General features: G+C 39.7%; 6 protein-coding genes and 1 long non-coding RNA gene across 14 annotated transcripts; 4 read left to right on the forward strand and 3 right to left on the reverse strand.

Moving 5' to 3' along the window:
• The first annotated feature begins 9,866 nt into the window (after window positions 1-9,866).
• LOC130720827 (tetraspanin-18) lies at window positions 9,867-13,987 on the forward strand. The gene is made up of 6 exons (XM_057571529.1): window positions 9,867-10,204; window positions 10,327-10,426; window positions 10,577-10,657; window positions 10,770-10,874; window positions 12,507-12,710; window positions 13,729-13,987. Exons 1-6 carry the CDS (start codon window positions 9,993-9,995, stop codon window positions 13,768-13,770), a joined length of 744 nt encoding a protein of 247 aa, XP_057427512.1. The 5' UTR covers window positions 9,867-9,992; the 3' UTR covers window positions 13,771-13,987.
• Window positions 13,988-26,331: 12,344 nt separating this feature from the next.
• On the reverse strand, window positions 26,332-31,609 carry LOC130717814 (uncharacterized). 4 transcript variants are annotated; one of them, XM_057568184.1, is made up of 5 exons: window positions 31,343-31,609; window positions 30,117-30,330; window positions 28,214-29,964; window positions 27,341-27,476; window positions 26,332-27,230 (listed from the first exon to the last, which is right to left on the reverse strand). In XM_057568184.1, exons 3-5 carry the CDS (start codon window positions 29,894-29,896, stop codon window positions 26,512-26,514), a joined length of 2,538 nt encoding a protein of 845 aa, XP_057424167.1. In that variant the 5' UTR covers window positions 29,897-29,964; window positions 30,117-30,330; window positions 31,343-31,609; the 3' UTR covers window positions 26,332-26,511. The 4 variants fall into 4 exon arrangements, with proteins under 4 accessions (XP_057424167.1, XP_057424166.1, XP_057424168.1 ...); XM_057568183.1 differs by lacking the exon at window positions 31,343-31,609 and adding an exon at window positions 30,984-31,106; XM_057568185.1 differs by lacking the exon at window positions 31,343-31,609 and adding an exon at window positions 30,441-30,921.
• A 1,016-nt stretch (window positions 31,610-32,625) lies between these two features.
• Window positions 32,626-37,022, reverse strand: LOC130720868 (uncharacterized). 5 transcript variants are annotated; one of them, XM_057571569.1, is made up of 8 exons: window positions 36,830-37,022; window positions 36,651-36,743; window positions 35,820-35,963; window positions 35,330-35,452; window positions 34,858-34,923; window positions 34,473-34,578; window positions 34,343-34,400; window positions 32,626-34,261 (listed from the first exon to the last, which is right to left on the reverse strand). In XM_057571569.1, the coding sequence occupies exons 1-8, from the start codon at window positions 36,888-36,890 to the stop codon at window positions 32,777-32,779; spliced, it is 2,136 nt and encodes a 711-aa protein (XP_057427552.1). In that variant the 5' UTR covers window positions 36,891-37,022; the 3' UTR covers window positions 32,626-32,776. The 5 variants fall into 5 exon arrangements, with proteins under 5 accessions (XP_057427552.1, XP_057427550.1, XP_057427553.1 ...); XM_057571567.1 differs by having other exon boundaries at window positions 34,343-34,578; window positions 35,820-35,957; XM_057571570.1 differs by lacking the exon at window positions 34,858-34,923.
• Window positions 37,023-40,502: 3,480 nt separating this feature from the next.
• Window positions 40,503-41,786, forward strand: LOC130718541 (photosystem I reaction center subunit IV, chloroplastic). The gene is made up of 3 exons (XM_057569142.1): window positions 40,503-40,856; window positions 41,430-41,495; window positions 41,582-41,786. The coding sequence occupies exons 1-3, from the start codon at window positions 40,611-40,613 to the stop codon at window positions 41,684-41,686; spliced, it is 417 nt and encodes a 138-aa protein (XP_057425125.1). The 5' UTR covers window positions 40,503-40,610; the 3' UTR covers window positions 41,687-41,786.
• Window positions 41,787-42,795: 1,009 nt separating this feature from the next.
• LOC130718540 (protein LOW PSII ACCUMULATION 1, chloroplastic) lies at window positions 42,796-51,227 on the reverse strand. The gene is made up of 4 exons (XM_057569141.1): window positions 50,846-51,227; window positions 43,872-44,444; window positions 43,401-43,451; window positions 42,796-43,168 (listed from the first exon to the last, which is right to left on the reverse strand). Exons 1-4 carry the CDS (start codon window positions 51,085-51,087, stop codon window positions 43,030-43,032), a joined length of 1,005 nt encoding a protein of 334 aa, XP_057425124.1. The 5' UTR covers window positions 51,088-51,227; the 3' UTR covers window positions 42,796-43,029.
• A 955-nt stretch (window positions 51,228-52,182) lies between these two features.
• On the forward strand, window positions 52,183-53,827 carry LOC130718804 (uncharacterized). Its single transcript, XR_009012799.1, has 2 exons — window positions 52,183-52,278; window positions 53,008-53,827. It is a non-coding gene; the product is annotated as an uncharacterized LOC130718804 (long non-coding RNA).
• Window positions 53,828-54,720: 893 nt separating this feature from the next.
• On the forward strand, window positions 54,721-55,215 carry LOC130719526 (S-protein homolog 74-like). Its single transcript, XM_057570147.1, has one exon. The coding sequence runs from the start codon at window positions 54,721-54,723 to the stop codon at window positions 55,213-55,215; it is 495 nt and encodes a 164-aa protein (XP_057426130.1).
• The last annotated feature ends 15,219 nt before the right edge of the window (window positions 55,216-70,434 follow it).

The following is a 70,434-nucleotide window of genomic DNA, read 5'->3' on the forward strand; positions in this document are numbered from 1 at the left end:
GAGCACCGCCGCCACCGTCATCTTCAGAGGAGGAGGATCCCTCAGAGGAGATTCCAGTGGGAGTGCCTTCGGCAGGGTCTAGTGCACCCTCCGTTGCGATCATTGATGATCAGGGTTCGGGCCCTAAGCCCGTGAGTCCAGCTTCGGAGAGCGTTGCAGGAGCGAGGGGAGGACGGATAGGGTTGATAGACTTGGTTGTTCTGGATTCTGATTCAGACGACGATCATGCTAGCACATAGTTCTGAGTGTTGGTATGAGCTCCTCGAGTTAGGATTAGTGTAGGAGTAGAGTTTTAGCTCTGACAGTCTTGCTTCATTTGTTACTTAGGGGACAGGGTAGATCCGCCTATAGCTTTTTGTGTGGTTTCCTTACGGGAATCACAGAGAGTTGGTTGGACTTAGGAGGTCTTATTTTCAGGCCATTGGGTCAGCTGATTCTCAGTTTTGAGGGATGGTGTTGCGGGCACTTCACCCTTTTCATTTGGTTTGTATATATTGCCTTCGGGCGTTACACTTTTCTTTCCGTCACCGGAGGTTTACTCGTGACGAGGTTACTACTACAGCGGGGGCTGTTTATATATTGTATATTAGTTCTGATTATTGTTATAGTTGGGTTTTATTTAATTCAGTCTTGTCTTAGTTATTATCGAAAAAAAATATTCACGTTTTTCCGCATTAAGTTTACTTTTGGTTACTAAAGTGACGCTACCGAAATCGGGGTGCTACACCAACGGTCTCACTGAGTCCTCTATATCAGCTCTCAATCCCCTCACAAAGCGCTTGCACATGTAGGTGTTGGTAAATCCGCAAGTGTACGAATCCACCCGGTTTTAAATATCGAACCACAGGGATTGTGAGTGACTAAATTCAGCTTAAGCCTTGAGTATGAAGGTTTGCATTATTGAATAAGAGATATGTTGAAGTAGTAATAAGGAAAAACGAAAATAAAAAGACAATTCAAAAAAATAACATGCTTTGGGTTCTTGTTCAACTAGTCAATTCAAGTACATCATTCTAAGCACATGTTCTCATGGATCTCTCCTTGATGATATAGCCTAGTTACTCACTTATTGATTCCTCACATAAGCAATTCTCTCATACTAAAAGCTAAGCCCAATTCCTTGTGTACTTAGACATTTATATGAGGTTTTAGATCATGCAATTTCAGGCCATCAAACCCCAACCCTTCCTCTATTCCTAGTAGCAAGCATAGAAGGGGTAATCCCAAATCGGTTCCCTAATCTATAACAAACTTTCGTTCTGATTATAGAAAAGCAAAAAGCAAGCATGCATACAAGCTTAGATTGATGTTCAGAAAATGGGATTCAAGGAAAGAAGAAGAATATGTGGGAAAGAACTTAAGATTATAACTTAAAGATGAAAAGTCTTACATGAAAACCAAAGCATAAGAAGAGAGATTAGCCAAGCATGGCAAGGCTCTTGCCATGCTTGGCTAAGAACCTGAATTACAAAGCTTGGAAGCCCTCTCTCACTCTCCTAGATGATCCTCTACCTCTGAATTTTACAAAGTATCAAAAGATGTCAAAGATTACAAAAGAAAATGACTAAAATTCTATTTATAGGCAAAAATCACGAGTTTGGGTTGTTCCGGGCGCTCAGGCGCCAATTCAGAGCGCCAATTCCAGAGCGCCTGAGCGCCAATTCAGAGCGCCTAGGTGCCAATTCCAATTTCTGGAACAGGGCAATTGGCGCCTAGGCGCCAATGGAGCATGCCTAGGCGCTCAGACTCGCTGGAAAACCTTTTGATCTTCATTTTAACTCTTCTTTACTCCTCTTTAAGCCTCTCTTCAATTCTCCAAACCTCTAGACACTCCATCTTCAGCTGTTACAACCTGAAAACTTGATGACAAAGCTAGGAAAATATCTAGAAATTCAGAGGTTAGTTTTGCACAAAGGCTCCAAAACAAGTGGAAATTACCTATGACTCTCAAACTCTAATTAAATGCAACTAAAGCCCTTATAAAACTACAAAATTACTAAACTAATGCAAATGCACAAATAAAAGTAAATATGCATGAGAATGCATGAAACACTACATGAGACACAAGAAAAAGACTCAAAACTAACAAAGAAAAACCCTAAAAACATCATATAAACCCGGGTCATCAGTAGGGCTCATCAACTTGGTCACGGAAAAATCGTAAGTGTTTTGCCAGAGACTCCAACTTAGCAGCATATTCCGGAATGGTCGTGCTCCCTTGTTTAATAGTTAGAAACTGTGATTCACGCTCGTCACGAGCACTGTCAGGAAAATACTTATCGAGAAAAGCAGTTCGAAAAGAATTCCAGTTCACCTCAACATGATTGGCTTCCATTATCCCTCTGGCGCCTCTCCACCAGTACTCAGCATCACCCAACAACAGAAAGGTTTCCATCCCCACCTTGGCTCCCTCAGCAGTCTGTAACACACCAAAAATCTTCTCTATTTCTTCAATCCAGAGATCCGCTTTGTCCGGGTCAGTACCTCCCGAAAACTTAGGTGGATTCTGTCTTCTGAATTCATTCAAACCCTTGTTCTGATCCAGAGTCGCCTCCCTCTGACGCTGATGTTGATCACGCGCTTCCTCCGCAGCACGCCTCAGAGCGTTGTCATTCGCTTGATTAGTCATCGCCTGAGCCATAGTGGCCATCATCTCTGCTAGTTGATTCGTGTTCACCATCGTCTGTTACCCCCAAGAAAACTGTTAGTCCTAATCATATGATAGCACCAAAACTACTCCATATGATTAAGTAACAATACAATCAATTAGAACGAAAAATCGTTTTGCAGACAATCAATTTTCACTCTTTGCAGAGTCACACAACCTAGCACAGAAGACCTATTCCCCAAAGACTCCCAAAAGACTCGACTAAGCTCTGATACCACAATGTAACACCCCGATTTCCAGGTGTCACTTTAGTAACCAAAAATAAACTCTACGCGGAAAACAGGTAATTTTTTTTTCGTTTGATTCCTTTTAATCAAAGAAATATAAAATAAAAACATAACCCAACAACCAAACTAACCGATATACAATATATACACATGTACAGCCTCGGCTGCACTCCCATGTCATGCGCACTCGCAGTGACTCCAAAGTAGTGTGCCCGCAGGAAAATATATACAGACCAGCAGTGTAAGTAAAAGTATCAAAAGTACAGTCATCCAAGAGAAAGTCGGCTCCAAAAATGGCCTGAACAAAAGACCCCTATACTCCGACAGACTCTCTGTGATCCTCCTCAAAAGAACCACACACAAAAGCCACACATCGGGAACCTACCCTGTCCCAAAATAAGACGAATAAGAGCTCTACACAAAAAATGACGCTGCCTAACCTACCCTCCCAGTCCTGCTCATAGCTCCTCCTCCTCCTCCTCGTCGCTCGGCGAGTAGCTCTCCCCACTGCTCTCGGAGTCAGAGTCAGAATCCACCGTAATCATCTCGGTGTCCAAGTCCACGACCTCCCTCCTAACTGTCCTGCGCACCGTCCTAGTCGAGCCCGTCTCAACATCCACCTCTCCAGTAAGAACATCCTCTTCCACCACGCGAACCAGGGGATCCACACGGTAGTCGCGCGGTGAAGCAAAAGAAAAGAGACGTGAGGCAGATGGGACAACAGACTCCCTCTTCGGCTGCACGAGCCTCGAGGACGACGCCACGTCGGTAGGATCGATGGCAGTAGCAGGAGGTGGCGCAACAGGTGCAGCAACAACAGGCTCGATCTCCGCTGGGTCCTCGTCATCAGAAGATGAAGTCGGAGGTGGTGCAGGTGGTCCTCGACCAGTACCTGGTCCACAGCGAACTGAGGGCGGCAAGTCAAAACTCAGCTCCATACGTCGTAGCACTCCTCTCGTCAAACGTCCACGCTCGTCTGTCCGGTCCTCCATGACCCTTCCCCGGTACGTCGCTCGGTGACCCGCAACATCGATCACCCAAGCGGTGGGGGCATGACGGTCCACCAACTCATACCTGATCCCCCCCGAGGGAGAGACCATCGAAAACCAGTCCGCCATCAACATCTGGCAGCAGGCCGGCCGCCCAAACACAATCATGAAACCAAAGCCAAAGCGCTAGGGTCAACTCACGGAAATAAGTAATTATACACTCAACATATGACATGGGTATAGATATATATGTCGATATATATATATAAATAATCCTAGCATGTTATTGGCTCTAACAATGCTTCAATAAATCAAATAGCACACAATTCCAGTCAGAGTGAATGTATGCGTGAAATGCAATCAATATGATCCGGATAATTGTGAAGCATTCCCGTTCTTCACTATGGATGAAGCATTCCCGTTCTTCATCCTTGACGAAGCATTATCGTTCTTCATCCTTGACGAAGCATTCTCGTTCTTCATCCTTGACGAAGCATTCCCGTTCTTCGTCGAATGATGCATTGGTGAAGCATTCCCGTTCTTCACCATCGATGAAGCATTCCCGTTCCTCATCGAATTATGCATTGGTGAAGCATTCCCGTTCTTCACCAAATGATGCATGATGCAATATGGTTAGCTAAACATCGAATCGTCCTCACAACACAAGTGTTTAGCTCAAAACCCAAACTCAAAACCCAAGAGTTAGTGTCGGTCAATACAACACAATTCCAACAACAAAACCCAAGAGTTAGTGTCGGTCAATACAACACAACTCCAACAACAAAAGTACTAAGGTACTCGGTGACTTTCAATCATCACCGTGGCTCACCTCCCCCCCTGGTGTCCAGCAATTCTCCAAAACCCACAACAAAAGTCGACTTTTCCCCGTCTTTCGCAATTATTTTTCCCCTTTCGTTTTCCTATGTTTATTCGTTAATAAAAATGTTTCGAATTGAATTAGTCAAGTTATGAGTTTATTTCTCAAAGTCTAGGTATCCCAAAGTCTCTAGTTTTCAAAATTCTATTCATTCTAGGTTTTCCAAAAACAAACCACCCAAAAGAAATTTCCGGGGAAAGTCTAAGTATTCCAACAAGTACCAACGAATGGCTAAGTCTCAAACCCCACGTTTGAACTTGCCTAGGATTGTTCATCCAACCCGAAATATCAAAGATCACCAATTCAATGATTCCCCACTCCGAAGTCGCGTCAAAACGCACAATTCAACAACATCTCAACATCATAAGTTATGGACAATATCATAACATCAGTTCATCATCATAATCAACATCAAAGTAAAGCATAAGTCGAATTTATCGACGCCTATCATGCAGTCATAGCTGTTAGTAAGTTGCCCTAACCTCGAGCTGCTCCAGCCTCGTGGTTTAGATATCCTTCACACGATTGCTCTGAAATATCCAAAGTCCCTTCAACTGAACCTCGGAGAAAACAAAGCAGAAATCCAAACAAAATCGATTAGCTCGATCACAATACAGCCAATTAACGATAGACAAAGCATTAAAGCTTCAGAATACAACAATCGGGTACGAAAAGACAAGTTTTCGAAAACGAAAAACTCCCCCCCCCTTGATATAGCTCTCGGCCATAAAGGAAAAAGGGCTCCGGCTCTTTTTCTTCGATCAAATCTGTTTACAAGGTAGTTTTAGGGTAAAACTAAGGCAAGGAAACTGTCGGAAAATTTTTCGGACGATCGGATCAAAATACAGCTATTCAGGGGCGTTTTGGTCCAAAATCAAAGCTCAAAACCTCAAAGTTATCACTTCAGAAAACAAATTTGACAGCAATGATCCTAACGACATTCGTAACAACTAATCCTAAAGGCACGAAGTCAGATTACGACTTTTCGACAGTAAAGTTTCGAAATGTGCGCCAAAAAGGGTTTTGAATCAGTTTTTCAGATCCTTGACAACTCGATCACAATCGGCGAATACCAACGAAGGTTCTAGGCTCTTGGGCATGTAGAGAAGATACCCCAACAGAGAAATCAGGAAAAACGGATAGTTTTACAAAAAGCTCGAAACTTTGAGCACAGAAACAGCTAAAGAAACGCAGTAGAAACGATGGTCAGAGGTAAGAATCAAGCTAGTTACCTCGATACCTTGAAATAGGAACGAACTGCGCGAAGATCGGTCAAGTTTCAGCGAAAAATTCTTCTCCCTCTTCTCTCCTTGAACTCGCGGCCTTGATGGATGAAAATGAGAAGATATTTTGAATTTTCAACTATTTATAGGCAGGTGAAATCGCGGGAAAATGAAAATTTCGCGATTCTGATTTTTGCAGCACATTCACCGATGAATTCTAAGAGAGATTCTGGCGACATAATTCCAGAACTCAAAACAAATCTCTAACTTTTGGGGAAAACGATATCTAAAATCCCAAAAGCAGTGTAAGTTAATCTGTCCCGAAAAACTACTTTTTGCTGTGATGGTCAGACGACAAAACTTCGTTCTGAAGAAAGATTGGAAACGTCGAAACAAATCTGGCATCGCGAACGGAAACCTCGTTAGAAGTCCCGAATAGAAAAAGTCTTCATCCAGCGATTGAATCTAGGGTTTCGAAGCAAAGAAATTAGCGTCGTCGGACTTCCGAAAAGTGAATACCATCGTGCGTACAGTCCAGGGTTCCGAAATGAAACGCTGGTCGAAGGAAAAATAAAGAGAACTTTTTATTTTCCCAAGGATTCGAAATATCACTTAATACGTTGCTCTAAAAGCGAAATTAGCCTATTCTGGACACGCTCGCCCTAAGGCAGGTGTGCAGACGACTCGCACTGACTCCTAAAACGACTACGCAACATTCCTCAAGCAATTCCTGAACTTTCTTCTTCATTAATCTTTCTCAAACATCAAACTCCTGTCACGCTTACACTGATCCTACGCGTGAGTCGGAAACTAAACTTGCTCTGTAAATCCAGGTCTTACAATCGGTTCGGGTATCGGATTTAGGGATTCAAAAACTGATCAATCCGAACCAATCCAATGAGAGAATTTTCTTTACATTAAGCTCAAACAATTTCAGTTCATTACATTACATATTTATATATGTATTAGAGATGTTAGTTTTATTTAGATTATATGGGGATTATGTCATTATCGAATGTTTCGTTCTTTAAAAATGTTGAATTTTTTTATATTATTTATAATTTTTCACGTTTTTATAATACTTTTCGTGCATATTTTCAAATAATATTTTTTTATTTCAAATCCGACCATCCGAACCGAACCAATCAGATTGAGATCGGGTTGGTTTGGTTCGGATTTAGAAGTAAAAATCATGAAATCCGAACCAACCCAAACCGAACATGTTTAATTGGTTCGGACATTTTATCTCCCTAAATCCGAACCAATCCGGTCCGATTACACCCGTAGCAATAACAATGATGGTAGTGGCAATTCTTTTTTTTAATTTTTTTGTTTCATTTATATTTTAAAAAATATGTTGAAAGAAAATATTATTTATTTTCCTCTGTAACCAAAAAAAGAAAACATTATTTGTCCTGAATCCAACTTATTTCCCTTTTTTTAGAAAAACTTATTTCCCTAAATTTTTTAAGGAAGTCGGACCAATTCCACTTCCGAATCCGGATCCTCTTCTGACTTTTCCATACAACCCATCCTGCAGTAACATTAGCCATCAGATTCATCTTGCGGTCCAAAATATTCTAGTCTTAAAATTATAATAATTATATACTGAAAGTTAATTTCAGCTGTAAGATTAATCTAGTGGTTCAAATTATATGAGGCTTTCTCCGAACAGAAACCTGATTAACACCCAATCTTAGTCATCGTTCATTGCCGCCAAGAGAGAAGCTCCTCCTCTCAATGAGTTTGTTCCGATTAACGACAACCGCTCCTCCTCTCACCGTGCTTCTTCTGGTCTATCACCTCACGCGCGCCTTGGTCGGTTGTGGGAAGTTCATGGCGGCGAGAGAGCACCTGGAAGCCCACCACCGCAAGAGACCATTCGCCGCTGCTGTTGCAGTTCCAACCTTCCCCTCCCTCCGGCGATGCCGTCGCAGTTTGTATTCATCTTGTGGCATTCATATACAGTCATCTGAATTTCAACTTTCTGCCAATTTGAGCAAACTGTGGTGGTGGAATCATGAAAGATGCAGCTAAATGGATTAAATTTGGCAAGGAGGAGGCGGTGTGGTGTATTATGGTGGTGGTTGTTGGAAAGATGCAACTAAGAAGTGTTTGTTTTTTAATTAAGGCTTAATACATCAGAAGGCCCCTGTAATTGTAAAGGGAATCAAATCCGGGGCCTAGAAAATTTTTGCATCAAATTGGGTCCCTAAAATTGTTTTTTTAATTCAATTAAGGCCAAAGTGTGTCAGCTCTTAATTTTATCCCAGTAATCAATTCCACGTAGCTTTTATTATTATTTTTTAATTAAAAAAATAATTAAAAAATATTTTTAATTCCAACTCAATTAAATAATCAGAAAAAAGAAAAAGAAAAAGCCAATCAATTATTTCAGCTAAAAAATACAAAAAAGTCTGACAAACAATGAAAAAAACTAAGTAATTAAGACAAGAAATGCTGTTGTGTTCACCAATTGATAAACAATGAAAAAAACTAAAATCATTTATTTCATCAAACAAAGAAAAAGAAAAACCAAACAAGGTCTTGAAAGTTGTTGAACAGAACAGAGCAAGTAGAACAACAACTAGACACAAATCTCTCTCTCTCTCTCTCTCTGAGATTGAGCTGCAGGCAGAGGCAGAGCAATGAGTCAGGAATAGTTCATATACAGCTTCGTGGCTCGGGGGACGATGGTGTTAGCTGAGTACACAGAGTTCACTGGAAACTTCCCTGCGATTGCAGCTCAGTGTCTCCAGAAGCTAACTTCCTCCAACAACAATTTCGACGGAGTGGTGGTGGAGGAAGGAGGGGGTGAGAGGGAGGAGAAGGGGGAGGGAGGGTTGTCAGGAAGCATTGTTTGAATGGGGTAATTTTGTTTCTCTGTTGGCCACTGTCAGCCCCAATTTTTGAAGGGGGGTGGTGGTGGGTTTGCTTTCTTGCTTTGGATTTTGGTTTGCTGCTTCATTTCCTCCTTAATTGCTTTGTTTCTTGGTTTGGATTTCAGATCTGGAATCAACTCTCTCCCTCAATCACAAGCAGAACCATGATTCCTTTGAACACTTTCAGCTTGCAGAAAACCCAGATCTGACGCACATCCCAAGAAGCCGCAATCCCCAACTTCTTCCTCTTTCTTCTTCTCCCCTAAGACTTCGTCGTTTCGATCTCTAACTCTCATTCTCTTCCCTTTTCATTTTCCTGATGTGGGATGATGAAGATCAATGGGTTTGTTCTTGGTGGAATATTATGGAGATGAGGATGAAGATAATTTATGTTTTTTAAGTTTAGGATTAACAAAAATGTTTTAGTTTTTTTATTAAAAAGAGATTTTAAAGTTTTTTTTTTCTGATTATTTAATTGAGTTGGAATTAAAAATAATTTTTAATTATTTGTTTAATTAAAAAATAATAATAAAAGTCACGTGGAATTGATGACTGGGATAAAATTGAGAGCTGACACACTTTGGCCTTAATTGAATTAAAAAAACAATTTTAGAGACCCAATTTGATGCAAAAATTTTCTAGGCCCTGGATTTGATTTCCTTTATAATTACAGGGGCCTTCTGATGTATTAAGCCTTTAATTAATGATAAGTTTGGATTGCAATGAGTGTGACATGGTAAAATTCACGATGAAGGTAGTGGAAAGGGATCCATTGAGGTTTATTTGTACACCCTTAGATGCATCCAAGGGCTGTCATTTAATATTTATTATAATTTTAAGGCTAGAATATTCTGGACCACAAGATGAATCTGATGGCCAATGTTACTGCAGGAGGGGCTGTATGGAAAAAACTGCAGGAGAGGATCCGGATTCTGGAACCTCCTGGTGCAACCCATATACCACCCTCCTAAATTAATTAAATAAAAGCATGAATCAAAATTGAAAAATAATAACAAGATATAACAAATTGTGATGGTGATGTTGAAGAGAGACGAGAAGTTGTGATCTCCTTGTTCCTATATCCACCAAATAATTCTCCTGAAGGATTTGAATTAGGAACCCTAACATGCGCCCTAATTGTTGCCACGTTTCCCTTGCTTTCGTTCTTAAGTTCCTGAATTTCCTTCAAGCCTTTGTTGGGGTTTCAATTCTGCTCTATTCCGTATGGATGCTCAATCAATGGGACCATCGTGTCCCTCAACCACCTCTTCCTCATATTTCTCTCCCTCGCATCGTCTCTGCCATCAATGTCAATTCTCTCAACCTCCCTGCTCCTTGGTTCGTTCGTACTTTTTATTTATTTATTTCACTCACTGTTCGATGCAGTTATTCTGATTTGGATGCTGTACCATTGGCAATTAATGGTTTAGTTAATTGCTTTCTACTTTCCTTGATGGCAGGTTCATCTATGCTTTCATGGGTGTGGGGATATTGATGTGCTGCATTACTTTCTTGGGTTGCATTGCAGCTGAAATGATAAATGGTTTCTGCTTGTGTTTTGTATCCCACTTAAGGCAGAGATATATATTTTCATTTGGCTGATATTCTGTTTATCTTTTGTTCTTAGAGCAAGTTAGTAAGTGTTGAATTTTTGAAAGTAACTATTACTTTTCTTTCACTTTTCACTCCTTGACCTTGTAAAAATGCTAGTACACTCTAATCATCACCGTACTCGTTCTAGCGGAGGCTGCCCTGGTGGGATTCATTGCAATTGATCATCATTGGCGAGAGGTTCTTAATTTTTCCTCTCCTTACTCACCATTCACCATATGAACATGATTGCATTAGTTAATATCTATGTCCCTTTCTAATGCCTATACTATGTTAATTATTTCCTTTACAGGATATTCCAGTTGATCCGACTGGTCAACTTGAGAGCCTTCAATCTTTCATTGAAGAAAACCAAGATATATGTAGATGGGTTGGAATTTCTGTGCTTGTAATTCAGGTACATTCTTTTCTGTTGCTGTTTTTATGTTGGCATTTGGCCATTTTTTCTTGACCTCTCACTGGTAAATGGATATTTTTTAGATCGATACTCAGACATGTTAATGTGAATTGCACAATGTTTTGCACTTAGAAGTCGAATCCTTTATTTTTGGAGATCATACATCTTAATACCTAGATAGCATTATGCAACAAAGTTTGTATATGCCGGCATCCACATAATAATTTTAGCTCATTAACTTCAATTGGGCAAGGAATTTGGACGTGTTGGTTGAATCAGCCATATAACTTATCGTTATTGTTTACTTCATTCACTAGAGTTATGGAGTCAGATCACAGATGTATTGTTTACTAAGTAGGACATTATAGACTGCCATCGTGGTATACCCTGGATAATTTAATTTCACTAATTTTACCAATTACCTAACATTAAAAAAAAGAGCTATGTGTTGAGTTCAGTTTTGGATCTTGGAATAAATTGTTTATCATTACTTATATGAACTGTTTAATAGCTGTATTGCAATTTTCTAGATTATATGTTAGTGTTCTCCTCAAACTCTTCTTTCTTGCTTTGGTTATTACTTGATTGTGTTCTAAAGTTCTGATTGTTTGATTTTATGGATTAACCTAAGGTGTTCTTCGGTGAATTATTACAAATATACATTTACTCTTCATTGCTAAAACATTAATATTTTAGTCAAATAGGTTTTTGCCCTTGAGTGCAATATAAACTAAAAACAGCAAATAAACTAATTCAAATGTGAACTCAGAACTATTCTAAAATCTAAATGCTAGAAGTCAAATATGTAAAAGCTTTTTCTTGAACAGACTCTAACAAAGATTAAAATTCACCATTGAAATATTAATGAAAACAGAGAAAGTGGGAGGGGGAGAGAGAGGGCGATGATTGAATGTTTGTGAGGAGCTCTTTGTAAGACCACTGATTTTTGTACACAATCCGATGCATAAGCATGTTCAGTGAATATCTTAGTGATCCTCATTCCACATTAGAGGCATCATTGATCGAAGAGTCATGAGTGTCGCATGATCTTCTTCTTGGAAAAATTGTTCATCTTTACCTTTTTCATGTCCTCTCTCCCCTTCATTTGGAAAGATATATAGTATACAGAGTAGCTCACATGGTTGAGCTAAGGGTAAATTGCAGGTGAAGGGCCAGGGTTCGAACCCTGAGAGGGATAATTTGTACTAATTTACTAACTAACAATTGCCTATAAAAAAAAATAGTATACAGAGTACAGACTTGTTAATTTAACTTGTGGAGATTTAACTTTAAATTTTAATGCTTTGGTGACCGATATTTAGATTTATGGGAGTGTAGAGGCGGTTATAAAAAATTTTCTGCACTGTTTACTTTGTTTCGGTTGAAATAGGAAAACAACACAAAAATTCACCCTGATGAAAATGATGTCTGGCATATTTGGTTGTGTTGTTGTTTCATGTTATAAGGATGAGATTGCTATGACTTTTGGTCATCAAGGCAATAGTAGTGTCAATTACAACCCAAAGAATCATATTACAACTTCACTGCATAAATGTAAACCATTTTCTGGATTTCCTTTTATCCTTTTCATCCCTTATTGCCACTGCTCATTTTTCTTCTTGTCAATCTCAGGCGTTGTCTTTGTTACTGGCATTAATTTTACGAGCCACAATTTCTACTCGGAGAGCTGATTTTGATTATGAGGATGAATATGATGTTAGGGGTAGAAGTTGGGAGCCCCTACTAAATCCTCAATCTGGCCAACCTTCTGGGTCGGGCAAAGTTGATAACCGAGGAAACCACTCTGACATTTGGAGCTCACGGATGAGAGAGAAGGTACGCAAGTCTGAAATCGAAAAAGTTTCTTTGATAACCTTTAATGGAATATGTCTTTAAGTGATATGAAAATAGAATTCATAATTTTTTGTCAAAAGATAGTGTTAGAAGTATAACATAAAACCATTCATAAGTCTTCACCCATCAACTTAAGCTTTTGGGGTAGTTGGTTCATGACAAGGAGAACGAGCTTTTACTGTTATAGTTTCAAGCTGGTTTTGGTATATGCATCTTTGCATATTGTATCTTTGCCTGTTGATAAATTTCACTGTTATCATAGTTAGACTTATTGTTCATATTACTTGGATGCAAAACTATGTCGAGTGCTTGATGCTGTCATAGTTAAACTTGTAGTTGTGGGAATATGGATTACCTGCAGTCATCGGTCAATCACATTTGCGATTGGTCAATTTGATCAATCCCATTTAATATTACCAATCCCTAATTTTCATTGACCAATATTAGATATATATTGACCAATTCAAGATGTATATTACAGTCAGTGCAGTTAACCAATCACATATGTATTGACCCGGCTGCAGTGGCAAAATGGCTATGTTATTTTGCCAATGTTGACTGCAGAAAATCTGTAACCATACACAAACATGCACACCTATCTAGGAAAATTAGGTTTTCTGGGTCACCTAATGTCATTGCTCTGAATTTACATTATCTGAAACAGAATGGATATGCAAATGTTTTGCACAGATCAGTAGTGTTTTTTTCGTTGTTATGTTGGATGGGTTTAGAATTTTAAGTCACTGCTAATTTCACTGGCTGCAAGATCAAAGGATTTCTGCAGTTTGAGCTTTTCTGGTCCAAGTATAAAGTCTAAACTGTTTTTGGTTTTTGAATTTTTGTTGGTCTTTTGGGTCTTTTCTTCTCTTCTATGCCTCCCTAGGTCAGTAACTTAGCCTCCATGCTTTTAAATTTGATAAATAGCTATGTATTGAGTCTGCTGGATTATATTGGTCCCCTTTGATAATAGTAATGTAGGAGTCATATTTCATGTTTGCAGTACGGATTGAACAATGGTGATAAGCAAAGCCACCAAGTATGAATTCCTTACAATGATCGCTACTAGCCGTCAAGCAATTCAGTGTAGTGTTGACAACTTGACATCTGAGTACATATGTACATCTTTTGTTTTATTTTATTTCATTTGTTATTCTGAGAAATTTGTAATGTGTCGGTGTGTCCTATGTAGTCATGATATCATGTATTTTAAACTCGATTTCTAATTGGAAAAATGAAGGGTTTTGTTTCACCTAAATAAATAGCAATGCCAAAGATAGATGAAAAAAAAGATACAATGAAGGACCTATTTCTGGTTATGTCAAACCATTGTTTAGCATGCTTCTGTTCAATGGCAGATTCTTTAAAAAGAAATAATAAACACATGCAAGAACTTCTTCTCTCCATACTACCTAGCTCCACATTCTCCCTTCTTCTCTCCATACTAACCAGGACCTATTCCTGGTTATGTCAAACCATTTATTTGTTTAATAGAGAAATGCCAAGAGATAAAGAAATTCCATCTTTCCCTATAAATCATGCTTATTTTAATTTTTTTGTGGGATCTACATGCAATATAGGATCTTAAGGATGGACTGAAGACACTTATTTTTAATTATGTAGTATGTTTGGATTAGAATTTATTTTCTGATAGAAGTTTGTGGTCCAAGAAATAAACACTTGAGATGATAAGAAGTTATTTACATAAGTTTCTATTTCCAAGTTTGGATTTGTGTGGAATACTATCCACAGTGCTGCCACAGGATCTGGGTGCACTTCAATTTTTAAGTAGTAGATACAATACAATAATTTTAGCTTCTTGTCAAGTTAGAAATTTCACACCAAATCGCCATTGGGGAACATTCTCATCCTTTTATCCACTTGAGAAAAAGTTTGCCCCTTTTTACTTCAGGATTCAAAGACTTGTAGCTTTCATGTCTCGCACCATGTGTGTAAGAATCTTTTTCTCTATTCTCATTCTCATGTTCCATAAGTCATGTAGACAAATATCCCAAGTAATCCCATTTTACTAACCCCGAAAATTAAAAGAATTTTTTTCTTTCTAAATGATATGACTGATCTAGCATCTGAAGTGTTTATTTCTTGGACCACACTTTTCTTAGTCGACAAGACACCACATGTATGGTAGGAGGATCTCATGTAATACTGAGTAAAAGTAGTTAAACATTTTGTTGTCTTCCATCCTAAGGTTTCAATTAATAGATTTACATCAGGGAAGTTAAATATGCTCTGAAATATGATTAATCGTGAACATGATACAGTTACAGCCATCTTCATTCTGGCCTTGCCTTGTATTAGCCCTGCGATTCCAATTAACCCACGTCATGAAATGAATGATGGTTTAATGGGAACAAGCAACACACTGCAAAAGGAGGACAACTTGTGATTCTGGAGGGTATATCGTGCATGGTCCATACTAATAGTACCGATGATATTAGACAGTGACGGAATCAGAAACTTTAAGTTGTGGGGGCAATAATATATATATATTAAAACACATAATAATAATATAAAATATAACATAATACCATGTAAAAAAAAGAAAATTTCACCAAATACAATATATGGTTTCAAAACTATATATTAGGGTTAATGGTCAAATTAATCATTGAGTTTGTAAGCGAGTTTGATTTTAGTCCCTCTAAGGAAAAATTACATTTAGCAACGGTCAAAAACCGTCTGTAATTATAAAATGACCGCCTCTAAACATCACTTTTCCTTAAAGGGACTAAAATCAAATTCGCTTACAAACTCAGAGACTAATTTTACCATTAATCCTATATATTATTATTATTATTATTATTATTATTATTATTATTATTATTATTGATATTCACTAAATGGCCAATCTGCCCTAAAAATGGTCAATTTTGCTGGTTAATAGTTCTTTTAAAACATGAGTATTCATGTAATATATGATTTCAAAATATATAATTTCTTTCAACATTTAACACTGTTCTGTACTAGGGCAAGCTTACGTAAAAGAGTGACAGAAAGTAAACCCTAGCAGAGCACTAAAATAGCAAAACTACCATAAAAGGAATATTCTCATTAATGCTGAAAAAGTTGGTTTCGTACAAGTGGATGACCTCCCCTTTTATAGAGGGGGTGGTCATGATATGGACCTTTCCTATATTTGGGCCTGACAATCAGGGCCCAAATCCCTGTACATATAAGACAAATCCAAAGGAATCTTCCAGCTGGCTTGTGGGTCCATCATCTAAGGGGGGCAATGAAGCTCGTTGTGTCGCACTTCCCGCCATGGCTATCTTCAATCATTTATTGTTCATTTTGGGCGGGACATAATCTTCTTTATGTCCCGCCCAGTCCACATGCCCCCAAGACATGAGACTCGAGTAATGAGTCGAAATGTCTTCATCATGTTACCTAGTAGCTCGCCTCTATTGTTTATTCGTTCATCGCCATTTTAATTTCGTCGTTACATCGCCATTTTCACGCTTCGCCACCTTTGTTGCCGTTTCAAGGATATGTCGCCATTAATCATAACCGTCAACCACGTCTTTTCAACTGACGCACGTATCCTTCTTTTCCGGGATTTCGTCATCATTTGTTATAAATGCAATTTTCAGTTGTGCGTCTCGAGGAGTAATGTCTTTTCGCTTCCTACCTTTTCGAATTTCAAATCCCACAAACCCACGATCTTCCCCCACTCATTCTCTCTCCTCCTTTCTCTCTATAAAAACCCCTTTTCACTTTTCATTTTTCACTTTCTTAAAACTTTTTGTTCTGAAAACCTTTTCACCGCAGCTTTCATTCTCTTCTTTGAACTCCGGTGAACCTTTTCTTCCTCCGGCCGTCGTCATTGCGCGGTGCTCCCCTATCGCCGACGTTCTCCTTTCTCAAATCCACAGTTCTTCCCCTGGTTAGTTTTTCTCTTTCTTGAGATTCTTCGTTTACTTCTTTTTTCTGACTCTGCTCATCTTCTTTCTTCTTTTGACTCTGTTCATCTTCTTTTTACTTTTAGTTTGTTCATCTTCTTTCTTCTGTTTATGAAACTGCCTCGCATGTCTTTACCAAACGCTAGCCTTTCTTCCCTAGAACTTTCTTCACCCTCTACGGAGGAGGAAGTTGTCGCCCCCTCTATAATTGAAATTCACTCCTCGCCTTCTACCCATGATGATTCTGGTCCCGCCGGTTCTGTAGACTCAATTCTCTCCTCTAATGGAGATTTGTCTTCACCTGAATGACGCTCTGACGTGCATTTAGTTGAAGATAAATGTCTGTTGCGTTCTGTCTGGAGCAGCGTTGGGAGCATTAATTCGCTTCGAATATCTGCTCAAGGTTTCACGAAGATAAATCCCGCCACCTCGAATAATGAAGATCATCTGTTGAATGTCCTCCCATGTGGCGACGATGACTGTGTTCTGTTGCGCAAAGAACCAGCCGATGAATCGCCCGATTTCTTCTTTGTTTATGGCTATTTCTTCTTAGACTTGAACATCAAACTTCCTTTCTCGCCATTTATATGTCACGTTCTTTCTTTTCTGAATGTGGCGCCTTGCCAACTCCAGCCCAACGCCTGGGGTTTTCTCCGCTGCTTTGAAATTCTTTGTGAACACTTGAGTTTCACTCCAACCTATCCTTTGTTCTTCCTTTTCTATAAATCAGTCACCACTAAACCTACTTCTGTGAAATGGGTTCCACTTTTAGCCCGTAAGAACATGAGTCGATTCACCGCCCTTAAAAGCCATTACAAAGTATGGCAGAAAAAATACTTTAAAGTTATGGAGTCGCCCGAAATAAAGAACTTGTTCCGAGATTCCGACAATAACCCTCTCTTCCCTTTTTACTGGACAAAGAATCCTCGCCGAAAGATATCCGTTTCATACGACGCCTTGGATGAATCTGAACAAGGCGTCGCCGATTACCTCCGCACACTACCAGTAATTTCTGGTCACAACTTGATTGAGGCATCAAAATCCGGCACTTTAAATCAATTTTTTAGTAAGTTTATAATCTTTGCACGTAACTTGTTTTTCTTTTTGTTCATGTATCTCGTCTAATTGGTGTTTTCCATACAGCTACGATGGGAAAAAGCAAGGTTGACGCGAACCCACTCAAGATGAAGGAATACCTCGCCCAGTCTGCTGCGGCGGCGAAGAAGAGGGCCGCCGAAACTGAGCAAAAGAAGAAGAATGAAGGTACTTCGGGCTCTGACAACGTCAAGGACCCTAAACGTCAAAAAACTTCAGGTGCTGCTGGTGGTAAGCCTCTCCACCAATCGACTCTCGATCCAAAAAGTCATCCGGCTGAGAAAAAGAAGGGACATGACAATGTCCCGCCCCCTCAACAAGATTCAAGTGCGCTAATCAATCGTCCGCCAACTCCATTTGGCCAGGCTGGCTCTAGTTCAGCCATTGGTGGCGAGGCTCCTCCCCCTTTGCTAAATTTGAATGATCCTCACTTCAACGGGCTGGATTTTATGACCCGTACCTTTGACAACCGGATCCACAAAGATGTTTCGGGTCAAGGTCCCCCCAACATTGCTTCTTTGGCGATCCATCACGCCCTTTCTGCCGCCAGCACTGTGGCGGGAATGGCTCAGTGTATAAAGGAGATGATCTCAGCCAAGAACCGTTTTGAGAAGAAGGCAGCTGATTACAAGACAGCCTATGAGCGGGCTAAAACTGATGTTGAGACTGCCAACAAAAAGCTGAAATCTGCTGAGGAGAAGTGTGCTAAGTTAACTGAAGACTTGGCTGCTTCGGACCTGCTTCTTCGAAAGACCAAGTCTCTTAAAGAAGCCATAAATGACAAGCACACTGCCATTCAAGCCAAATATCAAAAGTTGGAAAAGAAATATGATCGCCTGAATGCTTCCATCATAGGGCGTGCTTCTCTCCAATATGCCCAAGGCTTTCTGGCGGCCAAAGAGCAGATCAGTGTAGTTGAGCCGGGCTTTGATCTTTCCCGCATTGGGTGGCTGAAGGAGATCAAGGATGGTCAAGTAGTTGGTGATGATGACATTAGCCTCGACCTCCTTCCCCAATTCGATGATGAGAGTGAGCCTGAAGAAGATGGCGAGGATGGGAATGAGCAGCACAGGAATGAGGATCAAGAGAAGGAAGATCCTCAAGCTGGGACAAGCCAGGGCAATAACGCCAACAACGAGAATCTGGCTTGAATTTGTTTTTATTTTTATGAAGTTGAAATTTTTCTTTGGGCATTGCCCTGTCTTTTATTTTCCTTTTCAATCATGTATGGGCGTCGCCCCCTTTTCCCTACTTTAAATGGATATCATTTTAAGTTCATTCGTTGTTTTAGTTGTTTCTAACTTTCGTTGTTACTTTGGTTTACATACCTTAGCCGATTTTTCGACGAGGCTTGGTTTCTAGTGGCCACTAGAATTGCCAAGGCTTTTAACTTTTGAAGGCGATACTCTCTTATTCCGAAAGGTTTACTCGCGGTATTGCATACCTTGATACGATTTGCATTGCATTAACTCGTAATATAAATTAAAAAATATACACGATTCTGTTGAAATGATCTTTTCATTAATTTTCTTTCGTATGGGAACAATTGTCCCTTCATTACAAATGTCGCCTCATTAAAAACCTTTCCAAAGAAAGGGAAAAAGAGTGCGACTTCATTTACATTTGTTGTTTTTATCAACTAAAATACTGCTTTAGATGAGAGGCGTTCCATGTTCGTGGAACCTTTTGGCCATTTAGTTGTTCCAACTTATAAGCTCCTCCTCCAATATCGCCAATAATCCTGTAAGGCCCGCCCCAGTTGGGTGAAAGTTTGTTGTGTTTATCGGGTATTGTATTTTTTCGGAGCACTAAGTCTCCTACCCTCATTTTTCTTGGCACGACTTTTGTTGAGAATTTTCTTGCAACCTTTACTTTCCCCGCCTCGTTTCGTATGTGTGCCTCCCGTTGTTCTTCTGGCAACATAATCAGATTTGCTATCAGATTTTCCCCGTTGTCATTCTCATTAAACCGAGCCACTCACCAACTTTGGTTTTCTATTTCCACTGGGAGCATGGCGTCAGTTCCATAAGTTAAACGATACGGGGTTTCCTTTGTGCTTGACTGTTCCGTGGTGTTGTATGCCCAAAGAACGCCTGGTAGTTCCTCCGCCCAAAGCCCTTTTGCTTCATCCAGTTTCTTTTTTAAACCTTTCAGGATAACCTTGTTAGCCGACTCAGCCTGCCCATTGGTTTGGGGATGTTCTACAGAGGCAAAACGCATCTCGATTCCCATTTCTGCACAGAATTCCCGGGTAACACTACTTGTGAATTGGGTCCCATTATCCATTACTAACGCCATGGGGACCCCAAATCTACAAACGATCCTTCGCCACAGGAAGTTCCTGACCTCGGCAGCTGTGATAGTCGCCACCACCTCGGCTTCTATCCACTTAGTGAAGTAATCAACCGCCACGATGATGTACTTCATTTGTGCCTTCGCTACAGGGAATGGTCCTAAGATATCAGTCCCCCACATGGCGAACGGCCAAGGCGCCATCATGGTTGTTAATTCTTCTGGTGGAGCCTTGTGCAAATCAGAAAAGACTTGACATTTTTCACATTTCTTAACATACTCCAAACAATCCTTCTTCATGGTTGGCCAATAGAATCCTGCTCTTATCACTTTTACTGCCAAGGATCGCCCGCCGATATGACTAGAACACACACCTTCGTGGACTTCCGCCATTATTCCGAGGGCGTCCTTGGTATCGACACATTTGAGCATGGGAGACATGATTCCCCGCCGATACAACTCACCATCCACCTGTGTGTAGAAACTGGCTTCCCTGCGTTTTGTTCTCGTGTTCAAATCATCCTCCTTTGGTGGGTTCTCTAAGAAGGTCTTAATCGATTCCATCCAAGGTAGCTCGCCCTCATTGACTGACTTTACAGCTTTCAACTTTATTTCTACCAAATCAATGCTCGGGCGAGGCAGGGTTTCTTGAATGACTGTTTGGTAGTTGCCCAATCTCCCTGTGCTTGCCAACTTCGCCAACACATCAGCCCTCTCATTTTGTCCCCTCGGGACATGTTCTATTTTGATTTCTTTGACCTCCATCATCAATCTGCGCACCACTTCCAAATATTTGGACAGTTGCGGATCCTTCACCTGGTACTCGCCTTTCACTTGTTTAACCACTAACTGCGAATCTCCTTTGATAAATAACTTCTGGACTCCCAACTCAATGGCCAACCTTAAGCCGGCAATCAGAGCCTCGTACTCAGATTGATTATTGCTCGCCTTGAACTCGAACTTGAGAGACTGTTCAATGATCATTTTATCTGGACTTTCAATTGTTATTCCCGCCCCACTTCCAGCGTTAATAGAGGATCCATCCACAGACAGGACCCATTCTCCTTGAGTCTTCTCTCCTTCAGTGGGTGTTAATTCCGCCACGAAGTCAATTAAACTCTGGACTGTGACTTGGCCCCTTGGCTCATATTGTATGTCATATTCTGATAACTCCACTGACCAGCTAACCAATCGCCCTGATAAATCAGGCTTCTGAAGTACTTGCCTTAAGGGAACATCAGTTTTAACTTTGACTTGGAAACTTTGGAAGTAAGGTCTGAGGCGCCTTGCAGTTTTCAGAATCGCCAAAGCCGCCTTTTCAATTTTTTGGTACCGCAATTCTGCCCCCTGTAAAGTATGGCTCACAAAATATATAACTTTCTGCTTTTTTCCTTCTTCCTGGAGCAACACCGTACTTACCGCCTTGTCAGTAACCGCTAAATAGAGCACTAAGGGAACGCCTGGTGTTGGCTTGGAGAGTACTGGTAATGTGGCCAATGTTTCTTTCAATTTGGTAAAAGCTTGTTCGCATTCCTCTGTCCACTGAAACTTTGAATTCTTTTTTAAACATGTGAAGAACGGGGCCGCTTTGTCACCCGCCATTAGCAAGAAACGTGACAAGGCGGCCATTCGCCCTGTCAAACGCTGAACCTCCTTTACACTTGTTGGGCTTTTCATCTCCAAGATCGCCCTTCCCTTATCAGGGTTCACTTCTATTCCTCTTGATGTTAACATAAATCCCAAGAACTTTCCTCCCTGGATCCCAAAAGAACACTTCTCAGGATTCAACTTCATTTGATATGTTCTTAACTGGGTAAACGCTTCTTTGAGATCGCCCCCATGATCACTAGCCCTGGCGGACTTTACGATCATGTCGTCCACATACACCTCCATATTCCTGCCTACTTGTTTTGAAAATTTTTTATCCATAAGCCGTTGGTACGTAGCTCCTGCATTCTTCAAACCAAAAGGCATTGTCTTGTAACAATAGTTCGCCTGATTGGTCATAAATGCTGTACTTTCTTCATCCGAGGGGTGCATCATAATCTGATTATAGCCCGAATAAGCGTCCATGAGACTTAAAAGTTCATTCCCTGAAGCTCCATCCACAAGTTTGTCAACATTGGGAAGTGGGTACGAATCTTTGGGACACACTTTGTTCAGGCTTGTGTAATCCGTGCACATTCGCCATTTCCCATTGGCCTTCTTGACCATTACAACATTGGCGAGCCACGTTGGGTACTGTACCTCACGGATGAAGCGGGCCTTGATCAATTTTTCAGTCTATAATTGTACAGCCTTGTTCTTTTCTTCACTCATTCTTCGCCTTGGTTGGATGACTGGGGTCGCCCCTGGTCGTATGGCTAGTTTGTGAGTGATCACCTTGGGATCGATCCCTGGTACATCATTGATGGTCCATGCGAAGAGATCTAGATTATCACCCAGAAGGGTGATTAGTCTTTCCTCTTGTTCTGCTGTCAAACTACTGCCAATCTTTAGAAGCTTGTCCTTGACTTGCACCTGCTTGGTTTCTTCCAGAGGTTGTGGGCGAAAATCATCAGCATCGTCTCTTGGGTCCAAGCTAAATCCTTCTTGTGGGAAGATTTCTGTAATTCGATGGCTCTCCTTGGCCGCCTTTCGCCCATAGAGCGCCACGCTTCTCAAATAGCACTCCCTTGCTGCATTCTGGTCTACACGCAATATCCCGACCTTCCCGTTGCAGGCGGGATATTTAACAGTTAAATGAGCAGTTGAGATGACCGCGCAGACCTTGTTGAGGGTGTCTCGCCCCAAGAGTACATTGTAATTGGCTCTACACGCCAATACTAAGTACTTTACTTGAAATTTCTTGACAAACTCTCCTTCTCCAAAGGCAGTCGGAATTTCGACGTATCCCCGCACACTGACACGGTCCCCTGTGAATCCCACCAAAGTTCCCTTGTATGGTTTCAAATCTGATTCCTTTAGTCCCAAGCGATCAAAGGCGTCTCCATAGATGATATCCGCCGAAGATCCCTGGTCTAAGAATACTTTCTTTGTCACATAATTGTTAACCCTGATTGTCACCATAATTGGATCGTTGTCATGAGGAATTACATGCGCGAAATCCTGAGGGGTAAATATAATAGGGGAATGATTCACCCAACACTCGCCTTCGTACGACTCCTGTACTGAGTGTACTGCCGCCACGTAGCGTTTTCTAGCCTTACTTGAAATTGCACCCCCGCCAAATCCTCCAGCAATAGATGAGCATTCCCCAACAGGATCGCCCAACTCTTCAACTATCTCTTTACCTTTGCCTTTGTCCCCCTGAGTGATCTTAGCTACCTCCGGCGTTGCTGTGTCTTTAACAAAGTTTGCCAAATGGCCAGCTTTAATCAAACGATCAATTTCCCGCCTTAAATTCCAACAATTATCTGTCGTATGCCCCAACGCCTTGTGGTACTCGCACCACCTATTGGTGTCCACGTTAGCTGGCGGCCGCCGTGGTGGTGGAGGATACTGCACAACGTTGGTCTGCCCAACTGCCCTTAAAATGGTACTTAAGGGTGCATTCAACTTAGTAAGTGGGACTGGCGTTGGCGAAGCACCAGGCTGACCAGCTGTGGCAGCAGTGGGACCTTGTGAATTTCTGTGCCATGTATTTTGAAAACCAGGTTTAGAGTTTTGGTATGGTCCCGGTCTTGGTACACGGGGGTTTGCGCTACCCTGGTTTCCTTCCCCGCCTTGGATTTTTCCTGTGAAACACCGCCAGTCTGAGACTGTTTGCGTCCTTCCTCTCTTTCTTGTTTCTTCTGATCATCTTGCTCGATTAATATGAACTCTTGAACACGAGCGCGAAGATCCATCATATCCTTTGCCGGTCGCCTTGTTAAGTCTCTATTCAAATCTCCCGCCCGAAGGCCATTTTTGAATGACGCCAAACAGACATCTGGATTTTCATCCTCCAACTGCACCGCCATCTTGCTGAAGCGTGCCATGTAGGTTTTTAATTTCTCACCTGGTTGCTGATGTATGCTGATAAGATCAAACATTGTTGCCTTTGTGGTTTTATTGGCGGAGAATTGAGTCAGAAATTTCGTGGACAGATCAGTGAAATTATCAATGGAGAAGGGCGGTTGTCGAATGAACCACTGCATCGCCATGCCTTTGAACGTGGAGGGCAATAATCGACATTTTACCGCATCCGTCGCCCCGCCGATCACCATTTTGGTATTGAAATATCTAAGGTGCTCCATAGGATCAGATTCGCCCGAGAAGGCGTCTAATGTCATGGTTTGCAGGTGCTTTGGAATGTCCACCCTAGTTATGGCTGGAACAAAAGGTTGAAATTCAACTACATCCTCCGCCTCCAGACGTTGTTCTTGCTTAAAATCCTGCCGCTGAGTAAGATACTCAACTTGGGCTTGCAACTGCTCGTTTTGGGACTGCACCTTCTGCAAGGTATCTAACATTTGTTGCAAAGCCGCAGGCGTGATACCTGTCACTGCCTCTTGCGCTCTCCGTGGAGCAGTGGTTTTAAGATCTTCCAAGTTTACATATTCAGGCGGCGTTGAACGCCGCCGAACACCTGGATCTGATTTAGCGATCAGATCTGAAGGTCTTCCCGGAGCTGCATGCACCAATGACGCTGGCGACGGCGCCACTGAGTGGACCCCCTCCGAGGAAGCTTCCTGCTCTTGCTCGTCCAGTACGGGACGATTGTTGTTTCGTCCGCCGCCGCGACCGCCGTGTCGACCACCACCGCGCCGGCGATGATCGCGTCGACCCCCGCCGCATGAACGAGTCTCCATGGCTCGCAATTCCTCCTTCTGTCCCCGGAAGAGCTAAGTCAGAGCCACAGACGGCGCCAATGTTCTGTACTAGGGCAAGCTTACGTAAAAGAGTGACAGAAAGTAAACCCTAGCAGAGCACTAAAATAGCAAAACTACCATAAAAGGAATATTCTCATTAATGCTGAAAAAGTTGGTTTCGTACAAGTGGATGACCTCCCCTTTTATAGAGGGGGTGGTCATGATATGGACCTTTCCTATATTTGGGCCTGACAATCAGGGCCCAAATCCCTGTACATATAAGACAAATCCAAAGGAATCTTCCAGCTGGCTTGTGGGTCCATCATCTAAGGGGGGCAATGAAGCTCGTTGTGTCGCACTTCCCGCCATGGCTATCTTCTATCATTTATTGTTCATTTTGGGCGGGACATAATCTTCTTTATGTCCCGCCCAGTCCAAACACCTTATTTGCACCATGTGTAGTATATAATGAGATCAAGAAATATATTGAATTACTGTCAAAGAATAAAGAGAATAAATAAAATATGGTTTCTTCATGGATTGGAGTTTAATCAATTTTTCTATCACGAGCTCAAGTTGTTTCTAGTTTCTACCATTGGGCTAATGTTATTTGCTTTTTTACTACCCTAATTAACATCTTGTGGGCCTCTTTGAAAAAAGAATCACAACGTAACAAAACATTTTGTTTTTCACAATGTAACAATGCAAATGGGCTAATGTTATTTGTTCTTTACTATCCTAATAGTACATTTTTTTCAAACCAGAATCACTATGAAATATATCAGTGTGCTGAAGATGATTATTGTAACGTGGGGGCATGTGGGGGCAATGGGATACAATGGTGTGCTCCCATTCAATGATATATAATCAAACAACAGTGTATACTGGTAGATTTCAAGAAAATTACGTGGGGTCAAATGCCCCACTCACCTCTAACGTAGGTCCGTCACTGATATTAGATCACCACATTTATAGCTACATTAGTAGTACCAACAGTTCAACACAGACAGATTGTGACTTGTGGGTGACATGTATCATGGTCTAATTGCACACCATTAACATAAAACTAATTTGCACTGATTAATTTAGGTTTCTTATAACCAGTGTAATACTTAATATTCCTTGTTTGAGAAGTTAGATAGTTTTTTGGGCATGAACTCTGAGATATTTAAAAATCACTCTCGTTAGGCCACATTAATTATAGAGATATGATTGAAGGGCAATCCTTGCCTCTAAGTTAACTGTATCGGGTAGAGTTAGACACAATTCAAATTCTACTTTGGTAATTCGCTATTCAGATATTCCACAATGGGGATAAGGGCATTGACATGACCTGCCCGTTAGATATTTCATAATTGGATACATGCATTCGGATGAAGTTTGTGATTTTCACGCTCTCATCTCTGATCTAGCTTATGAGGTAGAGTTAGATTCAGTCCAAATTCTAATAACTCGAAAGCAGAAGAATTTAGTTCCAATCCTTTCCTTGTCAGTGGTATCAGGGCATAGGTAATTATTTTTATATATATGACAGTCATAAATATCAGATAACTACAAATTTCTATTGGTAACATATTAGGTGAGTAGGGCCATGTGGATATTAAAATGCAACACATTGTAGGACTTACAGTATTTTATTCAATTATTCAACATTAAAAGCAGAAAAAACTTTCTTGAGGATTTCCTTCAGGCTCTTCCTGTTAAATCAACCACAGCATTTTCCACAAGCTCTTGTATCAACTTCCCCTCTATCTCACTCCCCAAAACATCAATCTCCAACCTCATAAGCTCAACCCACCCCACCTTCACAGCTTCTTTCCTAACAACACTCTCTACCACCAGGCTGTGGTTGTCCCCACAATCCTCCCACATTAACTCCTTCATTTGGCCCACAATGTGGTCCACCAAAATGGGAGGAGATCCACCACACTCTTGCTTCACTACTAGGGGCCTGAAGTGGCTCCCACTGTACATTCTCCTCTTTAAGTGATTCTCTGGTCCATCATAACCAATTTCTAACAGTGCAGCATTGACAAAGTCAAACACAAGCTTCTGATTTGATCTCATCTTCCTTCTCCTGGCCTCATGGAGAGTCCAAGGGTCCTTGTTGTCATTCATGTTGGCATATGTGTCCCTCAGTGAAGGATCCAATGGGCTTTCAGTGGAATGCCATCTAGTGTGAAATGAGTTGCAATTTTCTTGATCATCAAGTCCTGCTGCTGATAGTAGTTTCTGGACCAATAGAATCCACTCCTGCCCCTCTACCTTGGTGTCTAATGAAGAGGATTTTACAGAATAAGAACTTGCTACGTCTTCACAAGAATCATGCCATGACAGGGTCCTAGATACTGATTCTATAGGTGGTGATTTGTCAATTAAATTGGACTTCAGTGGAACCTCAGATCCTATTTAAACAGTAGTAACAATAATGTAAGGTCTAAATAACATCAAATATGAACTTCTTGAAATAGCAAGACACTGATAAAGAGAGAGAGGAAAAGGCTAAGTATTATACCCTGGTGATCACCCTTCATAGAGTCATTAACTGTATAATCTTTAAATGGAGTTTCTAACACTGAGATTGGACTTGGCTGATCCTGGTTTTCACTTGATATCTCTGGCACCATTGGCTTTGATTCAGTCAATCCAGGCTGTGAAAACAAACAAATCAAGGATTTTTGTTTACATACTATCCTAGGATGTAAACATTCAATTTATCACTCAATAATCTGCTATAACAGGAAACTGAAGTGGCTGTGCACTAGCTTCTAGGCCTTAGCTTGACCGAGAAAAGTTAGTGCTATTAATTATCAACAAGTACCAAGCATGTTGATGAAAACAAGTTTGATATTTCTACATTCCAATAAATTGAATTCTAGCAATTTGTCAAGCAAATTTATTTTCCATTCACTGAAACTGGTACTGTACTCGTCTAATTTTCTTAGCAGCCTAGCCTACAACTCATACAAGCATCTATGCACCATAAGAACCATCAGGTTATAATAATTCCACTAGTTAGGTACGAAGGATCCTGTGAATCATGTAGGATTACTCAAGATCTCACGATTGATAGCTGTTTTTCATGGTATCATTTTTCAACAATACCTTAATAAAGATCGAACATAAGTTAGCTTTACCGTCCACTGACATACAAATTTCATAAAAAGCCATAAATACTAATATAATTTTGTATTTCCCAGATGTTTTTCATTTTGTTGTTTTCTGATGCAAGAATTGCTCGTTTGGTTTTTTCATTTTGTTTTCTATTCATTCCACTCTATTCTCTTTCAAAATTTCAAACATATCCTAGATAGTAGTCAGGAAAAGAAAATTTGCAAATGAACTAAAAAAAATGATACATTGAAATTTACATAAAAAAAGCCATTACCTCAAGTGCAATCATCTCTTGCTGTTGTCCGTTTGAGACAGAAACTGTTGAAGTTCTTCTTGGTGATTCAAATAGAGCTGAAAGAGAACACTCTTCCAAGCCGCGAAAGCTGAAGCTTTGAGACTCATCATCTGTAAGCACTCCAGATGATGCTGGAAAACCTGATCTTTCAGTGACAGGAGATTGGGTTTCATCTTTACACTGAGATGTACTAGATTTTTTCTTGGTTGATTTCTTATTCCTTGAAAACAAACTAGTAACTTTCCCTTTAAACGATGATCCAATACTCTTCGACTTTTTCAGCACCTTGGACCCTTGTGATTTGCTAACCCCAGTTTCATAGGCACTAGAAGATGCAGGGAGAGAATTTGACCTTGGAACATTTTTAGGAGAACCCTGAGTGCTTACATCTTCATTGAAAGAAAGCCTGCAAGAAACAGATTTTCTTGCTTCTTCCTGGTCTTCATTAACGCTCTTGAACTCAGACGTCACGGATTTCTTTATACGCGAAAGAGAAAGCATTTCCCCCAAGGTAGAGTGTTGCTGCACATGCCTTTGTTCTTGAGAACCTTTATTGTTGGAGGCCATCATGTTCCACCTTTCAGAAAGTCTTTTCTTTGCTTCCATGCACACTGATGACTCAGGAGAACATGATGCGCGACCTAAGGACATTGTAGAGTAAGGACTTCCCCAGCAATTGATGTTGTTGTATTCCCATGAATGCCTTGCCAATGGTGACATGGCTTCCAAATCAATGTAATTCCCAGGTGTGTACTCATGATGTGGTTTGTTAAATGAACTCTCAAAGACTGAAGAATGTAAAATTTTATCCTTTTGATAGTTTCTCAAGCCTTCATGCATTTCGTTTGGATTTTTTTTTGCCAATTTTTTGGATTCCAGCACATCATCTTCATCTCCGAATCCCTGATAGAAATTCCCACTTTGCAGATTTTGAGGTGATGAAGTTGTTGGAGAATTGAAAGCCTTAAGCTCAGGTGTTCTTCCTGGGCTAGGCTTCAATATCACGATTCGAGTAGATTGAACTGGAAACTCATCAACTTTCTGACTGACTGGAGAGTATCCATGATTCATATTCTCCCATACAATTGCTTGATCAGAATTTGCTTGTTTCTTAATCATTCTAGAATTCTTCTTCCCCTTTTTGACCGATTTGTCATTGTCAAACATCTTCAAAGGTTTAATAAGAGTAATGGGATTTCTCTCATCTGTTGGACTACAATGAAGATTTTGTGAATCCAATAACCTGATTAAGAGATCACTGTTGGAGCTTAAAACTTCCAAGGCATCCTCGAATTGCTTCGACTGGCGCAGTCTCTCATCTGTTGAAAGCCTTTTTGCTTCCATGAATTTCTGACAAATGAGAGCCATTTTTTCCTTATCAACAACAACATCTTCACTCCACCTACCTCTTTCATAGTCATTTTTGCAAGCAATCTGTTCTGTGCTTGGATGAACTTCATGAAGCATTTCCTTATCCATGAACCTATTTTCCAGGTGCCAATGTTTCAATGGAGATCCTAGTTGACCATACACATGTTCAGAGTAATCTTTTTCATGGCTTCTCACCTTTGGAAGGCTTTCTAGCCCCATTAATTGGGCAATTACATTTGGTGAGTTGTGCTTGGAATTTTTTTCTTTGGACATTTCTTGGTCTATGAGCATCTTGATGAGTTCTCCCTTTACTTTTCTAGTTTTTCCTTCGTATGATTGACCTGTTGAAAGTGAAGAAGCTGCAAGACAATTAGGTACAAAATTTAGTAACATGTGGGAATTTAACAGAATAGCAAATATATCAACACTAACTACTACTGCAGAAAGTAGAGCTATTTCATAGCATTTGAAAATAAATAAAAACAAGTAACAATTTTAAAGAAACCTCCACCTTGGTAGCAGCATCATGATCTCCTTATGGCACACAAACCTCAACCTTGTCCTGCTTGTTCCTCTGTCTCTATCTTTGCTTAGCTATTATGTACTGCTATGTACTCCTTCCACTGTCTCTGTTACACACTTTCATCATCAAATCACTATTCATCTGTTCTGTTATAAACTGATTTCGTGCTTGTTTTTTAATGGAATTTGAGTCACATGTTCAGCTGCACATGTTTGAAGCAAAATTTAATCAGTAAGACAAAAAGAAGCAAGTTGCTACACTTTTGTAGGCAAAATAAATATGCAAACGCAAGTTGAAAAAAGGTCCATTCACCCAAATCTTCGCCAAATAATATTGGTGAGGGAAAGCAGCATTAATGCTGGATGAGTCATTGCTTGATATATAGAATCACGAAAATATGTGAGATAAAAGGCTGCGAGTTTATCTCTAAAATAAGTAAGTAAACCTAAACCAAGCAATGATTTGATTTCAAATATATTATCATTTTAAATAAAAATTGTAAATTGCATATATTCTTAATTTTTTCACAATAAACTCACTTTGAATACTCACAAGAGCAACTCAGTTAGCAACACAAATTGAGTGCGAGAAGAATTCTCAGGTTTAATCTCCACACAAGACACCTAGGGAGGGATGGAGAGTCTTAACTTAAACTAAATTCTGAATTTAAAATAGTTGACATCCAAATATTGATCGGATATCATACGGTTTATACCAAAAAAATCACTTTAATATAAGTTATTTTCTGAAATAATATACCAATTTAGGAACACATAAAAGGTGAGTTACTTGACATAATAATAGCGGGGAAACTTTGGGATTTCATCTAGCTACTTCAAAATATGAATGATTTACCAAATAGACAGGATTATAATATAAACAGAGAGCAAGAAACGAAATCAGTTGAGGCCAAGGAATTTTCCTCATTTTGTTAGTTTGACTTGGGATAGTTTAATTGCTTGATCTTAACATTAATGTAACATAGTCTACACAAAATTTTGGGCTTTATAGGCAGTGAAAACAAAAGATTTGTATAGTAGGGTAGCCTTTAATCAAGGGTGAGAAAATATTGAACGGGTCACATATCGTTTTCTATTTATGAGTGACGTACAAGTTGCACATGCACCTGAAAACGACCCTTTAAATAGAATAGCAAATGAAAAACCAAATGTAAATATCAATTATAATATGTGGTTTGTGAAAAGTATAATCACCTTAATTAGAAAAAAGAAACAATGATAATGTATTCTTTAATCACGTGCACCATACCCCACCCGCTCTTGCGGTGGTCCGGTCTTGATTCTTGCCTTCCAACACCACCATGGAGTAGTTCAGAAGAGCGTAAGCAAATTGAAACCTTGAGTAGCATGAAGATCACTTCATTGGATCAAAGAGAGAAACATTGGAGATCATTTTGAGTTCCAAGTTTGTGGTTTGCTTTACTTATGGAATTTGCACAAATTGTTTCACAAGTGCAGCCTCTTTGATAAATGATGGGGGCGGCGGGTAAATAAGTTAGTTAGGTGAGGTCTGCCATTCAATTACATGAGATGGCACTACGATATGTATTAAATTGCTATTGCAACTTTGACTAGATATGGTGAAGGTTAGAAATATCTTAGTGTTGAATTTTCAATCTAGTGATTTAAACAATCACTTTTAGCTCTTGCGATCGATACACATTCAATAAATAACATTAAGATATGCCAAAAGGAAATAATTTTTTGGATATATTAGTATGTGTAAAAATTACACACACACTTCAAATCATATATCTCCTTCTTGTTCTTTTGTCTTTTTAGAATACATATACATTATGATTATGATATAGCAAAATAGTAATTAGGGTTGATTACAGTTTTGCACTCTATAATTGCAGTGGTTCCTATAATTCTAATTGATCTAATTAAGTTCCTCTATTTTTGAAATTGTAGTCCATACATTAACTTGTGATGCAATAACTTAAAAAAAAAATGATGTGGATTATAATTTCTTTATGTGAAATGCGAGATCAATCCTCTTAACATGCCATTCATATATATAAAAAATTATAACATGTATCAACTTTTCAATCCATTATTGAACTCGAGTTAATCACTAGATCACATTTGTCCAATTTTAGAAGTAGATGAACTTGATTGGAGCAATTGATTAAACTTTAAGAACCAAAATTTTGCATTTGTGAAATTATAAGATCGAAAATGCAAGTAAACCTAAAATTTATTTACACTGAGTATAGTTATTAATATTCGAGTCCTGGAAAGTTTTTGATGTGTCAAAATTTTACACAATCAATTTAACATATTAGCATTGCTCCGATATCCTTTGAAAATGAGAGGATTTAATACTATTCAGTTTGTTATTTAGAATATAAATGTCTCAGTTGTAAATTATAAACCTTTGTTATAAAAGAAATCACGGCAAAAAATGTATAGTAAAAGTAGAAGGGGAAAAAAACAAAGCTCTCCGTTTTTCTTTGGTAATGTGGGTTGAGATATTTGTGCAACCAACCATTCTTGTCATTTTTACTAAGACAAAGTCCTGTAAATGGTCCGAATTGTCAAAGATAGGAACAATATTCTTGGTTACATTTCTGTGAAAATAGGACTCTAGTCTAGAGGAACAAAATTAACCAAGAATGTAGGACTCTAGACGAGCATCTTGTGTGTCTGCTCTTGCTCATTGATGTAGTCATTTTCATCCACTGAAAATTGGCATCCAATGTCTCTTTGCACGGACATTCGAAGAAAAGAAGCATCATACATTTCAATAAAGTCTTTCCTAAAATGATAAAGCACTTCTTCCCCTTGATTTCCAAGCTCCATCTCTGACTCGTAATTATCAACAATCTGAAAAGGATAAGACATATTTGCTTCCCTTTGGGGCAGTAGTAAAGATCTAGAATTTGAACTAAGGTAACTTGTATGGGAACTGGTTAAGGGTAACAACCTCTGACATTCATCCAGTGTAGGAGAAAGCAGCCAGGGTTCTGTCTCATGATGGTCATTGGAAACTGTTCTTCTAACCCATTGTTGGTAAGGTGAAAGGTATTTGCTGTCTGGATCAACACAAGTCATGTCATTCTCGCAATTTTCTGACAATTTAAACTGGTGCTTATAGTGTGACAAGGACAATGCTGTATGGTTACAATTTGTGTCCATGTCTTCATGAACAGATTTTCCAAAACTGAATTCTTGGTAGTTTAATAAACCAGGATCCAATCTTGAATTGAAGTCATGTGGCTTGTCAAGTAGAAAAGGCAGAGGACTAAAGTGGTATTGAGCTAATGCATTGTTTAACATCTGCTCTTCACCATGGCCTAAAATTGATAATGCAGGGGGCATGTCTGGATTTATATGCTTATAATTGATAGGTAAATTTACCTTATTTGTTGTGCAGTCATAATCCTTTTCCAGAAGAAGAGAAATTGGTTGTCTCTCAAGTTTCCCAAGCTCTTTGAAATGATTCAATGTAAAAGTTTCATGCTTTTTCTCATCAGACAGAAATCCATTAGTTACATAATTCTTGTCAATGAAAATTGTAGTTTCATCCAATTTGCTTTCATTTTCTGTAATTCTGAACAGAGGTTGAAACTTGTGAGAATAGGCTGCAATTTCGGCGCATGGAGCAATGAACTCAGGTGATGGGAGAAACATTGGAGACAACAAATGATCACTGAAGGATGAGCTTGATTCAAGTTCAAGGAGATCCCTCCTGGGTATCTGACGGTGTTCTGTAAATTTAACATCTAACTCTTGAGAATCAAGTAAACCATAGGTGGTTTCATTTGCTACTTCGTTGGACAGAGATCCAAGAGTTATGTCACTCTTGGTAGTGGCACTGAAACTTGGAGATCCCCTGAATTTGCACTCAGGTTCTGCTATACTGTAGAGAGGTTGAAAGTTGTAAGAATGATTGGTTGGAAACTCAGCATGTGGAGTAGTTGTCTCATCTGATTTGAGAAACATAGGAGACAACAAAGGGTCACTGAAGTATGAGCTTGGTTCAAGTTCAAGAAGTCTCCTCTTACGTATCTGATAGTGCTCCTTAAATTCAAAATCTGACTCTGAAGAATCAAGTAAATCATATCTGGTATCATTTTCTACTTTTCCTCGATTTGGATCCTCAGATTTCTGTCACAGCAAAAAACTTCTATGAGGGCAAGTCATTAGAAGGATATATATATAACATTAGAAAGGGCTAAAACAACGTACATTTTCCTCAATGCTCATCGGGAACAGTCGACTAAGGAGCATGGAAACAATATCACACCTGCAAAATTTATATTCGCGATAAAGGAAAATTACAAAAACATCTACTATTAACAGTGCAACGGTGCCTAACCCTTTGGAAGACAGCTTTTCTATATCAGGAATTAAGACATCTGCAATACATTGTCGCAGTTTCTCTCTCTTTCTAGAGAAAATTTCTCCATTTGCATACTGGTTTCCTGAAGTGTCACAAAGTAAATTGTTACACATGCTGTGTCAAAACACTATCAAATATGAGCAGTAAATTGCATATTTTAGGTACATAACCAACAATTATAAATTTAACATGTGAAGGTTAATTAACAAATCAGTGGGACCCAGTAAAAGCATGACATTTAACTCCATCGATAGAACCAGCAAAATAAATCATATATGTTCAAACTGTTTTGCACATTATTTTTCCCGTGGCACCTAAGCAATCAATATGAAGAAAATCAAACCTTAATGTGAAAGTATACCCTGGGGTTTGAAGGTGTCACTACAACCTTGATTGCTTTCTGGCATACTTCTGATAGAATAAAGGTCTGCGCATACACCAGCAAGAAAAATATCTTTGAGCACTAGATTGTTCTCTACCAGGAAATTAAATTCTGAAGTTCTAGGGAAAAAACAGTTTACAAATTACAATATGCAAACTTCTTTTAGACCCATGGTTAAAGCCCCATTAAGATGAAAATCTAGTAAGCTTTGTATTTTTATTCATGACATAGTCATGTTCTGATTAAAACTAAACCACAAAGCCACACAAGGCAGACTGCAAAAACTAGCGCGACTGAATATGAGTAGATATTGATATTTTGAGAAGACAGAAACGAAGTTCCCAGAAAGAGGAACACCTTTTTATAGGCATCCCCTTTTCCTATCCACTGGTTGTGTGAAATTTCAAAAGTATCAGTCTAAAGTATTGAGGTTTTCTCTCCTCTAACACACCTGACTTAAGCCAAGTTCCACCAGACGGCGAGACAAATGAGTCGGTCTTAACAGATGACATGTCCTCAATGATCTTTGAAGAGTTGAAGGCCTTACTTGCAACCCTAACACTGCCGGTCCTCTCTGCATGATTATAAAATAAAGACTTATAAATCTTCTTTTATCTTTAAAAATAAATTAAATCTTGGTTTTAGTTCTTTTAAAATCTGAGTCATGGTTTGTATTCCTTAAATTTTTAAATGTGAACACTTACGAACCCTACCAATCATCAGAAATCTGTCAAGTATAAACATGTCAATGAATTCCCAATCCTGGCTAAGTGATACATGACAGTATTAAAAGAAACAAAAGTTCTCACATTTAAAAATTAAGGAATACTTGTTATTGTTAGTTCCAGGCATTATTAGACCAACAGTTTCGGTCCTTCAGTAGAATCTCCCAACATCGACATGTATATACAAAATTCCTTTCACATTCAAGTTCAACCAACCTCTGGAATAGTCACTGGATCTAGGCTTCTTCGATGATAGGGATGCATCCTTTTTCAGTGGATGTGCATAAAATCTGAGGCTTGCATCATTCTTCAATTTCTTAAAGAAAGCATATTCGGAAGTCTTTGGATCCATATCTGTACCTGACATCCATATTATCAGAGCTGAAATACTTAAAACAATAAAGGTCTCGCCAATGAGTGTCCTCTAATTATTAGTTGCTTATTAGCTACTTACTAAATTCTGTTTGTAGTTGTCAATTTGTTCATTGAGTTTGCTAGTGAGTTGTAGTACAAATAATTTGTGTAATCACTTCATTTGTATCTTTTGGATAATATGGAGCCCTTTTAGTTTACTTTCTCTCTTTAGAATTCTCTTTGATTTATCACAATTAAAAAAGATACTCCAATGACGCGGTTAGGTACACAACTTAATTAAACGCTTATGACAATAAACAGATATTACATGAGTCTATTAGCTTATGAGAAGCTTATTGACATAAGCTTAAAGTAGCTTACAAATAGGTATGGACACTTACTCATAAACTAATTTGAAAAGTGTATGAAAATAAGCTCAAAATAGCAAAGCAAGCTACAAGCCCGTTTGGTTATTCATCAGAAAATATGAAACAGAATACTAGTTAAAAAATACTATTTATCGGAAAACCCCACCATTTATTCAACACATTGAATCTTACACAATTGGGATAACAATTTTCCAGTTTTGAAGAAAAATTCAAACAAACAATTACTACGAGAATGTGCAATGAATGTGGTAGCAGAAGTAGACGCATTTCTGAGAAGGAGATGCAAGCGAAACTGAAAACTCACCTGCTGTAACTTTTCGTCTCTCTGATACTGATAGTCTAGGGCTATCGTTTTCGGGAGCAGCGACGAACTTCACTTTTCTATGGCGACCGATTTCTGCAATCAGATAATGGAATGCAGTTTTTTTTATCAAATCAATGAAGGAAGTGAACGATTCAAGGAGAAAGGAAGAAACCACCCACCTTGTGTGGTGGCCGGAGCTTCATCGTCGGTGTCAATTCGGGAATTTCGCCTTTTCTTCATTGCGCTACACGGTGGTGGACGGCGGCTATGGCGGTTGTGAAATTGGCGCCAAACGGCACGTGACAGAGGAGGATGCTTTTCTCCCACTTCCACACCTCTCCCTCCCTAGTTGAATCTTCCGTTCATACGTGGGAGAAGCCTCAATTAATTAGGATGACAAGTAGGGATGGCAATGGGTCTCATACCCATAGGATACCCGTAAAAAATATCCACTATGGATAGGGTAAAAACCCGCTAGATGAGTATGAGGTTTGGTATGGGTAATTACCCGCAAAAAGTATTGGGTATGAGTGCGGGTATGGGTACTATAGTACCCAACTCGCCCCATACCCGCACACACATATTATTATTATTATTATTATTATTATTATTATTATTATTATTATTATTATTAGAGTTTAATTTCTATGCACCGACGGTGTAAAGTTTTTTTACACCATCAACCAATCAGATTTTAAGGATGTGAGAAAATTTCTCTTTTTATTTAATTTCATTAATTGACGTGACACATCCTTGAAATCTGATTGGTTGACGGTGTAAAAAAACTTTACACCGTCGGTGCATCAAACTTTTTCTCTTATTATTATTATTATCATTTTGTATTATATGAACAAACTAACTTAAGTTATAGCTTTCAAATTTACTTATTTTAAAAAATAGGTGACTATTTAAAGTATTCATAATCATTATATTGCTAATTTACTCACACTTATTTTTAAAATTAGCAATTTAATAACCTACAACTTTAGAACTATATTATAAATCCAAAATTAAAAATTAAATTATATCTTTCTTACTTATTCGTTCTAAAAAAGTATATTCTTAGTTGAATGATTTTATTTGTTACGTAGATAATATTTTGTATTTATATTAGTGTTTTTTATTTAAAAAGTTAGTTGTATTTTTTGTTTTCTATTAACAAAAATAGTGAAAAATATATTTTGGTTAGCTAAATTGCGGGTAATGGGCACGGGTACGGGCATATAGGTACCCAGAGGGTACGGGGACGGGCATTCAAGTTGCTACCCATGCGCGTATGGGGACGGGTACAGGTAATTTTTTAAATCGCGGGTATGGGGATGAGTGCTATAGTACACTACCCAAACCCTACCCATTGTCATCCCTAATGACAAGTTGTAAAGTCTAGCTTTGTAATCATTGAATTTATTTCAAATACACTATTAGAGCATCTCCAATGCAAGGTTCTTAGTTCTTATTTTGGAGTTAAGAACTAAGAACTTTACAATTGGAGGTGCTGACATGGACCCCTTAATTCTTAAAAATAAGAACTCAGTTCTTATATGAGATGTTTGATTTTTTGAGTTCTTAGCTTAAAATATTAATTATTTCTCTCTCATCCAAATTACTTTATTACTTTATGAGTTTTGTTTTATTACTTTATGAAAATAAAAATTATAAATAACGTGGTTGGTGGGACCAAATGAATAGTAGTAAGAACTAAGAACTAAGAACTAAGAACTAAGAACTCATGGTTGGAGCAAAATTACTTGAGAGTTGCTTAAACACATGTGACAATACGGGCCCACATGAATAGTGCTAAGAACTAAGAAATAAGAACTAGCATTGGAGATGCTCTTAGTGTAAGAGAAAATTATACAATTATTCAATGAGTTTAATTTTTAGGTGCTGACCGTTCAACCAACTAGATTTCAAGGGAGTGAGAAAATCTCTTTTATATTTAATTTCATTAATTAACGTGACACATCATTGAAATCTAATTGGTTGACGGTGTATAAAAACTTTACACCGTCGGTGCATCATCATTTTTCTCTCTATTGAATTTAAATATATCATTTTATTATGATATGATTAAATTTGAATTTAAGAATGTTTAAAATGGAATGATCGATTGGCCATATGTAGTAAAGTTTCTAAATAGAGTGCGGATGAAGGGTGAAGGGGGTTCGAACCCGAATGAGAGATTAATTTACTAACATTTCTAACAACTAACATTTGCCAATAAAAAAAAATAGAGTGCGGTTTAAAAGTAGAATTAGTTTAGGAACGAATTGAGGGACTTGATTTCCCCTTGTTCGGGTCCAAGGAGTGGGAGCCTTTGACGTGTCCCTGTTAGCGATGAAGTGGTGCACAAAACTTATGGAGATGTATCCTCAATCTCACACTGAGCCGTGAGGTGGAAGTTTGGAACTTTGTGAGGATCGACTTCCTTAACGTTTGGGGGTGAATTCAGTAAAGAATCTGGTTGGTTGCACCCAAATAGCTCATTTTTGTTCTCATACACCTTGATGTGCTCGCTAGGACTTGCCCGCTTGTGTAAAGCTTCACAATTAGCGTCTTATGGAAGGCTCTCGAAATTTGCATGTTGCAATTTCGGTGTAAAAGTGTGTGGAGGACGACCTCCATGCTCATGTACCCCACAACTTAAGTTGTTACAACTAATTTAGTTTGGAACGATTGGCCTTAGGAGACCGAGCGCTTCAACTCTTGGAAGTAACCCTTAATTCTTTCACCTCGAGAACACTCTTGGTCACGGGCACGTTACCAGAGTGGGAAACACAACAGTTCATACGTGCGTTTGTATTAATCAAGGTGTTGTTGTAGTTTCTCGTCCACGACATGTTTATTTGGTTTATCACGTCAATTCTCTTCAACGCATGTTTATTTGGTTCATCGCGTTAATTCTCTCCAACGCATTCCTCATTGGCTAGGGGAGGCTACCAACTGAGATTTTGTTGTTGGTCTGGTTGAGAATTCTGTGAATTGTGGAACTCTATGAATTCGCTTGTAGTTAGTTAAAGGAATAGAAACATTGTTCTTCCTTGTATTGACCATGATGATTGTTCATGGCGGTGGGAGTAGTTTTCAACATTCCAACAAACAACATGAATGTTCCTCTCTACTCTGCTCGCTTACCGACTTGGAATCAATGGAATGATATTCAAGCTTCAGTTGGTAGGAATTGCAGGAGTCATTGACAAGACATCGACACTTAAGTCTTTCTATGATCAAGCAAAATAACAACTCATAGACGGTGTGCATACCTTGATTGTGATTGTTGGCCTAATATTTATAATTAAAATTGTTTGCTTGGTGATTTTCCCCCTCTATGCAAAGAATATGAGATATCCATAGAAGATAAAAAAATTCTCTCATATATCTTTTAATTCGTGACCGTGAATAACTAAAAGGTAGTTGACACTCATAAAAACTGAAATTATAAAATTATTCTTCTACTCCTACTTATATTATATATTATATATTTAATATTAGTGTTTTAAAAGAAAGAGTAATATAGAATAAAAAAATCCATTTCATCAATTACCCAAACAATAAAATTGTAAGAGATTTTTATTCAATTCCGTCTCATTTCCTTCCATTCCATTATATTACATTATATTATATTATGTTCAATTATATTCATAAACATAGCCTTAACTCTATACCAAAATGGTGTATATAAAAGATTATTGTTGATCATAAATTATTTGATTCGGAGATTCTTATTAGATGAGTAGTGACAACATTATCCAAAGGAAAGGGATATGGTGCACAAGTGGCAGCACACTAGTGGAGGTAAAGATTGACACACGCTTCTGAGGATCAGATAATTCTCCAGAATAAACCACCAAACACATTTCATTCAATCCCGCTGTTAAGATTGATTGCCACACACAAACACAAACAGAGAGAACCCGAGACACACACACACTCTCACTCACACAGAAGTGTCATTCATTCATGGCTAGCATGGCATCAGCAGCTTCTGGATTTGTCATGTCACTCAACATTGCTGGTGGCACCACCACCAACAACACATCAGCTTCAAGGGTCATGTTCCCTTCTGTGGGAAAGATCAACGGTTCAAGGCTTGTTGTCAGGGCAGCTGATGAAGCTGCTGCACCCGCCACCGCCACTCCTACGGCGGAGGGTGATGCAGCTCCAAAGCCCAAGCCACCACCAATTGGCCCCAAGAGAGGTTCTAAGGTCAGTAGTAGCAAACTAGCAATAGCTCTTGTACCTTTTGGTGTTTTGGAATCACTTTAACTACATAAGCATTTGATATGATCCTTAATGTTGAATATACTAGCACCCCAATTCTTTTCTAGATCAGCTGTCAACTTCTATATTGCATATAACCATTGTTGAGACTTGAGAACTATGTTAAAGTGGTTTCTTGTTAGCAATATATATAATCATGTTTGTAGATTGATTCCATAGCCAAAATTAAGCCCATGTTTAGAAATCCCCCTACAATTGATCTTGAAGCATAATCATTTCTGGTGGGAAGCTTATGTGAGTAACTGGAATCCAATCATGGTGATAGAGGGTGAACATGTAAAGTTTTTCTGAATTGACAAATGGTTATGGAAGATTTCAACATACAATCAAATATGCTGATTGAGGGTGAACATGTAAAGGAGGGAAGGACAGTGGTGAAACTTGTCCATGCTATTCATTTGAGGCTTTTAGTTAATAGTCTGGAAGTTGAGATTTATGTTGAACTGGATATCTAGCTAGTAACAAGGTTAGCTTCTAATTTTACTTTGCACTCAACAGGTGAAGATTCTTAGGAAGGAATCCTACTGGTACAAAGGCACTGGTTCAGTAGTTGCTGTTGATCAGGTTAGTGGTTCAAGCACCCTCTCTGTTTTCCCACATTCCGTGATTAACCAGTTTATGTTTTATTGATTTCTCTGGATGTTGTGCAGGACCCCAAGACTCGCTACCCTGTTGTGGTTCGATTCAACAAGGTGAACTATGCAAATGTATCAACAAACAATTATGCTCTGGATGAGATTGAAGAAGTTGCATAAGTCCAATGTACTTGTAATTTTGACTCTTGTCATGCTATTGCAGTTACTAGCCTAATGTATTTTTATGTCAGAAAAATGAATGTGTATCATATTTTCTTTATATCTATCCCCTTGATCTCTCTATAAACAACATTCAATGTGCAGTTTCTCTTAACCCACAAACACTCTTTTTTTTTATTTGAATTAAATCAGTAATTAAGCATGTTGTCCACATTTGAGAGGATAAAGTTGAGGGATAATCATGAGTAAAAAACGATTGGAACAGAACAATTTAGGAAATTGTTAAATCTTTTAGAGGATTTTAATTCCAAATTTAAAGCGAAATTCTCACACATTGGAACAGAACTAATTGCGGCACACTGCGTTGTTTCTATTTTTTGTGCAGAACTGAAACTATACTCACTACTTGATAGACTAGAAGAGCAAATGTAACTAAAATAGTTGGTGACGAAAACTGGCAGCATAAATTTGTGGATTCTCACAAGAAGAATTTTGTTCATTTTTATCTTAAAGTGCATACTAATGTCTGTTTATCGAATATCGAATCATAGTGAAATGGTTCATAAATATATTCAATCACATATAGGAAACTGAAAAGATTCATGTTACGTCCACTTATTGCACAAAGTTTTGTGCACATAAGCTAGCATAAGTTAATGTGTACCATTGAGTTTGATGGAGAGAAAACAGAGAGAAAGAAGGACAAAAAGGAAAGGAATGGTTTTATATGAATGTTTCATGGGCTACTAGCAAAACTACTTTACGGAAGTGATTTTCAAGTGGCACCAAGCTAAGACCCAGAATTCATGGCCTTAGGCGGGTTAGGGTAAGCACAAGCATCATACAACTTTTTATTACTACAATCATACAAAATGCAATATCTTTAGCAGACAACTTTCAACAAGGGATCAACACGATGCTAATGCAGAAGGAAAATGATTTGTAAACATCTGCATAAGACAGATATCCAACAGACACTCAGCGTGAAAAAGAAAGACAAGAGAGATAAATAATGAATGTGATATATGATGGATGTGATAAGAATTGAGAAATAGAGATAAAAATTAGGTGTATGCATTGTGTATGTCTAAGGATAATTATCAAACTCGTGGGAGCCAAGCCAATAGCCACTATATAAACATTTCTAAACATCCCTTTAGAATTTAGAAACAATTCAAAAGATAACAGAGCCAAAAAATATACAAAGGTTAAATCATAAAACTGTAATGGAATGACCAGTCGGGAAACAAAACTAGAAAAAGAAGAAACAAAGAGCTGCACTATTATTTGGAAGAGGTTATGACTTATGAGAGATCAGCCTTCACAAGCAGATAACACTTCTTCTAAACTCTACCATCAAAACCATCTAGTAGTCCAGTCCACATTCCCTTTACTGGTGGTAATTGAGCAACGAAAGCATTCCAAGGAGGATAACCAACACCACTGCCACGAACACGACCATCCAGACGTAGAGATAGATACCTGTAAAAATGTCAAACTTCTTATGCAATTTTCATATCCAAGACATTCCAAAATAAAATGGCTTTCCATTACAGGATGTTCACCCCACATGACTTTATAACTTCATAGCAAAACCATATCTCAGACGTTTGTAAAACCACATTTTAAAACAAGATTGGCAAAAAAGGCAATTGTGTCTTGTCATGTTCATACCCTTTAGCTGAAAAGTTAGATATACATGGGTATTACTTACACTGGAGACTCAGAGGACACACCCGCCAACTTCTTTTGTTCATCTAGCCAGCTGTTGACAATATGGGAAAAGAAATTAAAACAATTAGCAGAATAACTTCAATTGCACATATTAACTTCCTAGAGAGGAATGCTAATAATATAATCTGCATTCTTTTAAACACACATGAATAAGAAGCGTGTTAGAAGGATTTGGATTTCCTTCCCGTCAGGGAATCTTAAATTCACGTTGTCAATGAATCTGATCGTTCGACGATTTATACTTCAAGTTCACCTTAACCGCCTGATTTGAAGGAACGTCTAAGCTATCTGACCTTGATCGAACGACTCAAATTCCTTGAATGTGTGAATTTAGGATTTCCTTGACTACAGAGAATCCAAATCCATGTACAAAGAGTTGGTTAGAGACTGCGTTACTATTATTTCTCTTATTTACTAATATTTCTCTTATTTTCTTTCCTCATAGACATACTTGGACCACTCAGTGATATAAACTGGAGTCAGCTGCCAGAGTCTCTTCCTTCTTGTGGCAAGCTGCTTCATCTCCTCAGTTTCCTCAAACTCCAAATCAGGTGAATTTCCATCTGTTACAAAGGGCACAACAAGCACCCCTCTGTCCATAAGACCTTCTGTGAAAGGTTCACTGCGCTTGAAAGACTCTGTTATGAAGGATTCCGGGCCAGCACAGATGACAAGACGAGCAATCCCTCTCAATGAGCTAACGGGAATGATCTTCTTCTCATCCACACGGAGCTTAAGGTTTGATAAGAATTCCTCTCTTGAGAGCCGAGCCTCTTGTGCATTCTTTGCTTTGTTATCTCTGAAGTACAAGAAAGCAAATATAGATACAGCTCCAATGTCAATGCCAAGGCCTTTCAGAATTTCAGGGACTTGAGATGCTCTTGATGAATTGGCCAGTGCACCGATTAGTTGTGTGGCTGCTATGAATGCCCCCAAAGAAGCACTTGCAATAAAAGCAACATAAAAGAACATCCTAAGAGACCGAAAGGGAGAGAGAACCTCGGTCCTTATCCTGGCTGTAGAGCTGAAGAACAAATATTATTAATGATTGATGAAGCATGACTGGCAAATAGAACCTGATGAAAGAAGCATTGCATAAAGAGGAGACCCCATAAGAAAAGAAACTTGAGTAATGTGAACTCTGCATTCATTTGAGAGGTTTGCCCAAACGCAGACAAGGAAAAACAAAATAGCCATGCTATATGGCAGACAAAATAGCCATGAGAGGTTTCATTTTGGATTGTTACTTATAAACACTCCTCATAATAAAATATAAGGCTTCAGGGGATTCCACAGCAAGAAACTGAGTGACCATTTTCATCGGTAAGATAATGTTGCAAACCCAAGCTCCAGGCCCAGGTTTGGCAACGTCTATGCTAGGAGGCCCAAGCCACAGCTGGAGGCCAACATTCTAGAAGCTTAGGATCCCAAAATAACCACCACCTGGTGAGGTGGCAGATTCTCAATGATAAGGAGGGGACCAGTACTATTAGCTAAGGATATATATGTTAGTATAGAGAGAGAGAGAGGTAGGCAGAATTTGGCATAGGACTTGGGAGAGAAAGAGCACTCTCGAAATTGCTCTTGCTTATCTTGTTTTTCTTTCTGTTATTTGTAATTCCTTAAACACTGTTTCTGGGTATTTCCAGAGGATTCAGTGATCATCAATCTCAGTTTCATTCAGTCATAGTGTTGTTATTCTGGTACCTAACATTTGGTATCAGAGCTCCCGATCCAAAAAGGGAGCTGTATGGTGCTGACCCGCGGTGCGATGGAATCAAGAGTGGATGATCTGGAGCGTTCCCTTACTGAGATGAAAGAGGTGGCTCACGAACAGTTTGAAGAACTCCGGCGACTCTTCCTGAGTCGCGACCGACGGCGAACCAGGGGGCGTTCTAATACCCCGCGGCATCGGAGGAGCTCACGCGAGCACAACTCAGTCTCAACAGCGAGAACTTATGACGGGTCACGAACCGGGTCGCGTACCGGGTCGCGAACAGCGTCGCGCAGCAGAGAACACCACGAGCACTATCACCACCGGAGCCATTTGCGCGCCGTCACAGGAAGACGAGTGGACATCCCGATGTTCAATGGAAACGACGCTTACGGGTGGGTCACCAAGGTTGAGCGGTTTTTCCGACTCAGCCGGGTCGAGGAAGCGGAGAAGATCGAGATGGTGATGATCGCCATGGAGGATCGTGCTCTTGGGTGGTTTCAGTGGTGGGAAGAGCAGACATTAGAGCGAGCTTGGGAACCTTTCAAACAAGCTCTGTTTCGCCGTTTCCAACCCGCACTTCTCCAGAACCCGTTTGGTCCTCTGTTGAGTGTGAAACAGAAAGGAAGCGTTATGGAGTACAGGGAGAATTTTGAGTTACTAGCAGCGCCCATGAGGAACGCTGACAGAGAGGTGCTGAAAGGAGTATTCTTAAACGGGTTGCAAGAAGAAATCAAAGCTGAAATGAAGCTGTACCCTGCTGATGATCTAGCAGAATTAATGGATCGAGCGTTGTTGCTCGAAGAGAAAAACACAGCTATGAGAGGAGGCAAACCTAAGGAGGAAGACAAAAGGGGATGGAAGGAAAAAGGGGGTGTTGGGGGAAGGTATTATTCCAGTACAGGGGACAGCAAGGGAAGAATTGCAAACTCTTATGTGAATTTCCAGAGCAAAGGGGGTACAGGAAATCAAGACAATGAAGGGAAAAGTCTCCAGAACAAAGGAGGCACTGGTAATCAGGACACAGAAGGAAAACAACCAGAAAAGAAGTGGAATGGAGGGCAGAGGTTGACCCAAACTGAACTCCAAGAGAGAAGCAGGAAGGGATTATGCTTTAAGTGTGGAGACAAATGGGGGAAAGAACACATTTGCTCCATGAAAAACTACCAACTCATTCTGATGGAAGTAGAGGAGGATGAGGAAGAAGAGGAGATTTTTGAGGAAGCTGAGGATGGGGAATTTGTGCTGGAAGGGAAGGTTCTCCAGTTGTCATTGAACAGCAAGGAAGGGTTAACCTCCAACCGATCCTTCAAAGTGAAAGGGAAGATAGGAAATAGGGAAGTTCTGATTTTAATAGATTGTGGAGCAACCAGCAATTTCATCTCCCAAGACCTTGTAGTTGAACTAGAAATTCCAGTCATTGCAACCTCTGAATATGTTGTAGAAGTGGGGAATGGGGCAAAGGAGAGGAACTCTGGGGTATGCAAGAACTTGAAACTAGAAGTCCAAGGAATTCCCATTATGCAGCACTTCTTTATACTAGGATTGGGAGGTACAGAAGTGGTTCTGGGAATGGACTGGCTTGCTAGTCTGGGAAATATTGAAGCAAATTTCCAGGAACTCATCATACAATGGGTTTCTCAAGGGCAGAAGATGGTTCTGCAAGGGGAACCCTCAGTGTGCAGGGTGACTGCTAATTGGAAATCAATTAAGATCACTGAACAGCAGGAAGCAGAGGGGTACTACTTATCTTATGAGTATCAGAAGGAAGAAGAAAAGACAGAAGCTGAAGTGCCAGAGGGAATGAGGAAAATTCTGGAAGAATATCCAGAAGTGTTCCAAGAGCCTAAGGGACTACCACCAAGAAGGACCACTGACCATGCTATTCAATTACAAGAGGGAGCTTCCATTCCCAACATCAGACCTTACAGGTACCCTTTCTATCAAAAGAATGAAATTGAGAAGTTGGTGAAAGAAATGCTGAATTCTGGAATAATTAGGCATAGTACTAGTCCTTTCAGCAGCCCAGCTATTCTTGTAAAAAAGAAAGATGGGGGATGGAGATTTTGTGTAGATTATAGAGCCCTTAACAAGGCCACTATTCCTGACAAATTCCCTATACCAATTATTGATGAACTCTTGGATGAAATTGGGGCTGCTGTGGTTTTCTCAAAGCTGGATTTAAAATCAGGGTACCACCAGATTAGGATGAAAGAAGAAGACATCCCTAAGACAGCTTTTAGAACCCATGAAGGGCATTATGAATACTTGGTCCTCCCTTTTGGATTGACAAATGCACCATCTACATTTCAAGCACTCATGAACCAAGTGTTGAGACCTTACTTGAGGAAGTTTGTACTTGTTTTTTTTGATGATATCCTCATTTATAGTAAGAATGAAGAGCTGCACAAGGACCACTTAAGGATTGTCTTACAAGTGTTGAAGGAAAACAATCTGGTTGCAAACCAGAAGAAATGTTCTTTTGGTCAACCTGAGATAATTTATTTAGGACATGTCATATCACAAGCAGGAGTTGCGGCTGATCCTAGCAAGATTAAAGATATGCTAGATTGGCCTATTCCTAAGGAGGTGAAAGGATTAAGAGGGTTCTTAGGACTCACAGGGTACTACAGAAGATTTGTGAAAAATTACAGCAAACTAGCACAACCTCTAAATCAATTGCTCAAGAAGAATAGCTTCCAGTGGACTGAAGGAGCCACCCAAGCTTTTGTGAAGTTGAAGGAAGTGATGACTACTGTTCCAGTTCTTGTTCCACCCAATTTTGACAAACCTTTCATTCTGGAAACAGATGCTTCTGGGAAGGGACTTGGAGCTGTCCTTATGCAGGAAGGAAGACCAGTTGCCTATATGAGCAAAACTTTATCTGATAGGGCTCAAGCCAAATCTGTTTATGAAAGAGAATTGATGGCAGTGGTTCTTGCTGTGCAAAAATGGAGACATTATCTCCTAGGGAGCAAGTTTGTCATACACACTGATCAGAGAAGCTTGAGATTTCTAGCAGATCAGAGAATAATGGGGGAAGAACAACAAAAGTGGATGAGCAAGTTGATGGGCTATGATTTTGAAATTAAGTACAAGCCTGGGATTGAAAACAAAGCAGCTGATGCTTTATCCAGGAAGTTGCAATTCTCTGCCATATCCTCAGTCCAGTGTGCTGAATGGGCAGATTTGGAAGCTGAGATATTAGAGGATGAAAGATATAGAAAGGTTCTGCAGGAGTTAGCCACTCAAGGGAATTCTGCTGTTGGTTATCAACTGAAGAGGGGAAGATTGCTATACAAAGACAGAATAGTTCTCCCTAAGGGCTCTACCAAAATTCTCACTGTTCTGAAGGAATTTCATGATACAGCCTTAGGAGGCCATGCTGGAATTTTCAGAACCTACAAGAGAATATCAGCTTTATTCTACTGGGAAGGTATGAAGCTAGACATTCAAAATTATGTACAAAAGTGTGAGGTGTGTCAGAGGAACAAATATGAGGCACTAAATCCAGCAGGATTTCTTCAACCACTCCCTATACCCTCTCAAGGTTGGACTGATATATCCATGGATTTCATTGGAGGTCTCCCTAAAACCATGGGAAAAGATACCATACTAGTGGTAGTAGACAGGTTTACTAAGTATGCACACTTCATTGCTTTATCTCACCCATACAATGCCAAGGAGATTGCTGAAGTATTCATCAAAGAAGTGGTAAGACTACATGGTTTTCCCACCTCCATTGTGTCTGATAGAGACAGAGTATTTCTCAGCACATTCTGGTCAGAGATGTTCAAACTAGCTGGCACAAAATTGAAATTCAGCTCTGCATACCACCCTCAGACAGATGGACAAACTGAGGTGGTTAATCGATGTGTTGAGACATATCTAAGGTGTGTAACAGGGTCCAAACCAAAGCAATGGCCCAAATGGCTGAGTTGGGCAGAATTCTGGTACAATACAAATTACCATTCAGCCATCAAAACCACTCCTTTCAAGGCTCTTTATGGGAGAGAACCACCTGTGATTTTTAAGGGAAATGATTCTTTAACATCAGTAGATGAAGTGGAGAAATTGACTGCTGAGAGGAATCTAATTCTAGAGGAGCTCAAGAGTAATCTAGAGAAGGCACAGAATAGAATGAGGCAGCAGGCCAACAAGCACAGAAGGGATGTTCAATATGAAGTGGGGGATCTGGTTTATCTGAAGATTCAACCCTATAAGCTCAAGAGTTTGGCTAAGAGAAGCAATCAGAAGTTGAGTCCTAGGTATTATGGACCTTATCCAATTATAGCAAAGATCAACCCAGCTGCCTATAAACTGCAGTTGCCAGAAGGAAGCCAAGTGCATCCTGTCTTCCATATTTCCCTGCTCAAGAAGGCTGTGAATGCAGGAGTTCAAAGCCAACCATTACCAGCAGCTCTTACTGAAGAATGGGAACTCAAGGTCGAACCAGAAGCTATTATGGACACCAGGGAAAACAGGGATGGGGACTTAGAAGTGCTAATCAGGTGGAAGGACCTACCAACATTTGAAGACTCATGGGAGGATTTCAGTAAGTTGCTGGACCAGTTCCCTAATCATCAGCTTGAGGACAAGCTGAATCTTCAAGGGGGGAGAGATGTTGCAAACCCAAGCTCCAGGCCCAGGTTTGGCAACGTCTATGCTAGGAGGCCCAAGCCACAGCTGGAGGCCAACATTCTAGAAGCTTAGGATCCCAAAATAACCACCACCTGGTGAGGTGGCAGATTCTCAATGATAAGGAGGGGACCAGTACTATTAGCTAAGGATATATATGTTAGTATAGAGAGAGAGAGAGGTAGGCAGAATTTGGCATAGGACTTGGGAGAGAAAGAGCACTCTCGAAATTGCTCTTGCTTATCTTGTTTTTCTTTCTGTTATTTGTAATTCCTTAAACACTGTTTCTGGGTATTTCCAGAGGATTCAGTGATCATCAATCTCAGTTTCATTCAGTCATAGTGTTGTTATTCTGGTACCTAACAGATAATTCCAATGAAAACTATCCTGATCTTTTCTTTTTTAGGCTTTGAGAGCCATAAATAGCATGACCCAAAAAATCAAGTATAGGATGAAAATAAATGGTGAAAAATTGAAATTTAAAGCTAAAGCTTAATTGTTTGTTTATGACATTCTCAGCATCAATTTTTCTTAGAATTTGGATAAGCCTAACTTTACCTCAAAAGCTGCTTAGGGGTGAGGTTGTTCTACCCTTTATAAGAACTTATTTGGTCATATTTCTAATCAATGTGCGACTTCTCAACAAATCTAAACTTTATAAAGCAAGTTAGCACCACATCTTCACCCTAAATATTATCTTTATCTGACTCATCACTAAGTGTGTGTCTGTTCTCCTATATTATCTTTATCTAACCATCCTCAATAAGGAAGGTAAGTATCTAAATTCACACCTAATGCATATTTAAAAATCCTTCTACAATTGATTCTAATATCAAAAAATAATAGGAAAAAGCTTTTGTGAGTAGCTTCCATAATTGCTTATGCGGAAAGAGAAGCGTATCTAATAAATTACCAGCACTATTTGTACAAAGTGGTATCAGGTATCCATGGTCATGCTATCATGCATGTCTACATCCTAATTACAAATAAATTATTACCAGTATAATATTATACATCAGTTGATAGATTGCTCCATTTGACATGAGGAAGTAGGAAAGAGAGAAAACGGGTACCTAATTTCAGAGGAAGATGGTGATGGCTTATTGGAAGCAGAACAGAGAATAGTGGCAAGGGAAGCTCTTCTAGTTCTTGGGTCTGTATAGAACAGATTGTGACCATAGCTGACACCTTTGTTGCCACTGAAAAAATTACGGTGATTGTTGATGAGGTTGCGAGGTGGTGATTTTGGAAGAGTGAGAGTGAGATAGAAAGTGTTGTTGGAATTAGGAGTTACTGAACCGAACGCTAACGCCATGGTTAGGTTCTTAAGCTTATGAAGGACTCAGTTTTCCATGTTCAACTGCTCTCTTTGCAAGGTGAAACAGATCTTGAGGCCACTCATCTGCTTATTTGGATGATTATGGTATTGCCACGCTTACCTCCCACGCAAAATCCATAACTATTTAGTATTTTAGTATTTTAGGGGAAAAATGCAGTAAGGAAACCTCTAAAGAACCTTAAAACCAAAAATTATTTTTTATACACGTGACAAAGATTTTAATTTCTTTTAAAACCACATGTACCCTCCCTCGATTGAGATCTGCTAAATTCAGAACAACTCTCTGTCAATTGGTCTATGCGTTACAAAGATCCTAACTTAAGTGTATATTCCATTTGAAAGAATTTGTCATAAGAAATAATTACTTTCTTTGTCAAAGATTAACAATTGATTTTACTTCTTTTCAAAAAAAAAACAATTGATTTTACTTGTTAAAATGTTTTTGTTTCTGCATGTTTGATAACGGATAGTGCATTGATCGCATTTGAGTTTTACACCATTTGCAAAAGAATCTATGTTTGTAAGGGTGATGACCTTTAAACTAGATATGTTTAAATTTTATGATATGGTCGAATGATCATTATTGCATAGTGCGATTACATTTGGGAGTTTCTAGTAATTGGGTGTCCTTAATTATGAAATGTGTTTTTACTGTTGACTTTTCTATAATTTTCATTGGGCCCCACAACAGGTTTTTAGGCCCGATAGAGGACTTAGACAAGGGGATCTTGTTTCTCCTTATTTGTTTATTTTGTGCGGTGAGGTTTTATCTGTTTTGATTAAGCAATCGATTGTGAACTCTTCCCTCCGTGAAATCCAAATAGTCGACTCTGCTCCGATTATTTCTCATTTGCTTTTTGTACATGATATTGTGATTCTTCCTGGCATCAGTTCAGGAGGCGAAATCTGTCAAATCCACCATAGCAACTTGTGAACGTGCTTTTGAGCACATGATAAACCTTGATAAGTCTATGGTCTCGTGTAGCCGCAATTTTCTTTGATATTAGACTTAATGAGCTCACACAACTATTAGGTGTAAGGAACGTATCTAGAACGTGTCATTCTTCCGACCATTATTTGAAAATTGAAGACTTAAATATTCAATTTTGTCAAGGAACGTTTCTGGAAAAACCAAGGGGTGGAAGGAAAGTTCTCTTTCTCGAGCGGGTAGGGAACTTTGATTAAAGTCGCAGTACAAACGATTTCGATTTATATTATGTCTTGTGATTCTTTGCTTGACTCCCTTTGTGCACAAACTCAGGAAGCGATAAGTAGGATTTTTAGGAGCGAAGATGTATTCATTTGCAGAAGTGGAAGAGTCTGTGACGTTCTAAGTCGTCTAGTGGCCTTGGCTTTAGAGACTATTAATAGTTCTTTATTAAGTGAATGATTTTTTCTTCACCAAGCTCTATTTTAAGTCGTATTTCCAAAGATTGTATTTTCCGAATGGATCTCTCATTGGGGCGAAGCGGGGTTGCAAGTCTATCTATGTGTGGTCAAGTATTTTCCCTTATGGATGGATTTTTGAAAACAATGATACTTGGAAAATAGGGAATGGTACTCAAGTGTGTATTTGGGAAAACACATGGATTCCTATAGGTCCTCTATTATTTATTGTCAAGATTTGGTAGAGGAGGTTGATATTAAAATGGGTGGTGATCTTATCTCACCGTCTACGACTTGTTGGGATAGACACTCGATATCTATGATTTTTAGTCCCGAAACTACTCTTAATTTTTTGTTGTTCTGCTGTCTATTTTAACTCAATAAGATATTCTTATTTGACCCTTTAATGGTGATTGTATTTATTCCACTCAGACGGGTTAAAATTTCATTTTGCTGCAAGAGGAGTCCTCTTTGTCCTCTTCCTCATCACATGTAGTTCTTCCCTTGCAGCTTGGAAATGCCTCTGGCATTCGAAGGCGCTATCGAGGTGTAAAGAGCTTTTTTGGAGAGCTTCTCTTGAGATTGTTCCAGTGCGAGGTGCTCTTCGTTGATGGGGGATAGATGTGGACCCTTCTTGTCTATTTTTAGGTGCTGATTGTGAGACCACTTTCCATGCTTTGCTGCCTTGTCTAGAAACAACTTTGGTTTGGATCCTCTCTTGGATTATATTTTCAGGGTTCTATGGAGTTAGTTATCTTTTGTCCAATTTTTATAAAGGTTCTTGCTGGATGTGGATGAGGTGGTTCTTCAAGCCTTTATCACTATGGCATACTATATATGGGTGAGGGCGAACAAACTTGTTCTTAAGCAGGTGCGACTTCTGTTTGATTTGGTGTTTCAACGAGCCCATAGTCTTTGGCCTCCTCCTAATTTGGGAGTCATGACTGGGGAGTCCACATAGCTCTATATTCTTCTTGGAGTCGTCCTACAACGGGGTTGTTAAGGTCAACTTTGATGCTTTTGAGACTGATTCACATATTGTTGGCTTTGGTTTTGTAACGAGGGATCATGAGGGTGAAATTTTAACTGCAACCACTACTTCTCTGTTTGATGTCCTTTCACTGGTGATTGCAGAGGCTTAGTTTCAAAGTTGGGCTATGTCTTTATCTTCATATTTGTGTTTCAGGAGGACGAGCTTTGAGACAGACTGTTTGCAGCTCTTCAACCTTTAGTAGAAACCCATGTTTGGTAGATCCCATCTATATTCACTTGTGTGTAATTGTCGTGATCTTTCTTTTGGTTTTAATTTTATGGATATTTCTTTTATGCATAGATGTGGCAATGCCGTCGTCGATTCCCTAACTAAGAAAACATTTATTTATTGTCGTTTTGTTTAGATTAAGGAGATTCCTCTTGTTTTTTTAATCTTTAACTGTGATGTATTGACCTATGTGCAAGTCTCTTCTAGTTAATGATATTTTGTTTCCGTTAAACAACAATATACTAATATTACTTTATAGGTTTAACTATATTTTTTATCTTGAATTATTGGAGCTAGTATTATTGATTTGAGCCTTGTTATTATTTGTTTAACTTAAGTCTATGACCAATACCTCGTAAAAATGGTCATTTCATAATAGTCAAATATTCTTTGTAAGTTTTTATCATTCCCAAGGAATATGGCTATTTTGAACATAAAAATAACGAATTACAATTCACTTTTTTTAATTAATATAGGCCCCTATTTGAATTCTCGCGCTCGAAATGAGACACTCGACTTCCCATGGATTTTTCTGCATGAATAAAAAAATTAAATCATGTCACTCCTCTTTCTTTTCTTTTTCTCATATTATTTTATAAATGTTTATACAAAATCATTGTATGTATACATTATAAAAATTTACATAGTTTGGTATAAAGTGTAAAACGTGTTCAGCAAAATAATTGAGAAAATATTTCTCCATCATAATTGTCATGCATCCGTTGGAGTTGGAGATTCCTTATTTATAAAATTTTAATTACACGTGCATTCATAAAATCTGTAGCCATCACTCCAAATTAAAAGCTTCCTTCATCTCTTTGAAAAGTAGCACAACTTCATAAATGTCGAAATTGCATGCTTAAAGATTCAATCTTTTGCACTTTATAAGGACATGAAATAGCTGAAACTTGAATGAGTATATATTGCTAGGATTCTACAAAGAAAAACAAATAACAATAGACATGGAGAGGAAGAGAAATTTTTCAGATGTTTCAATTTCTAGGATCAGAAGCTATCTTTTGGTACTACCATTTGTGTTGGCTTTTGTCACTCCAACTCTTTTAAGTGCTTCAGAAATTTCTACAATTAAAGAGGATCACGTGTTCCCTATGTTCATAAAGTGGCACATATACATTGTCAATAGGTTGAGCAACAACCATAACTTGTTCACCCATTGCAAATCCGCAGAAAATGATTTGGGTGACCACGACCTATCTCCAGGCTCCAACACCACTTGGAGTTTCAGGACTGAATTCTTCCAAGGAACGTTGTTCTGGTGCCATGTGAGCAAAGACGATGCTTCTGCTACATTCAATGTTTTCTGGAATGATGCTCGTCTTTTTGACAAGTGTGGTTGGAAGAAATGCATATGGGTTGTTAAAGATGATGGAGTTTACCTAACACATTTGAGTACAAACTGTGATGAACTGCGTTATAAGTGGGGTGATAGAATGTGAAGATCACAATGTATTTTTGTTGTTTGTATTGTCTTTGAATAAATCATACTATGAAAAAGTATGTGTGACTCAATTTAAGACAAAAATGGGGTACACGAATTGCTACACGGATTGCTCATGTTTTGTAACTGATAGTTCGAATTCACTCTACATTATTTTATTCATGTGACCCTATGTTGTGTCCTCCATAACGTATTCAAATGTGAGATCTTATAACCGATGGTAGCATTTGGTAACCGAACTGAACAGGAAGAAATAAAACAAATAACGAAATGAAGTACATTAGTACCATTCTACGAAGAAAAAAATGGAAGAATCCACTACAAAAAATTGTGTTAATTGTGGCGGCTATCGTGAGCGACGTAATATACATTTAAAACGACGATTTTAGTGAACCGCTCCAATATGGCCGACATAAATTTTGATCATTGATATTTTAAGGGAAAATAACTAAATTCATCCTTAAGCATTGACAAATTGATGCTCTCACCATAAATTGAGACTCAGCCTAAAGATCAAGCCCTAACAACTGAAAGTCAGGAGTGTGTTTACTTGAGCATGTAGTATTCTGTAGAGAAGAATAAGATCATCTTTTCGGAAGAAAATTTGCCTTTTACTAAGTTACTAGTTAACTAGATACTTGACCCGCGCTTTTTGCGGATATAGTAATATACTTTTTTGTAAATAATATTTAATTTAAATTAAATATGTAATTTTTTTTTGGATAACAAAAAATGAAAATGGAACTGTTTCATTTGACATGTAATCGTGTTATGATTTGATAACAAGAAATGAAAATTGAACTGTTTCATTTTGACATGTAATCGTGATATGATTTGATAACTAGAAATGAAAATGAAAAAGTATTTACAATGTAATAATCAATTTGGGTACTGTTACGGTTTGGGTAATTGTTGTTGCTGGTCTTCTTCATGGGTCAAAGGTTCCAAGGCTTTATCGTTGTTTGATTGCCTTCGATTGGATCGATAGAAACCTTCGTTCTTGTGGCATTTTTGCCTCAATACTCTGCTTTTCCACCGCTTAGTTTGGGTGGCTTTTTTTCTCTTGTTATCTTTTTCCTTTCTTTTGTTTGTTGCTTTTCTGTTGTAGTGCCGTCATGGGTTGAAGTATCCCGATACTTCCTTAATACAATTTTTTCTTATCTCAATGAAAAATGGGGATCTGGATCAGTCATGGCACCTTCATTTTCAGATTGGTCCTCAACTTACCTTGCTGGCCAGGTACCGTTCTTTATCTGCATAGGTTGTTAACTGTAAAATGTTCTACTTACTGATATGATTTTCTCCATGGCGATGCGAGCTATTTTACCAATACCGGACGAACCTGCGTTGCAGGGATTATCAGGGATCCAAATGGAGACTTTGTGCAGTCATTCTACATTAAGCTGGGGGTAATGCCAAGGTGCAAAGGTGATATAATGAAAGCCGAGGCTATCGCCGTAGATACTTGCATTTAAAAATGTGAGCAGCAGTGTAAGAAAAGACTGAAAGAAGTTGAACTCATTTTCTTTTGTGATAACCAGAATCTGGTTTCACTGCTTGAAGGAAAAAATCTCATAAAGGTAAAAAATCCTCTACTTATGAACATCTAGGAGAAAACGCTGAAATTTAAATTCTTTGTGATTAAAGAAATTAGAGGAGATGACAATGACATTGCTGATACCATGGTCAAAAAGGCCCGATACCAAAAGCAAGCATAGGAGAATGTGTGATTTGGGACGTCCCACCAAATAAGGAGATTAGGAAAAAGCTTGTTGCGAGAAAAAGAAACCACCATTCAAAAAACAGCCCTGAGAGTGTGGCTTTTTAATGTACTGAGGCTATAGGATACTATATTCTATTTTATCTGCGTACTGTAAACAACTACCGTATGGAAATCTTGATACATATCGTATTGTAAATTGTGGTAATGGAGATTTCCAGTGTTTTTGTTATCACTTGTAGGGCCATTTAAAGTATTTTTTATTATTCTACATCTATTTTATGACCTTTTCTATTAAGGAGTAAGAAGATTTTAGTTCGTAAGTTAAATGGTATATTTGTAATTTAATTCTAGCATAGAAAGAACATACCATGAATTGCATATACTAAAAAGTAATTACATTAATCACTTTCCAAACAAAATTATTGATCATGGATGGACCATATTTGAACACAGCACACAATAGAATTACCTCTATTTTATATCTATTTATATTTTACACATTATTCTATTTTGTGCACTCATGATATGTTGATTTTTTTTAAAAATGTAATTGTTATTTTCATCATAATAGTAGCATGTATGCAAAAGTTTTGACTATCTTTTTAGTTATTAAAAGAAGTACTATCATAAAATTCAAATGTGTTAACATAAGATGAAATAGAAAATGAAGCAACTCTTAATTACACTAGAAGTAAAAAATGAGTAGAATGTTCTTTTTTTTAGAGAAGAGAAGTTTTCTTATTAATATGAAGTGAATTATGAGAACAACCCTCTCATAGTAAATGTGAAAATCAGGACCGGAGAAGTACTTGATCTTGGGGTTTGGGAGCTCATGAGCAAGCCTCATAAATAATAGAATGTTAAATGATAGAGATTGTATTTCCATTTTTTATTCTATGTTGTGTAATATTATATGACTAATAAAATAAATTTTAATTTCATGAATTCTAATTTTATTAATGGTTGTAAATTTAATATCAATTTAATTTAATATATTCATATAGTTAAAACAATTCAACTATTTGAAATATAACATTATACTTTTAGAAAAGTAAACGATATCATTTTTTTAATTGTTACTGTATTTTGTTTAGTAACATGGAAGGGCATGACCCCGAAAGAGAAAACACGCTAAGCAACAGGAGTACGGAGAAAGGCTATGCCATCATTTGTATCCTAGAATAAGAGACTATGACATTCCGCTAAAGGAGAGTGTAGCACCTGCATCCCGAAGCGAAACACATGAGCTGACTTTGCTAGACAATCTGCCAAAGAATTAGCCTCCCGTAATACATGATGAAACTGAACCTCCATATGTGGTGGAATCCCATGACAGATAGCCCTTACGAGATCCAAATACAGACTAACTAGGTTCCCAGGCTCACTAACTGCAGGAATAGCCTCTGCAGAATCATACTCCAGCACTACCTTCATAAAGTTCATGCTACCCATAACTTCCACTACTGTATGAATAGCCCAGAGCTCCGCTAACAAAGGATTCGAGGTGCCCAGGCGACGGCAAAAGCCACGTAGCCAACGTCCCGAACTGTCCCGGAGCACACCACCACAAGCCGCCTCGCGAGTGCCCCACACCGACCCATCAACATTGAATTTAACCCACCCAACTGGTGGAAATAACCAGTTAGAACTAGTACAGCTCAGTAGTGGTCTTGTGTCCTCATCGAGATTGGCCATAGCTTGATCGTGAAGGCTTGAGTTAACCCACCACAAGACTTAATAAGAATCCCACTGTGCGTTTTTGAGCACCACATCATTTTGCATTCACCATAGACACCAGACTGTGATGGCAAACCGCTGGACCCAAGCTGCCTTGTCTCGCGTAGCCAAGCCTCCCTGCAAATTCCAAACCACCCACGTGTGCAACTCCAAAGAGAAGAAAGTAACAGCAGCAGTGGGCATGAAAGAAACCCACAAAGTTTAAGCAAAGGTACAATCAGGAAAAGCATTAAGGATTGATTCACGCCTCAATCCACATATAGGATAGAGATCATCCTCCGCTAAGTGATTGAGAACCCGTTTCTCATTAACCATGAAACCTCTATTGAGAACCTTCTAGAGAAATAGACGCACTCGAGGTGCTCCTTTCCAACACCATAACAGTCGCCAAGTAGGGTCTAAAGGTTCATAACGAAGATTCTCTGTCAACATATCATATGCTGAGCTCGCGGTATATACTCCAAACGATGTGTAGCCCCAAATTGGAACATCAGGATGTGCTGTGAGAGTCTGAGGCAAAGATGCTACAACTTCTTGGAGAACCACATTAGGTATGTAGTAAATGAAGCCATTTATATCCCATGACCCATCACTGCGAACAAAATCCGCAACCACGTAATCACCTAAGTTTGAGGGAATCGGTTGGACAACCACCATCAAAGAAATTCCAGAAGCAACCCATTTATCATACCTGAAGCGAACAGTCCTCCCATTACCTATCTGCCAATGAATTCCGCAAGAGAACAAGTCTCAGGTGTTTCTGACCCCGATCCAAATCGAAGACTCAGAGACTCTCATGGTGACCACCGACATGATCCCATCGCCACATGTAACACCCCATTTTTTTTTCCGTTATTAGGTTATTTACTATTTTATTTTAATTATTATTATGTTATATGTTAACTTGATAGTTTATGTGATTTAATTAGATGATAAGGTGATTATGTGATTTAATTAGATGATAAGGTGATTAAGTGATTTTATTAGATAATTAAGTTATTATGTGATATATGGAGTGAGTAATTTATTTAATTTGTATTTGAGTGAGATAAGATTAAATTAGATAAGGTTGTTGGGTTTAGGTGATATATGGAGTGGAGCCCACTAGTACTACTAGTTTAGGGTTAGGAGTGAAATAAATAGAAAAAAAAGAAAGAAAGAAAAATCAGAATTAGAAGAGCAGAACAGAGAAGGAGAAAGCGTGAAAACAGAGAAGAAGGAGAGGAGAAAAGAGCAGAAAACCTAGATTTGATCTACAAGAGGTAAGGGTTTGGATTCATGTTCTATGGATTAGTATGATAGTGGGTTGTAAGACCTGGATTTTCAGAACAAGCTAGTTTCCGACTCACGCGTAGAATCAGTGTAAGCGTGACAGGAGTTTGTTATTTGAGGAAGATTAATGAAGAAGAAAGTTCAGGAATTGCTTGAGGAATGTTGCGTAGTTGTTTTCGGAGTTAGTGCGAGTCGTCTGCACACCTGCCTTATGGCGAGCGTGTCCAGAATAGGCTATTTCGCTCTTAAAGCAACGTTTTGAGTGAGATTTCGAACTCTCGGAAAATTTAAAGATTCTCTTTATTTTTCCATCGACCAGCGTTTCATTTCGGAACTCTGGACTGTACGCACGATAGGTTTCACTTTTCGGATGTCCGCCGACGCTAATTTCCTTGCTTCGAAACCCTATTTTCGAGCAATGGATGAAGACTTTTTCTATTCGGGACTTCTAACGAAGATTCCGTCCGCGTTGCCAGACTTGTTTCGACATTTCCAATCTTTCTTCAGTAGGGAGTTTTGTCGTCTGAGCATCACAGCAAAAAGTAGTTTTTCGGGACAGATTAACCGACACCGCTTTTGAGTTTTTCGATATCGTTTTTCCCAAATCTTAGATGTTTGTTTTGAGTTCTGGAATTCTGACGCCAGAATCTCTCTTAGAATTCCACGGTGATCGTGCTGCAAAAATCGGAATCGCGAAATTTTCATTTTCCCGCGATTTCGCCCGCCTATAAATAGGCGAAAAAGCGAAATCCTCTTCATTTTCACCCATTTTGGCCGAGAATTGTAGAGAGAGAGGGAGAGGAGAGATTTTCGCGAAATATTGACCAATCTTCGTGCAGTTCGTCCCTACTTCTAGGTATCAAGGTAACTAACACGATTCCTACCTCTGATTGTTGTTTCTGTTGCGTTTCTGAAGTCGTTTCTGTGCTCTAAGTTTTGAGCTTTTTCTAAAATTGTCCGATTTCTCTGATTTCTCGCTTGGGTTATGTTCCTTATGTTCCCCTGAGTCTAAAACCTCTGTCAGTAAACTCTGATTGCGATTCAGTTGTCCAGGATCTGAAAAATTGACTCAAAACTCTTTTTGTCTCACATTTCGAAACTTTATTGTCGTAAAGCTATAATCTGACTTCGTGCCTTTAGGATTTGTTGTCACGGATGTCATGAGGATCGTTGCTGTCAAATCTGTTTTCAGAACTGATAACTTTGAAGTTTTGAGCCTTTATTTTGGACCAAAATGCCCCTGCGTAGTCGTATTTCGACCCGATTGTCCGAAAATTGTTCTGACAGTTTCTTTGCCTTGGTTTTACCCTAAAACTACCTTGTAAACTGATTTGATCGAAGAAAAAGAGCCGAAGCCCTTTTCTCCTTATGGCCGTGGGTTTTTCCTAAGGGGGGGGGGGGAGTTTTTCGTTTTCGAAAACTTGTCCTTTCGTACCCGTTTGTCGTATTCTGAAGCTTTGATGCTTTGTCTATCGTTTATGTATTGTTTTGCGATCTAACTAATCGATTTTGTTTGAATTCTGCTTTGTTTTTCTCCGAGGTTCAGTTGAAGGAACTTTGGAATATTCAGAGCAACTGTTTGAGGACAACCTTGATTTCGAAGCTGGAACAGCTCGAGGTTAGGGCAACTTACATATATATATTAGCTATGATTTCATGATAGGCGTCGATAAATTCGACTTATGCTTTGCTATGATATTGATTATGATGATGGTTTATTGTTATGAATGTTTTTATAACTTATGATGTTGATGTTGTGTTGGATGGAGCGTTTTGACGCAACTTCGGAGTGGAGATTCATTGATCTGGTGATCTTTGATATTTCGGGTTGGATGAACAACCCTAGGCAAGTCCAAATGAGGGGTTTGAGACTTAGCCTGTTGGTATTTGTTGGTTTACATAGACTTTCCCCGGGAAACTTCTTCTGGGTGGTTGGTTTTCGGAAAACTTAGAAGGATTAGAATTTCGAAAACTAAAGACTTGGGAAACCTAGATTTTGAGAAATAAACTCATAACCTGACTAATTCAATTCGAAACGTTTTTACTAAATGAACAGTTATAGGAGAACTAAAGGGGAAAACATTTACGAAAGACGGGGAAAAGTCGACCTTTGTTGTGGGTTTGGAGAGTTATCGGAATTGGGGAAAGCCACTAAGGTGAGCTATGGTGATGATTGAAAGTCATCGAGTACTCTAGTACTCTTGGGGAGTGTTGTGGAGCCGTGTTGTATTGACCGACACCTAGTGCTCTTGTTGTTTGGGCTGTGTTGTATTGACCGACACTAGACCCTTGTGTTTTCTTGTTGGAGTTGTGTTGTATTGACCGACACTTACTCCGAGTTGTGTTGTATTGACCGACACTAACTCATTGGGTTTGGTTGAGATTGGGTTGTGAGATAGACACTTTCGTGGTAAGGACGATTCGTTGTTTGGCTAACCACGTTGCATTCAATCGGGTGAATAACGGGAATGGTTCACCTGTGCATATCATGGTGAATAACGGGAATGGTTCACCTTGCATAAATGATGAATAACGGGAATGGTTCATCATACGGTGAATAACGGGAATGGTTCACCAAGGATGAATAACGGGAATGGTTCATCCAGGATGGATAACGGGAATGGTCCATCCATAGTGAAGAACGGGAATGCTTCACTTGTGGCGAACGGGAACGCGTCACAAATCCGGATTCATATTGTGCATTTCACGCATACATTCATGCTGACTGAGACTGTGTGCTGTTTGTTTATTGAAGCAATGTTAGAGCCATAACATGCTAGGATTACTTATATGCTTATATAACAACTTATATATATACCCTGTCACATGTTGTGTGTATATGTACTTATTGCTGTGAGTTGACCCTAGCGCCTTGGCTTTGTTTGTATGTTTGTCTTTGGGCGGTCGGCCTGCTGCCAGATGTCGATGGCCGACTGGTTCTCGACGGTCTCTCCCTCGGGGGGGATCAGATATGAGTTGCTGGATAGGGATGCCCCCACCGCTTGGGTGATCGATGTGGCTGGTCACCGGGCGACGTATAGGGGAAGGGTCATGGAGGACCGGACGGATGAGCGAGGACGCCTGACGAGCGGAGTGCTACGGCGTATGGAGCTGAGTTTTGACTTGCCGCCCTCAGTTCATTGTGGACCAGGCACTGGACATGCACCACCTGCACCACCTCCGACTTCACCTTCTGTCGAGGAGGACCCAGAGGAGATCGAGCCTGCTGCTGCTGCTATATCTGTTGTGCCACCTCCGGCTACTGCCATCGCTTCTACCGACGTGGCGTCGTCCTCTAGGCTCGTACAGCCGAGGAGGGAGTCTGTTGTCCCATCTGTCTCACGTCTCTTATCTTTCTCTTCACCGCACGGCTACCGTGTGGACCCCTTGATGAGGGTGGAGGAGGAGGATGTTCTCACAGGAGAGGTGGATGTGGAGACCGGCTCGACTAGGGCGGTGCGCAGGACAGTGAGGAGGGAGGTTATGGATTTGGACACCGAGATGATTACGGTGGATTCCGACTCTGACTCCGAGAGCAGTGGGGAGAGCTAGTCGCCGAGCAGCGATGAGGAGGAGTATGATTGGTGAGCTGAGCTGGGAGGGTAGGTTAGGATTAGCGACATTTTTTTGTGTAGAGCTCTGATCGTCAGTTTCTTTTTGGGACAGGGTAGGTTCCGATGTGTGGCTTTTTGTGTGGTTCTTTTGAGGAGGATCACAGAGAGTCTGTCGGAGTATAGGGGTCTTCCTTTCAGGCCATTTTTGAGTGCCGACTTTCTCTTGGATAACTGTATTTTGATACTTTTACTCACAGTTCTGGTTTGTATAATTGCCTGCGGGCGTACTACTTTGGAGTCACTGCGGCTTCGCGTGACATGGAGTGCAGCCGAGGCTGTACAGATGTATATATTTGTATATCGGTTAGTTAGTTGTTGGGGTTGTCTTTACTTCCTTATCGCTTTGATTGAAAGAAAAAAAAATTATTACCTGTTTTCCGCGTAAAGTTTATTTTTGGTTACTAAAGTGACACCTGGAAGTCGGGGTGTTACATTGTGGTATCAGAGCTTAGTCGAGTCTTTTGGGAGTCCTTGGGGAATAGGTCTTCTGTGCTAGGTTGTGTGACTCTGCAAAGAGTGAAAATTGATTGTCTGCAGGACGATTTTTCGTTCTAATTGATTGCATGGTTGTTTAACCATATGTAATAGTTTGGTGCTATTCTACGATTAGGACTAACAGTTTTCTTGGGGGTAACAGACGATGGTGAACACAAATCAGCTAGCAGAGATGATGGCCACTATGGCCCAGGCAATGACTAACCAAGCGAATGACAATGCTTTGAGACGTGCTGCGGAGGAAGCGCGTGATCAACACCAGCGTCAGAGGGAGGCGACTTTGGATCAGAACAAAGGTTTGAATGACTTCAGGAGACAGGATCCACCTAAGTTTTCGGGAGGTACTGACCCGGACAAAGCGGAACTCTGGATAGAGGAGATTGAGAAGATCTTTGGAGTGTTACAGACTGCTGAGGGAGCCAAAGTGGGGCTGGCAACCTATCTGTTGTTGGGAGATGCTGAATACTGGTGGAGAGGCGCCAGAGGAATGATGGAGGCAAATCATGTGGAGGTGAACTGGAATTCTTTTCGAACAGCTTTTCTCGAGAAGTATTTCCCAGACAGTGCTCGTGACGAGCGTGAATCACAGTTTCTGACTCTGAAACAAGGAAGCATGACCATTCCGGAGTATGCTGCCAAGTTAGAGTCTCTGGCAAAGTACTTTCGGTTTTTCCGTGATCAAGTTGATGAACCCTACATGTGCAAGAGATTTGTGAGGGGATTGAGGCCCGATATTGAAGATTCGGTGAGACCATTGGGGATCATGAGATTCCAGGCATTGGTTGAGAAGGCAACTGAGGTGGAATTGATGAAGAATCGGAGATACAACAGGGCTGGAACAGGAGGATCGGTGAGGTCGACACCACAGAGTTTTCAGGGAAAAGGGAGGTTTCAGGCGAGGAAGCCATATCAACGTCCTGCGGGGAGAGGGTTTACCCCGGGATCTTACAAGCCGATGACTGGTGCTGCTACTTCTGGAGGGTCGGGAAGCCGTCCCCAAAATCGTGAAGTGACTTGTTTCCGTTGTGGAGGAACGGGACACTATGCAAACAATTGCACGAGGCCACCAAGATGCTACAATTGCAACAAATCTGGGCATCTGGCTACGGAATGCAAGGCACCGAAGGTTGAACCGTCTGTGAATGCTGTTAGTGGGAAGCGCCCAGTGGCGAAGGGAAGAGTGTATACCATGGATGGAGAAGAGACTGAAGGAGCTGATGGTTTGATCAGAGGAGAATGTGAAATTGACGGTAATCTTCTAACTGTACTCTTTGATTCTGGTGCAACTCATTCATTTGTCTCTAAGGATTGCGTATCAAGACTGCATCTGCCTATTACTACTTTGAGTTTTGATCTTATGGTAACTACACCTGCTAGGACTCTAATTGCTAATGCCGCATGCATGCACTGTTCAGTAGTATATAAAGATAGAACTTTTCATGCCAACCTAGTATGTCTACCCCTTAAAAACCTAGATGTAATCCTCGGGATGGATTGGTTATCCCACTACCATTGTCTTTTGGACTGTAGTCGAAAGAAAGTGGTGTTCCCAGACTCGGATCTTTTCGAGTATCTTTCTATTAACCACATTAGTGCATCGTTGAGCGAGGGCACTCAGAAGTACTTTTCATTGCTAAGTCTGGAGGGGAAGAAGGAATCGGATATTCAAGGTATTCCGGTGGTTCGAGATTTTGCGGATGTTTTTCCTGGAGATGTACCTGGACTGCCGCCTGTACGCGATGTGGAGTTTGTGATCGACATTGTACCCGGAACTGGACCGATTTCGATTGCACCTTACCGTATGGCACCTGCGGAGTTAGCGGAGTTGAAATCTCAGTTGGAGGATCTTTCGGCAAAAGGATTCATTCGACCAAGTGTTTCACCGTGGGGAGCGCCAGTGTTGTTAGTTAAGAAGAAAGACGGAAGGTCGAGATTGTGTGTGGACTATCGACAACTGAACAAGGCGACGATCAAGAACAGATACCCGTTGCCGAGGATAGATGATTTGATGGATCAATTACGAGGGGCTGCTGTATTTTCGAAGATAGATTTGAAATCAGGCTATCATCAGATCAGAGTGAAGACTGAGGATATACCGAAGACTGCATTCAGAACACGCTACGGACACTACGAGTACCTAGTGATGCCGTTTGGAGTGACAAATGCACCTGCTGTTTTCATGGATTACATGAACCGCATCTTTCATGAATTCCTAGATCGGTTTGTGGTGGTGTTTATTGATGATATACTGATATACTCGAAGGATGCAACGGAACATGAAGGACATTTGCGCCAAGTTCTACAAGTGTTGAGAGAAAAGAAGCTGTATGCGAACCCTTCCAAGTGTGAATTCTGGCTGAAGGAAGTTAATTTCTTAGGCCACGTTATCTCAAAGGAAGGCATAGCTGTGGATCCGGCGAAAGTAGAGACTGTTTTGGCTTGGGAGCAACCGAAGACAGTGACAGAAATCAGAAGTTTTGTGGGTTTGGCTGGATACTATAGACGCTTCATTGAGGGATTTGCCAAGATCGTTGGACCTTTGACTCAACTGACGAGGAAGGATCAACCTTTTGCATGGACAGAGGCGTGTGAAACAAGTTTTCAGACTCTGAAGGAATGTTTGACGACGGCACCTGTACTTATTTTGCCGCAACCAGAAGAACCTTATGAAGTTTATTGTGATGCTTCGTATCAAGGCTTGGGATGTGTGCTGATGCAACATCGAAAAGTGGTGGCGTATGCTTCGAGACAGTTGAAGACTCATGAGAAGAACTATCCGACTCATGATTTGGAGTTAGCTGCCATTGTGTTTTCGCTGAAAATCTGGAGACATTACCTCTATGGTTGTACTTTCACGATATTTAGCGATCACAAGAGCCTTAAATACTTGTTTGATCAGAAGGAGTTGAACATGAGGCAACGAAGATGGATGGAGTTCATCAAAGACTATGAGTTTACGTTGCAATATCACCCTGGGAAGGCGAATGTAGTTGCTGATGCTTTGAGCAGAAAGATGCATGTCTCGTCAATGATGGTTAAAGAGCTGGAGTTACTGGAACAATTTCGAGATATGAGTCTAGGTGTGACACCGTCTGAGGGAAAGTTGAAGTTCGATATGATCAGAATTGCCAGTGGACTGATGGAAGAGATTAGAGAGCAACAACTGCAAGATGAGTTTCTGCTGGAGAAGAGGAACTTGGTAAATCAAGGGAAAAACCCGGAATTCAAGATCGGAACGGATGATATTTTAAGATGCAAAGATAGAGTTTGTGTACCCAATAATCCAGAATTGAGAAGGCTGATCATGGATGAAGGACACAAGAGCAAATGGAGTATTCATCCGGGAATGACCAAGATGTATCAAGATTTGAAGCTGAATTTCTGGTGGCCAGGAATGAAGAAACAAGTGGCCGAGTATGTAGCTGCATGTTTGACTTGTCAGAAGGCCAAGGTAGAGCATCAAAGACCTGCTGGTATGCTACAGAGTTTAGACGTGCCAGAATGGAAATGGGATAGTATATCCATGGATTTTGTGGTAGCTTTGCCAAGAACACAGAAGAGACACGATTCGATTTGGGTGATTGTAGATCGTTTGACCAAGTCAGCGCATTTTCTACCAGTGAGAACTACCTACAATGTGGAGAAGTTGGCTGAGATCTATGTGGCGGAGATTGTGAGACTACATGGAGTTCCGACAAGCATTGTGTCTGATCGGGATCCGAAGTTTACTTCGCACTTTTGGGGAGCTCTTCATGATGCGTTAGGAACCAAACTGAGGTTGAGTTCGGCGTATCATCCACAAACGGATGGGCAAACAAAGAGAACTATTCAGTCGCTAGAGGATCTACTACGGGCTTGTGTGCTAGATAACAGAGGAAGCTGGGATGATCTTCTGCCATTGGTTGAATTCACCTACAACAATAGTTTCCATGCGAGCATTGGGATGGCACCGTATGAAGCTTTGTATGGCCGCAAGTGTAGGACACCGTTGTGTTGGTATCAAGATGGGGAGAGTTTGTTGATTGGGCCAGAAATGCTGCAACAGACGACGGAGAAGGTTAAGCAGATCAGAGAACAGATGAGAGCTTCACAGAGCAGACAGAAGAGTTATGCTGATCAGAGACGTAGAACACTAGAGTTTGAGGAAGGTGACCATGTGTTTCTACGAGTTACTCAGACTACGGGGGTTGGACGAGCTATTAAGTCAAGGAAGCTTGCGCCAAAGTTTATTGGGCCTTATCAAATCACTCGACGTGTTGGACCAGTTGCGTATCAGATTGCACTACCACCATTTCTTTCCAACATTCATGATGTATTTCATGTGTCGCAGTTGAGGAAGTACATTCCAGACCCGACTCATGTGATCGTGCCAGACAACATTGAACTGAATGATGATTTGACTTTTGAGACACCGCCAGTGAGTATTGGGGATAGAAGGGTGAAACAGCTGAGGGGAAAGCAGATTCCGTTGGTAAAGGTGATATGGAACAAGGATACGGGGGATGCTACATGGGAATTGGAAGACAAGATTAAGGAATTGTACCCCGGACTTTTTGCTGAACTCTGAGTTTCGAGGACGAAACTTTCTTTTTGGAGGGGAGTATTGTAAGACCTGGATTTTCAGAACAAGCTAGTTTCCGACTCACGCGTAGAATCAGTGTAAGCGTGACAGGAGTTTGTTATTTGAGGAAGATTAATGAAGAAGAAAGTTCAGAAATTGCTTGAGGAATGTTGCGTAGTTGTTTTCGGAGTTAGTGCGAGTCGTCTGCACACCTGCCTTATGGCGAGCGTGTCCAGAATAGGCTATTTCGCTCTTAAAGCAACGTTTTGAGTGAGATTTCGAACTCTCGGAAAATTTAAAGATTCTCTTTATTTTTCCATCGACCAGCGTTTCATTTCGGAACTCTGGACTGTACGCACGATAGGTTTCACTTTTCGGATGTCCGCCGACGCTAATTTCCTTGCTTCGAAACCCTATTTTCGAGCAATGGATGAAGACTTTTTCTATTCGGGACTTCTAACGAAGATTCCGTCCGCGTTGCCAGACTTGTTTTCGACATTTCCAATCTTTCTTCAGTAGGGAGTTTTGTCGTCTGAGCATCACAGCAAAAAGTAGTTTTTCGGGACAGATTAACCGACACCGCTTTTGAGTTTTTCGATATCGTTTTTCCCAAATCTTAGATGTTTGTTTTGAGTTCTGGAATTCTGACGCCAGAATCTCTCTTAGAATTCCACGGTGATCGTGCTGCAAAAATCGGAATCGCGAAATTTTCATTTTCCCGCGATTTCGCCCGCTTATAAATAGGCGAAAAAGCGAAATCCTCTTCATTTCACCCATTTTGGCCGAGAATTGTAGAGAGAGAGGGAGAGGAGAGATTTTCGCGAAATCTTGACCATCTTCGTGCAGTTCGTCCCTACTTCTAGGTATCAAGGTAACTAACACGATTCCTACCTCTGATTGTTGTTTCTGTTGCGTTTCTGAAGTCGTTTCTGTGCTCTAAGTTTTGAGCTTTTTCTAAAATTGTCCGATTTCTCTGATTTCTCGCTTGGGTTATGTTCCTTATGTTCCCCTGAGTCTAAAACCTCTGTCAGTAAACTCTGATTGCAATTCAGTTGTCCAGGATCTGAAAATTGACTCAAAACTCTTTTTGTCTCACATTTCGAAACTTTATTGTCGTAAAGCTATAATCTGACTTCGTGCCTTTAGGATTTGTTGTCACGGATGTCATGAGGATCGTTGCTGTCAAATCTGTTTTCAGAACTGATAACTTTGAAGTTTTGAGCCTTTATTTTGGACCAAAATGCCCCTGCGTAGTCGTATTTCGACCCGATTGTCCGAAAATTGTTCTGACAGTTTCTTTGCCTTGGTTTTACCCTAAAACTACCTTGTAAACTGATTTGATCGAAGAAAAAGAGCCGAAGCCCTTTTCTCCTTATGGCCGTGGGTTTTTCCTAAGGGGGGGGGGGAGTTTTTCGTTTTCGAAAACTTGTCCTTTCGTACCCGTTTGTCGTATTCTGAAGCTTTGATGCTTTGTCTATCGTTTATGTATTGTTTTGCGATCTAACTAATCGATTTTGTTTGAATTCTGCTTTGTTTTTCTCCGAGGTTCAGTTGAAGGAACTTTGGAATATTCAGAGCAACTGTTTGAGGACAACCTTGATTTCCGAAGCTGGAACAGCTCGAGGTTAGGGCAACTTACATATATATTAGCTATGATTCATGATAGGCGTCGATAATTCGACTTATGCTTTGCTATGATATTGATTATGATGATGGTTTATTGTTATGAATGTTTTTATAACTTATGATGTTGATGTTGTGTTGGATGGAGCGTTTTGACGCAACTTCGGAGTGGAGATTCATTGATCTGGTGAT

The sequence above is a fragment of the Lotus japonicus genome, chromosome 5, assembly GCF_012489685.1.
Source record: "Lotus japonicus ecotype B-129 chromosome 5, LjGifu_v1.2".
Taxonomy (NCBI): Eukaryota; Viridiplantae; Streptophyta; class Magnoliopsida; order Fabales; family Fabaceae; genus Lotus; species Lotus japonicus.

Bases quoted from the DNA above. Each gene is read 5' to 3' on its own strand.
- LOC130720827 (XM_057571529.1), top strand. From the start codon at position 9,993: ATGCGCCCTAATTGTTGCCACGTTTCCCTTGCTTTCGTTCTTAAGTTC. The intron at 10,658-10,769 runs GTTCTTAATTTT...TTTCCTTTACAG, and splicing joins TTGATCATCATTGGCGAGAG to GATATTCCAGTTGATCCGAC. The intron at 12,711-13,728 runs GTACGCAAGTCT...TCATGTTTGCAG, and splicing joins GCTCACGGATGAGAGAGAAG to TACGGATTGAACAATGGTGA.
- LOC130717814 (XM_057568184.1), bottom strand. From the start codon at position 29,896: ATGCTCATAGACCAAGAAATGTCCAAAGAAAAAAATTCCAAGCACAAC. The intron at 27,477-28,213 runs GTAATGGCTTTT...TTGTTTTCACAG, and splicing joins AAGAGATGATTGCACTTGAG to CCTGGATTGACTGAATCAAA. The intron at 27,231-27,340 runs GTATAATACTTA...CTGTTTAAATAG, and splicing joins TATGAAGGGTGATCACCAGG to GATCTGAGGTTCCACTGAAG.
- LOC130720868 (XM_057571566.1), bottom strand. From the start codon at position 36,890: ATGAAGAAAAGGCGAAATTCCCGAATTGACACCGACGATGAAGCTCCG. The intron at 34,924-35,329 runs GTGTGTTAGAGG...GTGTATGCGCAG, and splicing joins TGGAACTTGGCTTAAGTCAG to ACCTTTATTCTATCAGAAGT. The intron at 34,262-34,342 runs GTACGTTGTTTT...TTGCTGTGACAG, and splicing joins CGATGAGCATTGAGGAAAAT to AAATCTGAGGATCCAAATCG.
- LOC130718541 (XM_057569142.1), top strand. From the start codon at position 40,611: ATGGCTAGCATGGCATCAGCAGCTTCTGGATTTGTCATGTCACTCAAC. The intron at 40,857-41,429 runs GTCAGTAGTAGC...TGCACTCAACAG, and splicing joins GCCCCAAGAGAGGTTCTAAG to GTGAAGATTCTTAGGAAGGA. The intron at 41,496-41,581 runs GTTAGTGGTTCA...GATGTTGTGCAG, and splicing joins CAGTAGTTGCTGTTGATCAG to GACCCCAAGACTCGCTACCC.
- LOC130718540 (XM_057569141.1), bottom strand. From the start codon at position 51,087: ATGGCGTTAGCGTTCGGTTCAGTAACTCCTAATTCCAACAACACTTTC. The intron at 43,452-43,871 runs GTATGTCTATGA...TATTGTCAACAG, and splicing joins TATATCACTGAGTGGTCCAA to CTGGCTAGATGAACAAAAGA. The intron at 43,169-43,400 runs GTAAGTAATACC...ACATTTTTACAG, and splicing joins GTGTCCTCTGAGTCTCCAGT to GTATCTATCTCTACGTCTGG.
- LOC130719526 (XM_057570147.1), top strand. From the start codon at position 54,721: ATGGAGAGGAAGAGAAATTTTTCAGATGTTTCAATTTCTAGGATCAGA.